This window comes from Pseudorasbora parva, chromosome 14 (genome assembly GCF_024679245.1).
Source record: "Pseudorasbora parva isolate DD20220531a chromosome 14, ASM2467924v1, whole genome shotgun sequence".
In the NCBI taxonomy this organism is placed as follows: Eukaryota; Metazoa; Chordata; class Actinopteri; order Cypriniformes; family Gobionidae; genus Pseudorasbora; species Pseudorasbora parva.
In genome coordinates this window covers 46,968,383-47,040,471 of record NC_090185.1, presented here as the reverse complement: position 1 = coordinate 47,040,471, position 72,089 = coordinate 46,968,383, and the positions used below count along the sequence as shown (strand labels likewise).

Sequence of the window (72,089 nt, the reverse complement as noted above, 5' to 3'; positions counted from 1 at the left end):
TGTAATGTAAGCATGCAGTGAATTATAAGCAGCAGAGAGTGTCATTCTAGTTTTGTAAAGACATTTTAATTGTATAATGTTCCTGATGTTAGTGTTGATGTAAACCTGCGCTGCTAGTGCTCTGGAAGAATGAGTTGATTTGTAAAAGTAAAATTAACTGCTGTGAAGCTGAAAGTTGGTTAGCAAATTTATAAACTCCTCACTCAGTTCTCCTAAAGATTGGGAAATGTGTCCTAGCGATTGTAATTTCATTTCATCATGTAATTTCAATTTATTTTTGGCAGTGTATTTGGTCTAGGACACAGGTAACAGTAGTGAGCTTCTTTGTATCACCTGTGAGAGTCTTCATGCATTGAAATGTAAATTACTGGTGGGGGGTTGAGCAGCAAACTCAACACACACTATTCTCTATTCCAATTTCAAGAGCACATCTAAACCACTAGCCCAAACACATTACAAGTGAAAGCACAAATAAATACAAAAGATATGATACAAATGAAATAAACAGTGCTTTTCAGGACGGTCTGTCAGTAGTTGTAATATAACACTGTATTGTCCTCACTGTAAAAAAAAATAATAATAAAAAAAAAAAAAATATATATATATATATATATATATATATATATATATATATATATATATATATATATATTTTTTTTTTTTTATAAGTTAATAATTTTAAAGTTACTTTTTCTCAAAGTGTATGTTCACTTAACTGAACCTACTATGACATAAGCAACTATGTTTACTGGGATACTTCCTATTTTTTTACAAATAATTTTGTATTATTTTTAGCATTTTAGTTTAGCATTCGTGGACTGTCAGAGATACAGCTTTTGGGGCGTGTGCTTCAGGTGTTCACGCATAAAGCACGTGAGTAATGATGAGCCTTCTGAAGCAAAGTGGCACGTTTGTGTAAGAACAATGTCCATATTTTAAACTTTATAGACTAAACAAACTATTTTTATTGAAAGAAATTGTGTTTTAGTGTTATTATGAAAAGAGTAACCCCTGACGCTAAGTTTTGTTTAGCTCTATCTTCTCTCTTCTGCGTTTGTCAGTGCATTCATGGGTGAAGAAGGGTTACTCTTTAAAGTACAACTCCGGTGAGAAATGACCCTTGGGGTAATTAATAGATGGTTACCGAGTAGTTCTTTCTGTGGGATGCGTTTTCATGGAAATCAAGTGTAAAGAGTTTTATCTCTAAAAACGACGAACGCTGTGCTAAGTGATGAACTGTGACTTGGAATCTCATATGGGCCATTGTTTCCGGAAGAAAGCACTGAACGCAGTAGAGAAAAAAAAAGAAAAAAAAGTCCATGTAATTAGATTTCACAAACTTAATTCCTATCGATCAGCTCACTTAGCACAACGTTCGTGGCTCGACTAGTCGAGACTGTTTTCGAAGATGGCTGCAGTCTGTAAACGTGTAATGTACTGTCTTTAGAAAGTATCTTCTTATTAAACCGTTTGTACTCTAACAAGTTCTCAATGCTGCGGTTTGCATGTAGGGATCCTCATTATGCTGCCTTGTTAGTGTGAGGTTATTTTGAGCCTTGTTAGTGGTATTAACTAGCGATTTAATTTTATTCCATGCCCCATAGACAAACATTATAAGCTAATCTGTGTTTAGAGATAAAACTCTTTAAATTCGATTTTCATGAAACCGCATCCCAGAGAACGATCTACTCGATAACCATCTGTTAATTACCCCTAGGGTCATTTCTCACCGGAGTTGTCCTTTAAGCGCAATGTGATTCGTGTGGCACTGAAAACCGAAAGCTAGTATTTTAGTCTATGGATCAGTTACTGTGTGGATCAGTTATATGATGGTTAGATGCACTTTTATGGACCGACAAGGCACTGGCATTTTAAAGCTGGGAAGAGCCAGGACTTTTTTAATATAAATTTAAATAACTCAGATTTTATTCATTTGAAAAAAGAATGTCATATACACTTGGGATGACTTGAGGGTGAGTAAATCATGGGCTAATTTTCATTTGTAGGTGAACTAACTGCTGTAAACTGGGCCCACAAACACAGTAGATCCACACAACCCCCCACACAATTTACATTTTAATAATAATAAATAAGGGAAGACTTGAAAACCTAGGGCCCTATAATTTCCGCGATCACGGAATCGCGGAATTGGCATATTAACGCGGAATCTGCATATAAACGCGGAATCTGGTGTTAACGCAGATTTCCCCGGAATTTTACATATTTGTAATGAAATTCTGTGTCGTGTGGGTGGAGAACGTATGTCTGAGGAAAGTGCAGACCGGGGGAAGCAAATCTTCGCGACACAACCCCTCCCGTCATTTCAGCTCGCCCTTCAAAACAATGAAAGTATGGCGAAGTTGGTCTCCACGGCTCTGCTTTCGGCAGCGAAAAAGTTAAGAAACTCGACGCTAACGGCGGTTTCACACTGCACGCGCAGGCGGCGCAGAAGCTTTCCGTATGGAGAGCGTGAGCCGCGCTCGTGTATTGCACAGACAGACAAATATTGTCCATTCTGTCAGATTTTCCGGTGTTCTGCTCGACCCCTGTCATCTCGTGCTTTGATTTATAATGTGCACATTAGGCAGCAATGCATATCTGCTGCAAATGCGACCGTTTTCCCCTCTGTTAGTCTGTTCCAAACATGCATTTAACATGCTCTATATGGGTAGTTTACATGATAAGTAACCTTAAAGTTAAAATTAAGCATCTAGTTTTAATCATTTAAAGGGGTGCAATGTTTTTTTTTATGTTAATTTTCAAATTTAAATGTTTTACTTAATAGTACTTAAGAGTACTGTAAAATATGATTCTTATGATTTTTTTTTTTTTAGTTCTTTTTAAAAAAAAAATTACTTGAAAGAAAAAGCTAATGGAGCACTTTCATTTTAACTTATATAAACTATTATAATTTATTTTACCGGAAAGTTTAAAGCTAATAACCATTAATATTTGAAGTATTTGAAGTGCAGTGTTATGTCAAATATCATATTTGTCCTAAAAAGTAAATGTGATGTTTGTTACCTCGATAAATTTAAGGTCATTCCTATTTTTTGTTTTATGTTGTATTATATTAACATTAAAAGCAAACTCTTTTTTCACCAAAATTACAGTAAAGGGTAAAAAAACTGAATTACCAAACATTTTAACGGAAAAAAAGGAATCTGCAAAAATTAAAACGGAAAAAACGGAATTTGGGAAAAAATAAAACGGATTTTATAGGGCCCTAAAAACCCAGTTTGTGAACCAAAGGCCAACCTAGAGGAAAGGAAAATCAAACCTGAGATCTCCTTCTCAACTCACATCTTTCTCCTAGACAGAAATGAGATCAAGTGAACATCAAATTGAGACATAAGGCTAAGTCTCCTGCTTCTCACATGTTTATCCTGAGACAAAAAATGACATTCTCTCATGTTTATCTCCACTAAAGTTTCATAAGAGATCTCAACAACATCACATACTATGCTCTGATTTGTCTCCTTGGCTAGAGAGACTGTATTGCTCATATGTGTCTCCTCTAAAGTTTCAGAAGGGATCTCAACAGTATCGCATGCTGTGCTCAGACTTTTTTCTTCAGCTAGATACTCTGGAACTCTCACTTTTGTCACCTCTAAAAAGTTTCATAAAAGATCTCAATAACATCACACAGTGTGCTCAGAATATTCTCCTTAGTCAAAGTCTCTGGCACTCTCAAATTTGTCAAACAAATGTTGGTCACTTTTTCAAAACTCTTCACAGAGTGATCACAACTTCAGTCTGTGCAAGCTAAACTGTGGATCATTGGCACTTGATTTGAGACATGAATTAAGTGTTTTGTTAGTTTTTGTGGATTTTGAATGTGAAATAACTGAACTGTAATTTAGTTTAATTTGGCAGGGCAAATCCCAGCATCTTCTCTAGTTTATTTGAGAAGGGTTCTGCCACATTGGTATATTGAGCTCTATTGGCCTGTGGTTCACAAACTGGTTTTTCAAGTCTCCCTTATTGAAATGTAAATTGTGAGTGGGGGGTTGTGGGGGTTGAGGAGAGAAACACACAGCCGTCGTGATTTACTATCTAACAGGGGACCTGAGTCAGTGTGTGTGTAACGTAATCACTATTCAATAATGACCTGCAATTAATACATTAGAGAGCTATTTCTGCTTGATTTAACCCTTTAAACTCAGTTATTGCTGTAAAAACTCTAAATCTTTGTAGTGTGTTTATGATGATAAGAAATGTCACAGCAAACACACAGGCGTCGTGATTTACTATCTAACAGGGGACCTGAGTCAGTGTGTGTGTGTAATGTAATCACTATTCAATAATGACCTGCAATTAATGCATTAGAGAGCTATTTCTGCTTGATTTAACCCTTTAAACTCAGGTATTGCTGTAAAACCTCTAAATCTTTGCAGTGTGTTTATGACAACAAGAAATGTCACAGCAAACACACAGGCGTCGTGATTTACTATCTAACAGGGGACCTGAGTCAGTGTGTGTGTAACGTAATCACTATTCAATAATGACCTGCAATTAATACATTAGAGAGCTATTTCTGCTTGATTTAACCCTTTAAACTCAGGTATTGCTGTAAAAACTCTAAATCTTTACAGTGTGTTTGTGATGATAAGAAATGTCACAGCAAACACACAGGCGTCGTGATTTACTATCTAACAGGGGACCTGAGTGAGTGTGTGTGTAACATAATCACTATTCAATAATGACCTGCAATTAATACATTAGAGAGCTATTTCTGCTTGATTTAACCCTTTAAACTCAGGTATTGCTGTAAAAACTCTAAATCTTTGCAGTGTGTTTGTGATGATAAGAAATGTCACAGCAAACACACAGGCGTCGTGATTTACTATCTAACAGGGGACCTGAGTGAGTGTGTGTGTAACATAATCACTATTCAATAATGACCTGCAATTAATACATTAGAGAGCTATTTCTGCTTGATTTAACCCTTTAAACTCAGGTATTGCTGTAAAAACTCTAAATCTTTACAGTGTGTTTGTGATGATAAGAAATGTCACAGCAAACACACAGGCGTCGTGATTTACTATCTAACAGGGGACCTGAGTGAGTGTGTGTGTAACGTAATCACTATTCAATAATGACCTGCAATTAATACATTAGAGAGCTATTTCTGCTTGATTTAACCCTTTAAACTCAGGTATTGCTGTAAAAACTCTAAATCTTTACAGTGTGTTTGTGATGATAAGAAATGTCACAGCAAACACACAGGCGTCGTGATTTACTATCTAACGGGACTCGACTCGGTGTGTGTGTGTAACATATTCATTATTCAATAATGACCTGCAATTAATACATTAGAGAGCTATTTCTGCTTGATTTAACCCTTTAAACTCAGGTATTGCTGTAAAACCTCTAAATCTTTGCAGTGTGTTTGTGATGATAAGAAATGTCACAGCAAACACACAGGCGTCGTGATTTACTATCTAACAGGGGACCTGAGTGAGTGTGTGTGTAACGTAATCACTTTTCAATAATGACCTGCAATTAATACATTAGAGAGCTATTTCTGCTTGATTTAACCCTTTAAACTCAGGTATTGCTGTAAAAACTCTAAATCTTTGCAGTGTGTTTGTGATGATAAGAAATGTCACAGCAAACACACAGGCGTCGTGATTTACTATCTAACAGGGGACCTGAGTCAGTGTGTGTGTAACATATTCACTATTCAATTATGACCTGCAATTAATACATTAGAGAGCTTTTTCTGCTTGATTTAACCCTTTAAACTCAGTTATTGCTGTTAAAACTCTAAATCTTTGCAGTGTGTTTGTGATGATAAGAAATGTCACAGCAAACACACAGGCGTCGTGATTTACTATCTAACAGGGGACCTGAGTCAGTGTGTGTGTGTAACGTAATCACTATTCAATAATGACCTGCAATTAATACATTAGAGAGCTATTTCTGCTTGATTTAACCCTTTAAACTCAGGTATTGCTGTAAAAACTCTAAATCTTTGCAGTGTGTTTATGATGATAAGAAATGTCACAGCAAACACACAGGCGTCGTGATTTACTATCTAACAGGGGACCTGAGTCAGTGTGTGTGTAACGTAATCAATATTCAAAAATTACCTGCAATTAATACATTAGAGAGCTATCTCTGCTTGATTTAACCCTTTAAACTCAGGTATTGCTGTAAAAACTCTAAATCTTTGCAGTGTGTTTATGATGATAAGAAATGTCACAGCAAACACACAGGCGTCGTGATTTACTATCTAACAGGGGACCTGAGTCAGTGTGTGTGTAACGTAATCACTATTCAATAATTACCTGCAATTAATACATTAGAGAGCTATCTCTGCTTGATTTAACCCTTTAAACTCAGTTATTGCTGTAAAAACTCTAAATCTTTGCAGTGTGTTTATGATGATAAGAAATGTCACAGCAAACACACTGGCGTCGTGATTTACTATCTAACAGGGGACCTGAGTCAGTGTGTGTGTAACGTAATCACTATTCAATAATTACCTGCGATTAATACATTAGAGAGCTATTTCTGCTTGATTTAACCCTTTAAACTCAGTTATTGCTGTAAAAACTCTAAATCTTTGCAGTGTGTTTATGATGATAAGAAATGTCACAGCAAACACACAGGCGTCGTGATTTACTATCTAACAGGGGACCTGTATCATTTTGTTAAACATAAATAAATCAAAAGTGGTAAGTTTAAAAAGCTCATAAATGTATAAGGTGGTAAGATGGGCCTTTTATATGGGCCAAAAGTCACACATTATTTTTACAAATACTTGGCTAAAATAAAATGTTTTTAATAATGTCTATGTTAACACTTGTTTAAAAGAACTTTAGATGCAAAGTTTGTCCCATTTACCGTACCTTTTTTTATATATAAATAAAATAATGCATTATTTTTCAATAATTATAGGCCACTGTCATTAAAATGTTTATATATACACAGAAACAAAAAATGTTTACAAAAGCATTGAATGAGATCCCTTCATAATTTAATAAAGTTTTACGGTCTCTCCACGGCCATGATGGATGGTATTTACTATATTTATTTGTAGAAACTGAAGACACACACATTTTGATGGCAGATGTATTTCTAATTACATCCTGGTTGTTTAGATTTTTTAATCGTTTTTTCTTGGATCCTGTAGTATTTAATTTTAAAGTAATGCAAAGTTTGAAACTAGTCAGGGTATTTAGTAAAGAGATATAATCTATATAATGTTTGTTCCTTTAGTAAGCAGCCTGTTAAACAGCAGCTCTAGAGTCAGAGGACAGCAGGCCATTCAAACAATAGAGGAGTGTGTGTGTGTGTGAACGACGTGTGTTTAAGGGCTATTACAGTTCCTGCTCCAGCCTACAGGGGAGCTGCTGAGCATGGCCTTAAACACTCACACACTCTTAGGTCCCCTCTTGGTCAAAATTTTTAAAAATTCACCAGAGTGTTGTTTCTTGATTTTAACATGATTTAAACACACACACCTGTAGGTCCTTACTTGGTCAAACATTTAAAAAATCACCAGAGCATTTCTTTAGTTTTTTACTTCATTTTCACATGATTTAATGCATGACCAACAGGGGACTTGAAAAATGTCCCCTCTTGGCTCAGAGGTCCCCTGTTGGTGAGTGTGTAACGACGCCAAGGTCCCCTGTTAGATAGGTAGACAAGTACACACACACACACACACACACACACACACACACACACACACACACAGTCAGTTGAAATGCTAATGAGCTGGGCCACTGCTACTTAAGTCCTGTTAGACACAGAAGCACTTAGTAAATCTAGCTGTACTGTATACTGGTTATGTTGCAAATATATTTCACAAATGAGAAGTCAAACTATCGATGAGTTATTCGAAAATTTTGTTTCAAGCATATGTCGATTGGTACTAATAGAAATAATGAAATCAAACAATTGTTTGGGACCCCAAGAAAATTTGTATTTTATTATCAAAATTATTAAAAGGATACATTACAACAAAACCAAGTAAAGAGAAATATATACAATAACAAAACTAAAGCAGAAATAACAAATGAAGAAAGCTACAAATCATTTTTATTTGAGTTTTTTCTTTTCTTTTTTTGCACATTTCAGTGTTTTATTTGGTAGCGACACACACACACGTCTGATGTGCTTTACCGTTTTTAGTGTTATTCTGCAATCTGTGATTCTCTAAGAAACTTAGATTAAAAATATCCGTCACACACACACAGAAAATGAAGGAAAACAAGCAAACAGCCGAAGCCCTCTGGCTCCACATGTCTTTGGTAACACTTTACAATAATGGTCCACACATTAGCTAGCATGAGTAATCTGAATACAGTACTTAACGTACTTGTTCATTTCTAAAAAGTAAAGTATTCGTAACATCCAAGGTTGCATTATGAAATGACTTAAACTAACAGTAAATGAACATGAAATGCTTTAATAATAGTTGATAACATCGATTAAAACATTATTCTAAAGTGCTTCCATGTTTTGTATGAGGCTGTACTGTGGACTAAAGCTTGCGGTGTAGTTCGTGCAGGTTATGTTGGCACTGCTGTGTGGACGCTTATCATAGACATTTTATATATTCAGACAGAGATGGAGTGAGTGAGCGAACACAAGAAACAAACGTGTGGATGAAGATGGGAAGAGTCTTCAGGAAAGCGTGTTAACCGCTCGAGTATGCAGACCACTACCCTGTCACCCCAGTGATTTGTACTCGAGACTCGGACTTGGTCTCGAGACCATATTTTCATGGTCGTCATGGACTCGTGTGCATTTGGACTCGGAATTGACCCATACTCGAACATAATATTGAGTGTGATTTGAGTGCGATGTGTGATTTTCTTAATCGTAACTGCACATGACTAAAGCAAAGGTTGCAGGACTCAGGTCAGGAAGGATGTCGTGGAGGGAGCCTCTCGCTCTTAACTATGTGTGGAAATATTTGCTACATCATCCGTTATTCAGTTTGCATATAAGAGGCACAAAGAGTTCATATGTAGTAAGACTAAAACAGCGAAAACATTCTGCAATGTGTACATTCTGTGGTACCTTTACCGCAGCAAAGGGAACAACGGCCAATTTTCATCGACATGTGGAGGGAAAGCACAAAGATTAAGAACTAATCATTTCTGTGCCTATAAGCATAAAATCTCAGCCTTTTGACAGCTAATGCTTAGTAGTTTGTTCTTTGTAGAAGTCTGCAAGTGACTTTTTACGCCCGCGCTCATGCTTCTATTTTACTGTGTCCACCTGGCGTCCTGTAGTGATCAGAAAGTCACATTGCTGCTACATTATTCGTCTCAACTGTTATTTTTAATATATTTACTGTTTACAAAGGAGGACAAAAGTGTCAAAGAGAAATCCAAACCTTGTTTAATGAATAATAAAATGAGCATCTCCACCAGAAATGTCTAAGGTGGCCTGCCCTCTCTTCCTCCGGCACACTTCTCACAGACATATGATCGGTCGAATGAGGAATTTATGTAAATATGTCTATGATTGCACCGGCTTTCTCTGGTCTCGGACTCGAGTGCGATAGTCGGATTTTCAGTATATATGACACATTTATGAGAAAATTCTTAAAGATTTGTAAAACAGGATCTTAGAAAAGCTGTTTAAGCAATCAGCTATTTTCTGTTCCTGCTCGCCATGTCAAATAGCCTAGATAACTTAATTCACTAATCCAGTGTTTCCCTTTTTTTCAGTCATGGAGCCCTTTGAAAATGATCTAAATTTTGTGGCACCCCCTCGCATACGTTACGCTAGGGGTGTAACGCTACAGATTGCTAACGATTCTGTTTTAGGTTCACAGTTTCAGGTTCACGGTTTCTCTATGGGTCGGTATTTGCTATGTTCATGGAAAAAAGGACTACTGTCAAATAAAAATAAAGAAAAGAACAAATAACTTAAATACAAGCAGCAGCAAAGATAATAAAATAATGTTTTTTTTCTTTTCTTTTCAGGTAGGTCTAACATTAGTTTTTAGGTAAATAAATTGATTAAAGTAATCAAATGAAAAATTACTGCATATTTAACTGTTTAAATTAAATATTAAACTTACAAAAGCTATTCAATCAAGAGCAGTGAGTGATTCCTTATCTTCTTTGGCATTAAACAGACAACAGTAAAGGCTAATGCCCCTTTAAGACCCAGGGGTATCGCTTTCTCGACTATATGTTCACTTAAGGCATATTCAGACTATGTCTGCTTGGAAACTCATCAAGATGGACATGTTGACATTGGCTACTTCTTGTGTGAATTTGTCTGTTCAAGCGCAAGACTTGAAAGAGAACTCAATAGTTGCGTGCTGTTTTTATAATGTTATGAATTAAAAATTGAGTATTGAATGAATGGCCGGATGGGTTCACTCATCCAAAAATGTTGTCGTTGAACAAGCAACAAGCATGCAAAACAAAAATCTTTCAGCAATCAGAAGTCCAGCTCCACTCCCCCACAAATCCCCTGTAAAAAAAGTCCCATTTGTCAACATCAATTACAATAAATTTTAAGTAGAAATCATTAAAATTGAAGCTATAAAATTAATAAAACACATCACACAAATAGTCTCAAATCCACCCATTCTTCGAGAATATGTGCTTACCCAAAGAATAATGTTGTCGTTGAACAAGAGGTATGTAAAAACAAGAATTTTTCAGCAATCATACATCCAGCCACTTCAGGTCCACTTCCTTCCCACAAAAGGACCTCTTCTTGATGCTGTGGTCGAAGCGGACAGTCTCATCATTTGCAATGTCCTTGATGGCCTGAAAGAGCAGGACGTGTCTGTCTCCTCCCTGAAGCTCCACCATGCAGTGGAGTGGCTGCACGTTGTAGTTTTTCTTGGAGTGCGTAATCAGTGTCCCCTTGGTTTCCAGAGAGGGGTGGCACTCGCAGGGGAAGGTCTCCGCATCGATTCAGACTTCCTCGCTGCCATGTTTGATGAAAAACAGGTTGCCCAGCTTGTCCTGATTCTCTGCCATCTCCCTGCCCTCAGCACCTGTGATCACCTTTTCCATGGTAATCACACATGATGGAGCCCTTCCCGAAGGCCTTGGTTGCAACAACCCCTGTTGTCAAAAAGAGGAGTCATTAAATGTGCTGTCCACAATGCAATTATAATCTTTTTTTTATTTAGATGGATTTTACTGTGCTCATAAGACATTGGTACATACCTTTCTGCTCCCCAAAGTCCTTCCATTTCTGCTTGGTCACCCCTTTGATGATGGTCGGGTCACTCTGCGCCTGTGCTCTGGTGAGTGGCCTCCACTTTGCGAGGACGTCCTCTGGGCGTGGATAGTTGGCCGTCCACCCCTCTGCCTCTATGACTTTAGCCACCTTCACTGCAGTCGGGGCAAGTCTTGAGCATTTTGCTGTTAAAGAGAGAACATTTAAATTAAATTTAAGGTTCACACACAAGTTCTAAATGTTTCTGTTGGAGCAAAACTAATCGTTGGCTAAGAAAGTGTCTGCACTTACACAAAAGATATCAGGGAACCGGCAGGGAACCCAGCGTTTGCTCTCTGTGTTTTGTTGGGTGGCTGGCCAGTGATTCCTACAGGGAAGGCCTGTAGGAAAGCCTCAAAGTCCGCTGCTGGACTGGCAACCTCTTCTTCCACTCGCCGTCTCTTCTCGGCCGGGGGGCCCTCTTCGCCAGAGTCGTCAGAAGAGGAGCTGCAACATAAAAAAAAAAGGTTTCAAGGTTACACGCTGACAAACTGATGGATGAGCGTTGAGAGACATTAGTATTATAACTGTTACAGATAATTGCATACCGTGTCAGCGAGCTGAGCAGGTTGGAAGTGGCCACGACAGTGTCCAGGGTCTTCATCCGGTAGTGCTGGTTTGCCACTGCCGTCGAATGAGCCATGTAGTGGGCCACAGACGCCTTCTGCTCCTCCATGAAGTTTGCAGCCACATCTGTCTCCACGGTCCTATGTATCTGCTGGCTCTTGATGTTTGGCAATTTGTAGCTGCAATGGGGCATAAATATGAGTTGAAACTCCCAAACTTGAATTATATAGTTTTCTTTGAGGCTTATGGACTGCTGTTAATACTTACTGTTGGTGCAGACGAGAGAAGTCGTTGGTTGCACTTCTAATCTTGGTGCCCGACGACAACACAAACAACCTGTTAGAATGGTCAACATCTGGCCGGATGGAGTCCGGGCGGATCCAGGTATAGTATGCGTCCAACATCTGCAGAGGCAAAAAGATAAATAAATACATCTGATAATATTTGTTGGTTCATTGCTGGTGTATACACTGTATTTCATGGTAGGGCAATTTAGCCTGTACAAAGTGTACTTACTGCTGCCTCCTCCATTGTGAGGGCAAACACAGGGATCTGCATCGTCGCAGTCTTGTGTTCACTCACTGCAACGCAGACCTTTCCACCAGAAATTTTTCTGCTCTCCCACTCTGTTGTCTATAAAAACAAATAAAACAAAAAACTGTGAATAACTGACATAAACATCCTCTTTGCAGACTACCTAATACAATCTGTTTAGGCTGATGCCCTCATGAAAACTGAGGTCTTAACACTTACTGTTATTCCCTCCACCGCTCCTGGTCTCTGGAAGTGGCCGAGGATCAGTATTGCTTCACAGTAATACCGGAACGTGGTCTTTTCCTCCGAAGCAACGTGGTCCCCTTCCAGCAGCCTCCCATAGACAGACAGCATATCTTTCTTCGCCTTCCGGAGGACGGCCTGGCACTCCTGAAGGCTCTTCTCACCATCCTGGATCCGGTCATACCTAGAATGACATAAACGACCACACTGGGGCAGAGAATTACACACATGGCTGTATCACATAAACCCAGATGTACAGCCAAGCACATAAGTACTATCAACATGGAGGGAGTCATTAAAGAAAAACAAATGGAAAGCAGATTAGCAACTGACCTCGTTTTCAGACGACCTTGCTGTTGGACTTGGCAACTGGCTTTCTGATAGAAGCCAGGAGGTCGAGGTATGCTTGACACTTCCTGGAGAAGTCCGGATCAGCTGCAGCCAAGTTCAGGTGTGTCTTCAAATACTGAACAAACCGGATCATGTTTTTGATGTAATTCAGTATGGGGGCCGGGCCCATGTCAGCGCGCCGGAGTTGGGTGAGGTAGTCTTTTGTTTCGGTGGACTTCAGCAGGAAGTCCAAGCTGAGTTCATCCCCACTTGGTTGGATGAACCTCAGCATCCTGGAGACGTTGTCTACCTGTGATGAAAGGAAAAGAGAAGTGTGAGATGATGCAGTGAGAAGAAAAGCCACACACCGGCCAGCCACACACATACACCCCTAATACAGCTCTGTTGTTTCTGAGTTCCCTTCCTTTATGGAACATAAGAGCTGCTCTACACGTGCTGTGCTACTATATATGAAAACATTTCCCGGTTACAGAGAGCAATACGGAGCAGACTTTAAAAAAATTCAAATGGGATGCATCTTACCTCCTGCTGGCAGTTTGGGACCTGCAGGGTGTTGATCAAGTAGCCCTTGAAGTCAGACAACAGGGCCTCTTCTGCTGGGAACTTTTCATAGAGCCCCATTTGCGTCATCTTGACCCTGACGCTGGTAGTGAACTGCGCTTGATCTCTGAAAAAAAATACAGACCAAAGAAAATGAGCTCAAAGCAACCTTACATTTTGGTCACAGTTTCCGGACTGATGTGTGTGAGGTTTAGAACTTACTTTTGCCATGTTCTGTCACTTGGATCAGTGATGCTGCCCTCGGAGCTGCTATCCTCCACCACAGAGGCGCCACCAGCCACTTCAGAGCTGACACCGGCCCCTCCAGAAGGTTCACTGGGTGTTGGAACGTCAGACGTGGTGGTGGTGGACGTCTCTTTGTTCTCCAGGTCTGCTTGGTTAGGTGCATTGGCAGCAAAAAAAGTTTCTCTGGTGAAGCTCTTCCAGAAGAGCCAACCTGGATGGTTTGTGGGGGTAACGTTTGACCATTTCGTTGTAGTCCCAGTTCCTGGCTTGCCGTGTCCACTCCTTGGCAAACTCCTTGGCCCTCTTCACCTCCTCAAGCCGTTCTTCGGGTGTATTACCTTTCATGCAGACTCTGCTCAGATGCGTCGTCAGGATCTCCTGTGGTTTTTTACACAGCAAGCAGTGAACAATGCGGCGGTCGGATTTCTGGCTGTGAGACAAAGCAGACACCAACGATTAGAAATGTCAAAAGGAATGGAAACAGAGCAATTCTTAAAACAGAGGCAGAAAGAGATACTATCCTTCTCAAACATTTGTTTTATCATGTTTTTACCCATAGTTTTTCAACTGGCATATAGCAATAACAGGCAATATCAAGCAAATAACCAATAGGCAAATAACAGCATATAACAAAAACAAGGTAATAACATGGACAAAATATTTGATCAGACACAACACAAATGGGAAAAAATTAAATAGAGAAAAGCAATGGGAACTTACTTAGCAGATTGAGATGCCATGTTCCAAGATATTTCCAGATGGTCTTGCAGAAGTCAAAGGGTAGTCTCTGTAGTCAGATCTGAAAACAAAGTGAAAATGTGCTTCATCCAGCTGCAGTATGTATAGTGCACCAATGTGTGTGATGTCATCGCCAGCAGACCAATCAGGTTGCTTGCTATTGTTTATCAGGTGGGAGGAGCCAACACCTGGTTCTCAACCATGATGGCCCAGTGACCACAACCATTGATGGCCCATTAATTGCAACCATGATGGCCCAACGACCACAACCATGATGGCCCATTAATTCTCTATTCAACTCAACTCCTTCCTAAGCCTCAACCATAAGGGTCCATCTATGCAAATTAGGGGCCATTCACTATTCAACTTGGCTCTTTCCTCAGCCTCAACCATCAAATTAGAGGCCAAACCAAAATTGGACCATCATGGTTAGAATACAGTTGAGGTAAGTATGTAGTTAATTGTGTGTCTTATAACAAACAATCTTGTTTGCATCTTCAACCCTCCATGCAGCAGGCATCACTTTCATTGATCTTGAAATCGAATAAATCTCCACTAGACTGTGGATCGTATCGTCCAATCTCACTCCTTAATGTAGATGTAAAAATCCTCGCTAAGATTCTCTCTCTGAGGCTGGAAGCTGTAATACATGATATAATTCATCCAGACCAAACTGGCTTTATAAAAAACAGACAAGGCTTTTTTAATCTTAGAAGGCTGATGAACATAATCTACACTTCATCAAACTCATCTATACCAGAAGCCCTAATTTCTCTCGACGCTGAAAAAGCTTTCGATCGTGTTGAGTGGGACTATTTATTTTATAGATTAAAAAAAATTGGCTTTGGTGATAAATTTGTGTCCTGGATAAAACTTTTATATTCTTCCCCTATGGCGTCGGTAAAAACTAATGGTATCAGATCTGAATACTTTTCCCTTTACCGTGGGACAAGGCAGGGTTGTCCCTTGTCCCCATTGCTGTTTGCAGTAGCTGTAGAGCCTCTTGCAGTCTCTCTTAGGTCTAATGGCAATATAACAGGAATTCTTAGAGCAGGTAAAGAACAGAAAATTTCCCTTTATGCTGATGATGTAGTGTTATATGTTTCGGATCCAGAAACCTGTCTTCCCCACACTGTAAAAAAAAATAAGGTGGTACAACAAAAACAATCTTAGTACCAATTTCCACTAGCTTTTTTTTGTTGACTAAACTTTTGTAAATCACAGTTATATGAACTGAAAATAAGTTGTCTGTGACATCATTTTGTTGTTGTTGGGTAAACTAGACATTATTTGTTTTCTGGAGGTACGCAACTATTCAGTAACAAATCTTTTGTAGTTGAACCAATTCAAGAAATGTTGTCCATTGGAAACAGGTTTAGATTAATTTGGTCATCACCATTTTGGTGATGAGTGTTTCCTTTGGTTGGGTAGTTAGCCTCATTGTGTGAGTTTGTAATAGTTTTAAGCCAAAAGGCATAATTTTTGCTAAGAAAGAAACCAAGTTGATTAAGTGTTCAGCCTCATAAACTCTAATAAATCAATATTATTATTTCTGACCAATATTTTACCAGCAAAACTTTGTTGCAGTAGAGCAGACCTTCTGAACTTGGAATACATTATTGGGAGGAGTGTTTTGCCACACACAGGCATCAAGAATCAGCATGGGAATCTCAACAATGGTGACATGCTTCATGCCGCAATGCATGCTGGGAGCCAAAGCAGTATTAAAATGAGTGCTCCCAGCATGCATTGTGGCATGAAGCATGTCACCCTTGTTTAGATTCATATACTGATTCTAGATGTCTGTCTGTGTCTAAAAAAAAGTTCCCACAATGTTTTTAAATATCAAAATTCAGAATGACTGATCTGCTGCAAAAAAAAAAAAAAACTTTTGTGGTAAATGTAATATACCATTATTTTTTTAAAAAATTAATCATGAAAAAAGTAGTCAACTACTCCCTTTATAAAGCTGTTCTCTAGATCACTTGATCATTGGTTACAGCATTATTTGCAACACATTATGTGTTTTATTTAACACTGTTACAAACTCATACAATTTGCTAAGACTCAAACTGCCCAACTAAAGGAAACAATCATCACCAAAAGGGTAACCAAACATTTTCAATAAAAAAGTCTACATCTGAACCAGTTCATTCTTAATAAGAGCTTCTGTTTCCAAAAGACACAAAATGCTGAATTGGCTCAACTACAAAGGATTTGTTACAGATTAGTTGCATCTCTCCAGAAAACAAATAATGTCACGTTGACTCAACGAACCATTTTTTTGTGTGTCACAGACAACTTATTTTCAGTTCGCATAACTGTTATTTACCAAAGTTGAGTCAACAAAAAAAAGTTAGGGGGAATTAGTATTAAGATTTTTTGTTGTTGTATGAGATTTGTACAGTATGGATTTTTGCTGAACCAACAAAACAAAATCAGTCTTCTCAACTTTTTGCAATTTGTGTTTTTTACAATGTGTGATATTTTGTTGAACCAACACAAAAAATTCAGTCATTTCAACTTTTTTAAAGTTGTGTTTTTTACAGTGCATGTTTTGAATATCTTAGGTCAGTTCAGCAACATCTCTGGTTATAAATTAAATATGCATAAAAGTGAATTTTTTCCAATTAATCAAACCGCAAGAGCTCTTTCGGCATCAATTCTCCCATTTAAATTAGCCTCAGATAGTTTTCGTTACCTGGGAGTTACAGTAACACGGAAACACACAGATCTTTTTAAACACAACTTTATTCCGATCTTGGAGAAAACAAAAGAGGATCTTGCTAAGTGGATTACTTTACCACTTTCATTTTTATGGCATTAATTCTACCAACAAGTGAATGTTCTACCCAAATTTATTTTCTTATTTCAAAATATCCCAGTATTCATACCAAAAGCATTTTTTTAAATCATTAGATCAAATTATTTCTGATTTTATCTGGAATGGGGGTCCAGTAAGAATTCAGAAACTATCTCTCCAAAAGCCTAAAAAACTCGGTGGATTCGCACTTCCGCATTTCTTGTTTTACTATTGGGCGGCAAATATTCATACTATTTTATATTGGAGTCAATCACACTACGGTCTTTGCCATTGGGTCCCGACATGGGTTGAAATCAGGGCTGGACTGGTAATCTGGCATACCGGGCATTTGCCCGGTGGGCCGACGCACTTTGGGGCCGGTAGTGTTTTAAAAAATAATAATAATAATAATTCTGTACCAAAATTTTGTAATCATTTTGTATAATAATGTGTAATTTTGACAACATGCAGCGACAGCGGCCCATTGGTTTGTCTTCTAAATTGACATGCCGCCGCGAGAGAGACCTCCCCTCCGTATTATGCGCTTTTTTCTATGTATTAATTTATTAGTAGGCCTATTTGAGCGCATGGACCTGCAAAAGGCGAATATCCGCACAGCGCAGCTGTTGACGAACGTACGCTGCGTTTAAATGCTGCTGTATACGGCACTTTGACTCTGAATTTTGTTTTATACAATCTATGGAAACATTACAGGTTCTGTGTTGAATCAGCTGAAAACAGCCGCGAGCATGTGTTCATGACGAGGTAAAGTTGAAAATGGCAACACACACAAACGCTTCACTTTAGCAGAACCACAATTTACATTGCAGGTAACAGCGAAGAAATATGGTGTTTTGGTAGAAACATTTATTAAAAATGTTGCTATATTACTTAAATTAATATTGCAGAATATAAATCACTTTTATAGAGGCTGTTTTCGTATTTAGGCTAGGCTACTACAGGTGTTTACATTTTTTTAACTTAAAAATATAATAGTTTATTATATGTTTTATTTAGTTTTAGCCATATAACCAAACCCCAGCAAAAACATTCACGGGGAACTCATGGGCCGGATGTGCTGGGTATGCCAGAGCCGAATTTTAGCCCCAGTCCAGCCCTGGTTGAAATGGAATGTGACTCTTGCAGCCGAGTCTCCTTACATGCTTTGCTATGTTCCTCTATAGCTTTAAAATCCTCTCACTACTCATCCAACCCGTTAGTACTACACAGTTTAAAAATCTGGCACCAGTTCAGGAAACACTTTGGATTTCAAGCAATGTCAGGCCTGTCTCCCATATATAAAAATCCTTCTTTTATAGCTTCCACCTCTGATGGAGCCTTTGCATTATGGTTTAGAACAGCCTTTCTCAAAGTGGGTGCAGCGGCACACTGGGGTGTCCCGTGACTGTGTCAGGGGTGCCGCCAAAAAATTATGTTGGCTAAAAATAAATAATAATAATCTGAAATTTCATATATAGAATATATTTGAATTTACATAAATACATTCTTCTTCTTTTTAACCCTTTCGCACGTATGATCACACATTCACGCATGTGATTAGAACGGTCAGTGCATCACGTTCATTCAAATGTGCTTTTGCGTTGGCTTGCACTGAGCCAGAGACAGGCGCGCTCAGAGCTGCCATATATCACAACTTTTCAGTGTTTTCAGCCACATAATGTTTATTTTAGGTTTCAAACGTATACGTACTAAACAATACATTTAGAGTTTGTAAAATACACAATGATGAAAAATGAAGAGGCAATAATAATCCTTTCCATTATAATTAGTTTTATTCATATCAGATACACATTGTGTAAGTAACTTTAAAGTTTACTCTATTCTTCTACCAGTTCACCTGCCACTTACTTTTATGTATTTTGGGAGAATTCACGTCTTGTAACTTAAATCTAACAGATCCGATTTTCTGAACTGCGCCTGCTGTGGCGATGGCGGCGCCCATCGTGCATAAAGCTCAACTAACGCGATCATTATAAAGTTGTTTAAACGACAAAACACTGCCACTTGTATATATTTGACAATCGGAATATCAGATATTTCAGGCCATATCTAAAAAAATTGTGAATATTTTGAATAAAAAAGGAAAAATGACATAAAAGCAGATCATCATTCATTCTCTGTTGTTGCTGCAGTGTGTCACGTGGCAAGCAATGACGCGTCACCATGGAAACCATAAAGTGACACATTAACAACGGTCGCTTCGAAAAACAGAATGTTTTAAATTTACGTGTGAAAGGGTTAAACATATTAGCGGATTATACAGGACATTTGCATTTAAATTTGGGTTATGCAGTGTTTTTAAATTATATTTTAAACTGGGGTGCCTTGAAATTGTATGCACTTTTGAAAGGTGCCCTGACTGAAAAAAGTTTGAGAAAGGCTGGTTTAGAAGGGGCATTGTAAATATTAATGATCTTTTCAATGAATTTATAAAAAATACATTTGCCCATTTCCCTCATGCACCTGCTAAACAAGAGATCGATCAAATTTTGGAAATGCAAATTTCTAAAGGTGCCGTCTCCAATATTTACAAAACCATTTTTTCATTCACTGCATTCGCAGATTTGTCACCCATGTCTAAAATAAAGCAGAGTTGGGAACTTGACCTTGACCACATTTTTACTGATGAGGAATGGTCTAAGGCCCTTTTTCGTGTTCATACCTCCTCTATTTGCGCTTGTCACTCACTAATACAGTTTAAGTTGCTACACAGAATTTACTGGACAAAAGCAAAACTGTGTAAAATAAATCCGGACTTCGACCCTACTTGTGACCGTTGCCGACAAGCTTCGGCTACTCTTTATCATACTTTTTGGCTCTGTCCAGCATTGACTTCTTTTTGGACATCTATCTTCAAATCAATCTCTAACATTTTTATTTTAGATATTGAGCCGTGCCCCTTGGTAGCGATATTTGGTCTTAATCCTGCTAAAGTGTCCTTATCACCTCTCCAATCAAATGCTCTAGCATTCTGCTTAATAATTGCTAAGAGGCTTATATTAATGAACTGAAAAAATCCTTCCCCACCCAGTTATATCCATTGGATGCATGACTTGTTGCAGTTTATTCAAATAGAAAAAATCTGATTCACAATGGTCGGCAAATCAGAACAATTCCACATGATTTGGCAACCTTTCCTTTTGTACTTCAAAACATAATTATTTTTCTAAAATACCTTTCCTTAACACTTAATTCTTATTGGCCTTATTGTCTGGCTCCTGCCTGATTGATTAAGAAACATCAGAAATATTCATAAAATAAAGGGAAACATTTTTTTCCAGAGACTCTCTATGAAGGTGCATGGTGTTTTTGTTTTTATTTATTTTTTATTTTTATTATTATTATTTTTATTTTTTATTTTTTCTCATTTTGTCTGTATGTAACTAATCCAGAGAGTAAGGAATGCTTTTGCTTAATTCTACTTGGATTTCTTGATCATTAAGCTGTAACAAATTCTGTATCTTCCCTTTTATAACAACTCTTTGATTGAAAAATATTAATAAAAAGAGTTAAACTAAATATCTCAACGCGTGCGCTTTTCGGGTGTTTCATCCTCGCGCCTGTGGTCTTTTATCTCAAGGGATGAAAGCTAAGTTAAATATGTTGTAATCGGATCGAATCTCACGTTTGCCGAGGCAGTGTGTAGTAGACGATTCCATATGAAAAAATATTAAAACAGTATTGATTGGTGGTGATTATGGCTGAATTTTAATTCTGAGGAATTAAAATTAATTTAATATTATCTGACTTTAAGGAGTTAGATATGTTTATTCAGTCTATCATTCAGAACATGTTCATTGGTGGGTGATTATGGTGACATTTAATTCTGAGGAAAATCTGACCATTTAAATCTGACTTTGTGAAGGTAGATATTTTATGCCTAGCATCCAAATCATGTTCACTTATCTATACATTAATCTAAACGAAAATCTTCCGGAGAGCGATCGAGGTCACTTCCTCCGTGGAGTTTTCTGGAAGTCGATGCTGCGATCCGCCGTCTATGACACTCAGACCACATCGATTTCCAGTTAATGCATGCTGCTCCAGCCGCCTCTAGAAGACTTGCAGCTGGGCAGCAAACGCGTTCGCACACCGAAAATTCTCCCCGACTAAGCTCTGCCCGGTGGCTGCTTCAGGGGGTCGGGCAGGAGGCTCGGTCGGTACCGGAGGCCAGCATTGAGAGGCTGGTCTCCCTAGTAGAGTATTTTGTGGCATGGTTATGCCTCCTGAATATATTAACTTTGGCTCTGGGTCCCTTTGGAAAAAGGGTGCAGACTGCTCAGTGTTCCACGCCCGAGGTCATCGGTGTGGTCTGGACGGTGATGTGCCCTGCCCAGTGGCAGGCTATGTACTGTGTCAGTTGGAATATGATGATGTGTCTGATAGGCTACATAGCCTACCGAATGCAGTCATGTCAGTTTTCTTATTTGCTGTTTTTTTTCTGGTTACCAGTTGAACATATCAGAAAACCAATCATGGAAAATAGGGACACAAGTCGGTTCTAGGGCATTTTGAGTTATTCACAGATTCTGAAAGTGTAGTCTCCAAGCTTTCCAACGATGTGTAATACATGCAAATCTGATAATATTAGGAGAAGTTGTGGCCATTTGAATGTAGGCATTTAAAAAGGTTTAAAGGGGAGAAATCGGTCTCTAAAGTTTTGCAGTTCTCACCTGTTCTCACCTGCTGGGAGTGACAATAGGGCTCATTTACATCTCATTTACATAAGCCACACCCCCTGTAAAGCTGCATGGTTGCATAATGCATAGTAATGACAGACGCAACAGGAAAAATCTGACTGCATACTATTAATAATAAAGGATAGCAGATGCTAACATTAACATCTAAAAGCCCATTATAGTAATGACGGTTTTCGCAAGTGATACGATGCTAACGTTTACAATAGGTAGGTATGGGAAGGTCTAAACATGAGATAACGTGTGTGTGTTCTTAGAATAAACACAAAAAGACAAATATTGATGTTTATGGAAACACACCCCATAAGAAACAGAAAAGTATTCTTGCAGATCTCGTTGCCTTACCATAGAGCGTTATCTACAGATCAAGCGTGATTACAGGAACATTAAATCATCTTAGATAGAGTTTCATCGTGTTGACTGTCGTAACTGAACGTGACATACACACACAGTTTAAAGCTGAACGGAGAGTGACTGACATCCGCGGCGGAGGGAAGCATGCATTGACGTGAACTTGAATTTAATGACTTAAATATTAATCTGTCCCTCACATTAAACTATGGAATGGCTTCAGAACACTTATAATATAGAGCACAAATCGCTGATGATGCTTTATAATGTTTTTGTGCCTTTTGTGTGGCGCTGGAGCTTAACAATAACACAGAATATTATACGCGCAATATCACATTTGGATCGGTCCAGTCTTACTGATACCCAATCTGGCAAAAAAATGGCGGATCGGAGCCGATACCGATGCTGAGTATCGGATCAGTGCATCCCTATTCAAAACAATCCTCAATGCCTCACCCCACTCCATGTCTCCAGACATATGCGCATCTTATGTATAACCTATCTTACTCATGCTGCTTTTTTAAATAATCAACATATGAAATAAAAAATATATTAGAGGCTAATATTTAAACAAAGCCTAATTAAATAGGCTATAGGTTTTCTTTAACCCATGGCTTATGAAGTCGCCGACTCATTCTGGTGGACATTGACTTTTATGGCAGCAGATATAACTCACAATACAATAGACATTTTTAGCAATACAGATATGTCCAAGACATAATTATAAACTATAAACTGTCTACTTTTATTTGTGTACATTCACAAAAGTCGTTGATTCAGAGAACAGATTATTCTGCATGCACTCCAAACGCTGACTTCCTTTAAAATATATATATATTTTGTTTATTAAACGCAAAGTTTTTCATTTTAAAAGCATTTCTAAATTCAGTTCGTATTTCTAAATGAAATTCAAAGCCAAAATAACGAGGAAAAGAAAAACCTTTGAGTTACCACCATGCAAATTCAAACATTTAGTTCTTTTAATTTTAATGAATGCGTGGATAACACGCCTATCCTTCCATTAAAAATAATGGCTAATGCGGTGCTGGGATATAAACAAACTTAGCAACATATGTTACATACTTTTCGGAATGACTTATCATGAGTGGGATAAAAACGTTTTAGATGCATAACAGCGGTTAATGGAAACGCCGTTATTTCGCAAACGTTTATTAATCGACAATTATCAGCCTAAATATCGCAAAGGTTTTGTGCAAATCTGTAATGGAAACGCGGCTACTGAGAGAGCAGTCCAAACTAATTCAAGTGGATTCTGGCCAATAATGTCCGATAATTTGCATGTCCTGCCACTCTCTTTCCACAGCTAAAGAATCCAGCCGTATGTTGTACATAATGTCTGGAGGAAGTTTCTGGCTACAGGACTGTCTCCCATGCAGAGGAGACAGGTCTAACTGCAGAACCGCAGAACCCATATACGTCACTCACAACGCTCTGAGAACAACAGCGCCATGCCACAGTCTCATGCCGGAAGTGGGCGGAGCTGATTTATCTTCGCATACATTGCTCTATTTGGAGCGTTTCAAGCCCAAATTTTAAACGATGTTAATAATGTCAAGTATTTAATTAATAAGTTCTAATTGAAGATAGATAGAGAGATGATAGATAGGCTAGATAGATATACTCACTCATAGTTAAATCATATATGTTTTAAAATAAACAATACTGGATATTAATACAACATAAAATAATTTACGTTAAAAATGTATTTATAAAAAAAATATTGTAACGTTTTTAAAGTAAAAAGTTGCTATTATTTTTTATTTATTTATATTATTTCTTAAATATTATATTAGATAAACTGAACACAAATCTTAACACACAAAAAATGAAAACAAAGATTGAGCATTTGAACATTTATTTTTATGATACAATATATTTGTTTTTTACTCAAGCATCTCAGAATAAACCTTTTTTTCATAGTACATAATATATATTACACAATTCTACAGTTATGCATGATTCAGATTCATCAAACAAACCCCAAAACACACAGAAATTGTTTAAATTTATAAAATGTTCCTTAAAAATCCCCTTAAGTAGCAAAGGCATCATATACTAGCGTGGGTTTGCTTTAGAAAATACACAATCAGACCAAGGGGAATAAATTGAGCTAAGTTGAAAGTAATTGCACAGCAGGTACATGACAAATTAAATCTAAAATAGATGTAACCTCTATAAACATTGACAACTGTCTCTTTGGCCAGTTGTCGGTCAACCATTCAGCCTGTGAAAGTTGAAGGGCTTTTTCCTAGTCTTCCAATTTCAAATTTCAGAAATCAGGGCTCTTCCACTAAACTGTTGAAAACTTTTGGTTGTTCCACAGTCTTTACACTGCAGTGCAGAGGTCTTCTGTGATCCTCCGCTCCTTCATGAGACAAGGGTCCAAACAAATAGGATGAAATGCTGGAAGTGTTTTAACAATACCGTGTGTTGAAGTCAGGATGTAGCATGTATAATAAAGTTGTGAAATTCAATTTCTCATGTCTAAATTTCTGACATAAATGATACCCTGTCACAATCAAATTAATTAACCATTTTCAGTTCAAAATGTATACAGAAATTAAAGGCAAGCACTTCATAGGGCTTCTCACACTGAGCTTATCGTCATTCTAAACACACTTTTAACCTCGGGTAAAGTAACATTTCACACTTTTATATTTTACGTGCTTTGGACAGTCACTGAAACACTGTGCACTCTATATAAATAATAAAGTCAGCATTGAAGAGGAAAAACATCAAATGCAAACAGAAAACGCAATTGCAGCGAAGAAGAGACCATTTAAATTATTGTATAGTCTGAAATGTCCATTCAGGATAAACTTGTAATACAAGGACATGCAAAGCTTGAGCATTTATGAAAACATATTGGCCCTCATTTATCAAAAGTGCGTACACCAAATTTCCAGCGTACACCTTGCGTACACCCAAACCCACGGTGACTTTGAGATTTATCAATATGGACGTTGGCGTACGGCACGCTCAAATCCTACACCAGCTCAGGAGGTGGTGTACGCACGTTTGAGTTAGTGTGAAAATGCGCAGAAAAACAATTCCTAACACCACAAAACGCACTGACAAGATATGCTATATGACCCACTGTTAAAAACCACAACAACAACATTTAGTGTTTATTTTTGTGCAACATGAACGTCAATGTTTAATTTGTGTGACTTTACCAAAGCGTTTGATCTGTAGGCATATGTATTCCTCCAGTCGCGAGCCTGTCCGCTTTATCTGACGTTTCAGGCCCGCGCCTGGCCCAGCAGCTGCGCACGCACTGGGACTAAAATAATTCAGACTGACAAAATAATAAAAATGGCCTTCTTCTTTTAAATAATAATAAAATCAATAAAAACGGCATTCTTCTTCTAAATAACAAGCGTCATTAAGAATAATAATCATAATAATAATAAGAAGAATCTTACAAATTGTCATGTAATTATTAATGTGAATGAATCTTACTCCACATCACATCATCATCACTATTGTACACCCCAATACATGTGCCGCGATACGAAATTAAATGCTAATTGTTTCAAAACGTGCTGTAAAATAATGCAGTGATGGTAATTTATCATCCAAACAGCTTTAAACTGCTGGAGTGCGCTTCTCAACCCCCACACTAACAGTAGCTACTCGTAATTTGGGTCCATATTTTGTTTTTGTGAGCGCCTTTAATCCCACTCTTTAAACTCCCAAATAAAACAATTTCGGGTTTTTTTCCACTTCCCTGGTGATCTCGATGGGCGCGTCTCAATCATCTCAATAGTTCAGTAGTCAGAGCACTGATCAGGGAGTCAGCCCGTTGACTTATGCCCTAATCAGTGCCCTGACTAAGTGGACTAAAGAGATGATTGAGCGCGCCCGATCTCCACGTCGGAGAAGTTTCGTTTCTTTGCCGTCTTCTGTTTGTCCATGGCGTAAAATGAGGGCGTGCGGGAGGCAGAGACTTGAATATATAGGGGCGTGTTATTCTAATGACGATCGTTTTCAGCCGCGGGATTTATCAAGGGCAGGTATTGCGTACACCTGAATTGCAGAGGTGCGCACAGTTTCATAAATCAGGCGGTGAGAGGAGTGTAAGCATAATCTTACGCCAACATATACACCCGTTTCTACGCAAGATTGATAAATGAGGGCCATTGTGTGCAGTGCAGTGTCTGTCAGTGACCCTGATACTGCACATATGTTATCCTATGGTTTATTAAAGTACAGCGTGGAACGGCAGTGTATGAATACCCAGGATTAATTGTTCATCTCAGGTAAATGATGATCAGTGTGAAACATGAAGCAAGATAACCCAGGATTCTGTATATCCGGAGTTTACTATTTCGAGTGTGAAAAGCCCTAATGTTTTTTACCCTAATGAAGGGAAGCTTGTATTTAAAAAAAAAAATTACCTTTTCCTTCTTTTTCTTACCATTAACATGACGATCCTACTGTCAATAGAGCCATCCAACTGTTGTGGAACAGTCTAAAACAATTGAACATTATAGAATAGAAGAACATTCCTGGAAAATGTGACATTTAACAACACACTATCTGTATAAGTAGCTTATGTCTTTATTAGAGCCTTTTAAAACTAACCTTGTTTTTGATCAGCTTCCATTATCCTGGGTGACATTCTGATTGTCAATTTACTGCAACAAAATCAAACATATATATATATATATATATATATATATATATATATATATATATATATATATATATATATATATAATGCTTGGTTGTGTACTTAATTTAATTTTAATGGGACACATTCAAACACATTAAATAGTGTTTTCATTTTGTTAGCTTAAGCAATATATATATTTTTATATATATACTTTATAACCAACTAATTCAAAAGGGACAACAAATAAGTACTATTTCTTGCTACTGTGTATAAACAAATAACTCAAAACCTTCATACCTCCATGGACAGCTGCTTTTTGAAGTGAATTTGAAGGTGTACTGTGCCATCTGGTCAGTTTAAAACACTGGGCAGTAGAAACTGTTGCAGAATGTCTTGCATTGATGTACATGAAGTAAAGCTGATCCTCTCCAAATCGTAATGCCTCAATAAATTAGTGGGAAAAACACATAAAACACTGGTGAGTATCAGATAAAAGCAAATAAAAAATACGGCGCCAACAACAAAATAAAATCACAAACAATTATGTTACTTAAACCAAGACCATATCAACAGACGCGATAGACATCGTAAAGCAGAGCACATTAGAAAAAAATACAGCCACTTTCTGTATAAAGTGTTAATACAACAACGATGGATCAAATACACAACACAAATAAACTTGATAGATTAAAACCACAACACAAAACAGCTGTTTACCGTGTCCTCTTCTTCCGCCGTGCCGATTGTTTAGTTTTCGTGAACTCCGCCCACTTCCGGCATGAGACTGTGGCATGGCGCTGTTGTCCTCAGAGCGTTGTGAGTGACGTATATGGGTTCTGCGGTTCTGCAGTTGGTTATTATTGATGCAGAGAGTTCTCTTTTCTCCTCGTGTAGTCAAAGTTACAGATTTTCTTTTTCCCCATCGAATGTTACTATGCATATAGCCTCTTATATCTTACAGTCCAACTCGTCTGACACCAGTCTGATACATTCTTCCTCTTCTTTATCTTCCCTCATTGAAGATTAAGGATATTATTCAGTCTTATTATGCTGCATTCATCGTTGCATAATAAGTAGCTACGCTTCCCTTGGAGGGCGGGGCAATACCTAAAGTCGGCTTAATTCCATTTCTATGGGCCTGCATGTCTGTTTGCTGTAGCCAATACTGTTCTCTCATTGAGAACAATCACTCTTCCAACTGTGTTTGAAGTGAATGAGTGGAGCAAAAGTGTGATAATTCACAGTGAGGCAACCACACATCACAGAGTCTGCCTGGGTGAGGGTTTTATCAGTTTGTGTTTGATCACCAGTCGTTACAAAGTGAAAGTTGATCATTTGAAAGTTTTGAATGGAAGCCCAACCTTGAAGTGTTATCCATGATTCAAAACGCATTCGGCTCATCAGGAGAAAGGTGAATAATGCTAATTAAACTACAGGCACATTACTGTTATGTTTCCAATAAGTCATGAAATTACCTAAATATTATGAATGTAATTGGAATGTTTCCGGTTATCTTATAACCTTAGGATATCGTACTGATGACGCTGTGAGTTGGTCATTTGATGGTGAAGAAATTACAAGCATGCAACATTTGAATTCCTCTGTCAGTTAGAAAGTCATGAAATTAGCAAAAAGTACAAATAAATTACGTAACCAACATGTCGTGTTTAGCTGGGTAATCTATGTATTTGTTCTATTACATCTATCATGCCTGTTGCCCTATTAAAAATTTGCTAAATACATTTCAAAATAACGTTTTATAGTGCATATAAAAGTAGACTTATAGTCATTTACTGTATAATTACAGTTTTTTTTAATCATTATTTTACGAGGTGTAACATTAAGCTGTAGTTCAGTCATGAAACTCTAGAGGGCGCAGAATGATTTTTGTCCTTAGCTTGCAGATTGCATGTAATCACATCATTAACACATGGCACAAGCTGATTGGCCACTGCTGAACCTGCAGCCAATGAGGTAGCTTGCTCAACATTTAAATAGACTGGTTCAGTGGTTGCTGTAAGCTAGCCCTTTAGTAATGTTGCATGGGTTGTGGGTATCAATGAAACAAACATGGTGAAAATTATGTTTGATGGTTTATAAGTTGTGTTGATACAAAGAATGAAGACTTAAGCTCATATAAGCAAGCTAGCATGAGAATATGCATTTTGAGTTGATAAAAGCAGCACTAGGAAAACAACTGGTACAAATCATGTTTGGTGTTTTACAGCTGAAAATGAGACAAGTAATTTGTAATTAAACTTATAAGCAAGCTAGCATGAGAATATGCTTTTGATTCAATAGCAGCAGCAGTAAATACAGCTGTTCAAAGTCATGTTTGGTGTTTTACAAGTTGTGTATGATGCAAGAAATAATAATTAAGCATAAGTTAGCATGAGAGTATGCATTTTGAGTCAATGAAAACAGCAGCAAGACAACATTCCTGTGATGTTAAAGGCAAGCATAGCTTGGAAGAGAACACATTTTAAGTAAATTTAGGTATTTTTTTCATGAAGAAATAATTGCATGCAGCATGCGTTCTTGCTCAGGTGGGGTTATCTCCATCTGTATTATCTTTCATCTACATAATTTGTTAAAATGACACATGCATGCTCTAAGATACATTTGAGCCATATTGGCTCAGGCACATAACAGGTTTAAGTCAAACGTTAAACAAACCTAAGGGTTTCATCCTGGTTCACATTACTATTCAAGTAGTTAAATAACTTGTTAAAGTCCAGACACACATAAGTCAAGCCACTAGATGTCAAGCCATAAAGCATGAAGTTGCCAACTGGAGCCTGAAGGTCAGGACGGCAGTGTTTGCAAAGGAACTTCTGAACTGTTTGTCTTTGCTTGGCCCGTGTAATCTTGTGGTCGTTCAGGAGCACCACATTACACTGCTCCTCCTCTAGATTTACATCCATATTTGTCATGTGTGGTGCTTTATTTAGCTTTACATGAACACATTAATCTTATTGTCCATTACAATGAACATAATGTTTTGGGTGTGTTTCCCATACAAAGACACATCTTGCTGCTTAGCCACAGTAATACTGAAACTGTAATGACATGGTCACACTTCTGTCGTTTGAAACGCGTTGGTTCAACAATATAGAACTGGACTATCTCAACATTATATTTAATTTACACAAACAACTGAAAGCAATCCTGTTTTTAAATCATGCTAACATGCAGTATGTAATTGGCGTAGGTGGGAGTGGGGTAAAGTGAGACATTTTTTAAATTTGCTCTCCTCCAAGTGAACTAAAATTATATATCAGTAAAATTGACACACATTTCCCATTAATTCGGGATGATTCCTAGCAATGGAAATTATCAGAATGTATTCAGGACGAAGGTCAGTGAAAATATATGATTGTATAAAAATAAAAATAAAAAGTAATCTTGTGTGTCACTTTACCCGAGCTTAGGGGTAAACTGGGGTAGTGTCTGGGGGTCAGAACACAGGACCCTTAGAGACAGCTATAGTGTCTGGGGGTCAGAACACAGGACCCTTAGAGACAGCTATAGTGTCTGAGGGTCAGAACAGGGACCCTTAGAGACAGCTAGTGTCTGGGGGGCAGAACACAGGACCCTTAGAGACCGCTATAGTGTCTGGGGGTCAGAACACAGGACCCTTAGAGACCGCTATAGTGTCTGGGGGTCAGAACACAGGGCCCTTAGAGACAGCTATAGTGTCTGGGGGTCAGAACACAGGACCCTTAGAGACCGCTATAGTGTCTGGGGGTCAGAACACAGGACCCTTAGAGACAGCTATAGTGTCTGGGGGTCAGAACACAGGACCCTTAGAGACAGCTATAGTGTCTGGGGGTCAGAACACAGGACCCTTAGAGACCGCTATAGTGTCTGGGGGTCAGAACACAGGACCCTTAGAGACAGCTATAGTGTCTGGGGGTCAGAACACAGGACCCTTAGAGACCGCTATAGTGTCTGGGGGTCAGAACACAGGACTCTTAGAGACCGCTATAGTGTCTGGGGGTCAGAAAACAGGACCCTTAGAGACAGCTATAGTGTCTGGGGGTCAGAACACAGGACCCTTAGAGACCGCTATAGTGTCTGGGGGTCAGAACACAGGACCCTTAGAGACCGCTATAGTGTCTGGGGGTCAGAACACAGGACCCTTAGAGACAGCTATAGTGTCTGGGGGTCAGAACACAGGACCCTTAGAGACAGCTATAGTGTCTGGGGGTCAGAACACAGGACCCTTAGAGACCGCTATAGTGTCTGGGGGTCAGAACACAGGACCCTTAGAGACAGCTATAGTGTCTGGGGGTCAGAACACAGGACCCTTAGAGACCGCTATAGTGTCTGGGGGTCAGAACACAGGACCCTTAGAGACAGCTATAGTGTCTGGGGGTCAGAACACAGGACCCTTAGAGACCGCTATAGTGTCTGGGGGTCAGAACACAGGACCCTTAGAGACAGCTATAGTGTCTGGGGGTCAGAACACAGGACCCTTAGAGACAGCTATAGTGTCTGGGGGTCAGAACACAGGACCCTTAGAGACCGCTATAGTGTCTGGGGGTCAGAACACAGGACCCTTAGAGACAGCTATAGTGTCTGGGGGTCAGAACACAGGACCCTTAGAGACAGCTATAGTGTCTGGGGGTCAGAACACAGGACCCTTAGAGACAGCTATAGTGTCTGGGGGTCAGAACACAGGACCCTTAGAGACAGCTATAGTGTCTGGGGGTCAGAACACAGGACCCTTAGAGACAGCTAGTGTCTGGGGGTCAGAACACAGGACCCTTAGAGACTGCTATAGTGTCTGGGGGTCAGAACACAGGACCCTTAGAGACAGCTAGTGTCTGGGGGTCAGAACACAGGACCCTTAGAGCCAGCTATAGTGTCTGGGGGTCTGAACACAGGACCCTTAGAGCCAGCTATAGTGTCTGGGGGTCAGAACACAGGACCCTTGGAGACAGCTATAGTGTCTGGGGGTCAGAACACAGGACCCTTAGAGACAGCTAGTGTCTGGGGGGCAGAACACAGGACCCTTAGAGACCGCTATAGTGTCTGGGGGTCAGAACACAGGCCCCTTAGAGACAGCTATAGTGTCTGGGGGTCAGAACACAGGACCCTTAGAGACCGCTATAGTGTCTGGAGGTCAGAACACAGGACCCTTAGAGATTGCTAGAGTGTCTGACGGCGAAACAAACAATCTGTTAGCATTGTCTACATCTGGCCGGATGGAGTCAGGGCGGATCCATGTGCAGTATGCATCCAGCATCTGCAGAGACAAAAAAATAAATAAATACATCTGTTAATATCTGTTGGTTCATTGCTGGTGTCACTGCATTTCATGGTGCTGCCTTCTCTATTGTGAGGGCAAACACGGCGATCTGCATTGTCACAGTATTGTGTTCGCTTACTGCCACGCACACATTTCCCCCAGAATGTTTTCTGTTGTCCCACTCTGCTGTCTAAAAAAACACACACAGAGTGAATAACTGACATAAACGTCCTTGTCGCAGACTACCTAATATAATCTGTTTAGGCTGATGCCCCCTGAAAACTGAGGTCTTAACACTTACTGTTATTCCCTCCACCGCTCCTGGTCTCTTGAAGCTACCGAGGATCAGGATTGCTTCACAGTAGTAGTGTAACATGGTCTTTTCCTCTGAAGCCACGTGGTCACCTTCCAGCAGCCTCCCATAAACGGACAGCATGTCTTTCTTGGCCTTCCGGAGGACGGCCTGGCACTCCTGACGGCTTTTCTTACCCTCTTGGAACCGTTCATACCTAGAATGACATACAACACAACAATGCGGCGGAGAATTACACACATGTCTCTATCACATTACCCCAGATGTACAGCCAGAACATAAGTACTATCAATATGGAGGAAGTCATTAAAGAAAAACAAATGGAAAGCAGATTAGCAACTGACCTTGTTTCACAGATGACCTTGCTGGACTTTGCCACTGGCTTTCTGATGGAAGTGAGGAGGTCGAGGTAGGCTTAGCACTTCCTGTAGAAGTCAAGATCTGCTGCAGCCAAGTTCAGGTGGATCTTCAAAAACTGAACAAACCAGATCATGTTCTTGATGTATTTCAGAATGGTGGCTGGGCCCATGTCAGCGCACCGGAGTTGGGTGAGGTAGTCTTTGGTCTCAGTGGACTTTAGCAGGAAGTCAAAGCTGACTTCATCACCACTTGGCTGGATGTACCTCAGCATCCTGGAGACGTCGTCTACCTGTGATGAAGGAAAAAGAGAAGTGTGAGATGATGCAGTGAGAAGAAAAGCCACACACCAGCCAGCCACACACAGACACCCCTAATAAAGCTGTGTTGTCTCCCTTCTTTTATGGAACCTAATAGCTGCTCTACACGTGCTGTGCTACTATATATGAAAACATTTCCCGGTTACAAAGAGCAATTCGGAACAGGCTTAAATAAAAACTTGCATCATCTTGACCCTGACACTTGTGCTGTACTGCGCTTGATCTCTGAAAAAAATACAGACAGAAGAAAATGAGCTCAAAGCAACCTTACAGTTTGTTCACAGTTTCTGCACTGATGTGTGTGAGGTTTAGAACTTACTTTTGCCATGTTCAGTCGCTTGGATCAGTGGAGCTGCCTTTGTATGGAATTACTTCTGTGCCAATAATAATGAAAGTACATTTTCAAGAAACTGATGAAAATATAAATTGAAACTGAAAAAAATATATATTTGAAAATGAAAAATAATAAATCGCGGGCACTTAAGTCTAATATCAAATCTAGAAACAAGTTTTTGTTTTCTGCTGTCTAGCTGCTATCCAAGTTATCTGTCTTTATGTGTAGTAGATCAATCTTGACGTGTTTATATTCTAATTATTCACATGTCTGCAGTGCATTTTTTGTCATTTGAGTACTTTAATTGCTATCTACAACATTTGTATTATACCCCAACAAATGTGATGCATTCAACGATGTTACATGATGTCATTTAAGCAAAGATCTCAGACTGATCTTTATTCTGCAGCAAGCAAGCAAAAACTGCCCTCTTAATATAGTGTGGTACCTGTGTTGATACCCAGGAACTAACGTGTACTTACGCTGAAAATATGATGAGACCAGGCTAAGATTCTCCCCAGGTGATGCCGTTTACCCTGGACTCAAACAATTTTACATAGTTTACTTTAAAGTGGTTACACTATACATAAGTGTGTTGTAAAATATTTGAGAATATTGTTTTTTTTAAGAACAACTAAGAACACAAATACATAGTAATGCATATTTGTCTTACAAAAACAACACAGATTTAAAGTTGCACTTACAGTGAGCTATACACAAAACAACAGAATAAGCCAGAGGTCACTAATAGGCGGACCGCGGTCCGGATCAGGACCCAGCCGCCGTTCTGTCCGGACCCGGACCAATAACCCATAAATTATTGAAAATTATTTACTTTTGACGGAGCGCTTCTATATTAATCCGCGCAGTTTTTCTAGCATCTATGGTAGGCTACTGGTTTAGCGCGGTCCAGGAAACTCACAGACCAATAGCATGCGTTGTAAATCATGTCACGTGATGCTACTCGAGTCAGACAGCGAGAGATACACACGCACAAACGCACAGGGAGAGACGAGACGAAAGAGAGACAACGTTTCACATGGCGTGCTCTAAAAAAAGGAAAGTGGACATCGAAAACAGAGCTTTTAATCAAGAATAGACAGATTCTTACATGTTAATTCTTCCCACGGGCAGTTCCAAACCGGTATGTCTCATATGTTCAGAGACTGTCGCGATTATTAAAAGCGGCAATGTGAAGCGCCACTAGCACAAATCATTTGACCAAACATACCCACTTAAATCCGAACTGAGGGCACAGAAAATAAACAATTTAAAAACCCAATATGATTGATCCAGCAGAATCCTAACATATTCATTCACTGCCCGACAACGTGCTAACGAATGTTACCTTAAAATTGCTTGGATTTTGGGCAAACATAAAAAAAAGGAGGGGTTGTCAAGGAGTGCATGAGTGCGGTAGCTGAAACCTTATTTGAGGGAAAACAAGAAGACGTGTGTAAAAATCAAGCAAATATGAAAAGAGAAGTGGAAAGAAAAAAGGAGGTGTTAAAGCTGTTCAATTGTTAATGTGTTGAAATTGTTTATTTTAAAATGTGTTTAAACTTAAGATGGGAAAGGGAGTTAACTAAAAAGTAAAAGGGAAACTCAATCTATACTTTTTATTTAATTTTTCTAAAAATTAAGCACTTTATTTTGAGATGCACTCTGTTGTGTTTTATTTATGTATAATTTATTTTTAAATGCAGCCTTTATTTTATTTAAATTGATAATTTATTATTAGAGTACTTATTATTTCCCTACAGCTCAATAAATAAACAGACAATAAATATTATTGAAATATTATTAAATTTACTTTCATTTTATTTGAAAGTCGTCTCTTGACAAGGGCTACTTACATATTTTCATACAGCTACTAGGCTGTGGCACTGAATGATAACACAAGTTAGTCATTGTGATGTTGCGGACCTTTGGTTGCTGATTTTTTTTCTAACTGGACCTCTTAGAATTTTAATTGAATACCCCTGGAATAAGCTGAAAAATTTGGTTTTAGAACTGCAAAGTGAATGTAAAGCAGGAATTGTGCTTGTAGTTGAGCAGAATCGGTTCAGGGGGTTGCTGCATGAGTTATGAACATAATAAAACTGAAAACATTAAATGTGCAAACAACATGCAGTGTATATATTCTTTCAGAGTGCTGAATGTATTTGTAGCTGCTGCTTAAGCAAGTCCTCTCACACACACACACACACACATACACGTCTATATTACCAAGAGGGGACTATCACTCTACACTATCCAAGAGGGGACCTGTGTTTCTAGTCATTTTGAAGAAACAAAAATTACATACAAAATTTTCTTTTAAGGTCCTTATTCACAATATAACTTCAAATAAGCATTTTTTTATTTTTTTAAAAACATGCCAAGAGGGGACCTGAGCGATGTCTACCTATCCAACAGGGGACCTCCATAGACTCTAATGGAGCTGTGTGTGTGACCGATGTCTACCTATCCAACAGGGGACCTCCATAGACTCTAATGGAGCTGTGTGTGTGTGTGTGTGTGTGAATGTGAAGTGAGCTGGCAGTCAAGTCTGTCTTCATTATATATATATATATATATATATATATATATATATATATATATATATATATATATATATATATATATATATATATATATATATATATATATATATATATATACATATATATATACATATATATATATATATATATATACAGAGGTGGAAAGAGTAACAAAATATTCTACTCAAGTAAAAGTACTGTTACTTCAATGAAATTTTACTTAAGTACAAGTAAAATTACTGGTCTAAAAATTTACTCAAGTAAAAGTAAAAAGTAGCTCATTTAAAATGTACTCAGAGTAAACGTTACTTAGTTACTTTTTTTACAGTGGGGGTGGGGGACTCTCCCCTGTAGGGTTGTGATAGGATGAGATTTTCACGATATGACAACTATCTCAGAAAACATCAATTAAACATTTACTGTACCTATTATTAAATGATGGTAATTATAACTAGTTAAAATTATGTTAAATGAATGAAGAAGATTGGTCTTTTTTTATTTGGTTGAACAAATGCTTTATTATAACAAACTTAAAACCATTTGTTTATTTTGTTTATCAAAATTTCAATAAAACATGTCTAATAAACTAAATTCAATAAATTATTATGAATTAGATTAACAACTTTTTATCATTAATTCGTTAATGTTTAAGAATAACAGAGTCCATATGTAGTAGACGGAGCAGCTCATTCACAGAGAGAGAACAAGCAGTGTGTTTGCTGTGACATTTCTTATCATCACAAACACACTGTAAAGATTTAGAGTTTTTACAGCAATACCTGAGTTTAAAGGGTTAAATCAAGCAGAAATAGCTCTCTAATGTATTAATTGCAGATCATTTTCGAATAGTGATTACGTTACACACACACTGACTCAAGTCCCCTGTTAGATAGTAAATCACGACACCTGTGTGTTTGCTGTGACATTTCTTATCATCACAAACACACTGTAAAGATTTAGAGTTTTTACAGCAATAACTGAGATTAAAGGGTTAAATCAAGCAGAAATAGCTCTCTAATGTATTAATTGCAGATCATTTTCGAATAGTGATTACGTTACACACACACTGACTCAAGTCCCCTGTTAGATAGTAAATCACGACGCCTGTGTGTTTGCTGTGACATTTCTTATCATCACAAACACACTGTAAAGATTTAGAGTTTTTACAGCAATACCTGAGTTTAAAGGGTTAAATCAAGCAGAAATAGCTCTCTAATGTATTAATTGCAGATCATTATTGAATAGTGACTACGTTACACACACACTGACTCAGGTCCCCTGTTAGATAGTAAATCACGACGCCTGTGTGTTTGCTGTGACATTTCTTATCATCACAAACACACTGCAAAGATTTAGAGATTTAGATTTTTTACCGCAATACCTGAGTTTAAAGGGTTAAATCAAGCAGAAATAGCTCTCTAATGTATTAAATGCAGGGCATTATTGAATACTGAATATGTTACACACACACTGACTCAGGTCCCCTGTTAGATAGTAAATCACGACGCCTGTGTGTTTGCTGTGACATTTCTTATCACCAAAAACACACTTTAAAGATTTAGATTTTTTACAGTAATAACTGAGATTAAAGGGTTAAATCAAGCAGAAATAGCTCTCTAATGTATTAATTGCAGGTCATTATTGAATAGTGATTACGTTACACACACACTGACTCAGGTCCCCTGTTAGATAGTAAATCACGACGCCTGTGTGTTTGCTGTGACATTTCTTATCATCACAAACACACTGTAAAGATTTAGAGTTTTTACAGCAATACCTGAGTTTAAAGGGTTAAATCAAGCAGAAATAGCTCTCTAATGTATTAATTGCAGGGCATTATTGAATAGTGATTATGTTACACACACACTGACTCAGGTCCCCTGTTAGATAGTAAATCATGACGCCTGTGTGTTTGCTGTGACATTTCTTATCATCACAAACACACTGTAAAGATTTAGAGTTTTTACAGCAATACCTGAGTTTAAAGGGTTAAATCAAGCAGAAATAGCTCTCTAATGTATTAATTGCAGATCATTATTGAATAGTGATTACGTTACACACACACTGACTCAGGTCCCCTGTTAGATAATAAATCACGACGCCTGTGTGTTTGCTGTGATATTTCTTATCACCAAAAACACACTTTAAAGATTTAGATTTTTTACAGCAATAACTGAGATTAAAGGGTTAAATCAAGCAGAAATAGCTCTCTAATGTATTAAATGCAGGTCATTATTGAATAATGATTATGTTCCACACACACTGACTCAGGTCCCTGTTAGATAGTAAATCACGACGTCTGTGTGTTTGCTGTGACATTTCTTATCATCACAAACACACTGTAAAGATTTAGAGTTTTTACAGCAATACCTGAGTTTAAAGGGTTAAATCAAGCAGAAATAGCTCTCTAATGTATTAAATGCAGGTCATTATTGAATACTGAATATGTTACACACACACTGACTCAGGTCCCCTGTTAGATAGTAAATCACGACGCCCGTGTGTTTGCTGTGACATTTCTTATCATCACAAACACACTGTAAAGATTTAGAGTTTTTACAGCAATACCTGAGTTTAAAGGGTTAAATCAAGCAGAAATAGCTCTCTAATGTATTAATTGCAGGTCATTATTGAATAGTGATTACGTTACACACACACTGACTCAGGTCCCCTGTTAGATAGTAAATCACGACGCCTGTGTGTTTCTCTCCTCAACCCCCACAACCCCCCACTCACAATTTACATTTCAATAAGGGAAGACTTGAAAAACCAGTTTGTGAACCACAGGCCAATAGAGCTCAAACTACCAATGTGGCAGAACCCTTCTCAAATAAACTATAGAAGATGCTGGGATTTGCCCTGCCAAATTAAACTAAATTACAGTTTTTACAATCTCTAGGACACATTTATCAATAGTCATTTTCAAAACACTTCACACAGTTTTACAAACCAACTTCCTGCTTCACAGCAGTTATTTCACATTCAAAATCCACAAAAACCAACAAAACACTTAATTCATGTCTCAATTCAAGTGCCAATGATCCACAGTTTAGCTTGCACAGACTGAAGTTGTGATCGCTGTGTGAAGAGTTTTGAAAAAGTGACTTTATTATTGAGAAATGTTTTGTAAAAGAACATTTTATATCATAGCTTAACTGTGGATCAACATTGCTTTAGCACAAATGCATTCAATGGCAACATCTTTCAATTTACCTGAAATCTTTTCTCACTTTGACACAAACACAATCAAATCTTTGTTCTACACAGGCCAATTCGCACATCCTTACATGCTGTTTTCAAAAGTGTTAAACTTATGGACAAAACAATAACATAATACAAAACTGAATGAGACAGCAATTTACAACATGTATACAGTAATATTGTATTGCAATTTACCCTGCTAAAAAAATCAAACACTATCAAAGCAACTTTGATGAAACTGAACACCAACACCAGTGTTAGTCCATTACCATCCATTCAAAAGAGGAAACTTAGGAATAATGTTGTACTGTAATGTAAGCATGCAGTGAATTATAAGCAGCAGAGAGTGTCATTCTAGTTTTGTAAAGACATTTTAATTGTATAATGTTCCTGATGTTAGTGTTGATGTAAACCTGCGCTGCTAGTGCTCTGGAAGAATGAGTTGATTTGTAAAAGTAAAATTAACTGCTGTGAAGCTGAAAGTTGGTTAGCAAATTTATAAACTCCTCACTCAGTTCTCCTAAAGATTGGGAAATGTGTCCTAGCGATTGTAATTTCATTTCATCATGTAATTTCAATTTATTTTTGGCAGTGTATTTGGTCTAGGGCACAGGTAACAGTAGTGAGGTTCTGTGTCTCACCTGTGAGAGTCTTCATGCATTGAAATGTAAATTACTGGTGGGGGGTTGAGCAGCAAACTCAACACACACTATTCTCTATTCCAATTTCAAGAGCACATCTAAACCACTAGCCCAAACACATTACAAGTGAAAGCACAAATAAATACAAAAGATATGATCCACATGAAATAAACAGTGCTTTTTGGGACGGCCTGTCAGTAGTTGTAATATAACACTGTATTGTCCTCACTGTAAAAAAAAAAAAAAAAAAAAAAAAAGTGTTTTTTTTTTTTTTCAAAGTGTATGTTCACTTAACTGAACCTAACATTAGCAACTATGTTTACTGGGATACTTCCTATTTTTTTAAATAATTTTGTATTAATTTGTCCACTTAAGAGTAAGAAGTCCTGAAAGAGAGCTCAGTTTAGCATTCGTGCACTGTCAGAGATACAGCTTTTGGGGCGTGTGCTTCAGATGTTTATGAACATAGCACGTGAGTAATGAAGAGCCTTCTGAAGCAAAAAAAGGCCCTCTGAAGCAAAGTGGCACGTTTGTGTAAGAACAATGTCCATATTTTAAACTTAATAGACTAAACTAACTATTTTTATTGAAAGAAATTGTGTTTTAGTGTTATTATGAAAAGAGTAACCCCTGACGCTAAGTTTTGTTTAGCTCTATCTTCTCTCTTCAGTGTTTGTCAGTGCACATACGTCAAGGATTCATGGGTGAAGAAGGGTTACTCTTTAAAGGACAACTCCGGTGAGAAATGACCCTTGGGGTAATTATCAGATGGTTACCGAGTAGGTCTTCTGTGGGATGCGTTTTCATGGAAATCAAGTGTAAAGAGTTGTATCTCTAAAAACAGATTTGAGCGACGAACGCTGTGCTAAGTGATGAACTGTGACTTGGAATCTCATATGGTCCGTTGTTTCCGGAAGAAAGCACTGAACGCAGTAGAGAGAGAAAAAAAAGTCCATGTAATTAGATTTCACAAACTTAATTCCTATCAACCAGCTCACTTAGCACAGCGTTCGTGGCTCTAGTCATCGAGACTGTTTTCTAAGATGGCTGCAGTCCGTGAACGCATAATGGACTGTCTTTATAAAGTATCATCTTATTAAACTGTTTGTACTCTTACAAAGTTCTCAATGCTTCAGTTTGCATGTAGGGACCCTCATCATGCTGCCGTGTTAGTGTGAGGCTATTTTGAGCTGTTAGTGGTATTAACTAGCGGTTTAATTTCACTTATTCCATGCCCCATAGACAAACATTATAAGCTAATCTGTGTTTAGAGATTAAACTCTTTACATTTGATTTTCATGAAACCGCATCCCAGAGAACGATCTACTCGGTAACCATCTGTTAATTACCCCTAGGGTCATTTCTCACCGGAGTTGTCCTTTAAGCGCAATGTGATTCGTGTGGCACTGAAAACCGAAAGCTAGTATTTTAGTCTATAAATATTTAAATATGCACTGTAAAAAAAAAAAAAGGTTGTTTTTTGTTGGTTTAACTTAAAAAAGTAAGTAACCTGGTTGCCTTAAAATTTTGAGTTTATTGAAATTAAAAATTTGAGTTGATACAATGAAGGAAATTTGTATAATAAATAGAAACTCAAACTATTTTTGTATCTGAACCACATACAAATTTGATAAATCATGAAAATAGCACTATTTGGCATGTATCACTGCATCATAAGAAATAAATCACACACAATTACTCAATATGCTTAAAAATCTTTTAAGAATATTTTAATAAAGGTTGTCAAATCTCAAAAAATGTTCATTGTATGAACTCAAAATTTTAAGGCAACCAGGTAACTTTTTTTCGAAATAATTTTTTACAGTGTGGATATTTTTATTACACAAATGCACCGCTTCAGAAGGCCTTTATTAACCCCCAGAGCTGTGTGGATCAGTTATATGATGGTTAGATGCACTTTTATGGACCGACAAGGCACTGGCATTATAAAGCTGGGAAGAGCCAGGACTTTTTAAATTTTAATTTAAATAACTCAGATTTTATTCATTTGAAAAAAGAATGTCATATACACTTGGGATGACTTGAGGGTAAGTAAATCATGGGCTATTTTTCATTTGTAGGTGAACTACAATTTACATTTTAATAATAATAAATTAGGGAAGACTTGAAAACCCAGTTTGTGAACCAAAGGCCAACCTAGAGGAAAGGAAAATCAAACCTGAGATCTCCTTCTCAACTCACATCTTTCTAGACAGAAATGAGATCGAGTGAACATCAAATTGAGACATAAGGCTAAGTCTCCTGCTTCTCATGTTTATCCTCAGACAAAAAATGACATTATCTCATGTTTATCTTCTCTAAAGTTTCATAAGAGATCTCAACAACATCACATACTATGTTCTGATTTGTCTCCTTGGCTAGAGAGACTGGATTGCTCATATGTGTCTCCTCTAAAGTTTCAGAAGGGATCTCAACAGTATCGCACGCTGTGCTCAGAATTTTTTCTTCAGCTAGATACTCTGGAACTCTCACTTTTGCCACCTCTAAAAAGGTTCATAAAAGATCTCAATAACATCACACATTGTGCACAGAATATTCTCCTTAGTTAAAGTCTCTGGCACTCTCAAATTTGTCAAACAAATGTTGGTCACTTTTTCAAAACTCTTCACACAGCGATCACAACTTCAGTCTGTGCAAGCTAAACTGTGGATCATTGGCACTTGATTTGAGACATGAATGAAGTGTTTTGTTGGTTTTTGTGGATTTTGAATGTGAAATAACTGCTGTGAAGCAGAAAGTTGGTTTGGAGAACAAGTTTTGAAAATGACCAAAGTATTTAGAAATGTGTCCTAGCGATTGTAAAAACTGTAATTTAGTTTAATTTGGCAGGGCAAATCCCAGCATCTTCTCTAGTTTATTTGAGAAGGGTTCTGCCACATTGGTAGTTTGAGCTCTATTGGCCTGTGGTTCACAAACTGGTTTTTCAAGTCTTCCCTTATTGAAATGTAAATTGTGAGTGGGGGGTTGTGGGGGTTGAGGAGAGAAACACACAGGCGTCGTGATTTACTATCTAAAGCCCCGTTTCCACCAAAATTACCCGGAACAATTTGTACCAGGAACTTTTTTACAGGAACTTTTCTCCCCCCAGACCTGCAGCTGTCTGCGTTTCCACCGCGATAAAGTTCCGTGAAGATTAGGCAAATTAGTCCGGTGATGTAGGACTGCGCGCGACTGCTCCTCCAAATCAGTGAAGGACAGTAATCATTTGTGTGTGTACCGATTGAAAGATTTAGTGAACTGTTTACATGAGACGTTATCTAAACCGATCTGGTGTTTACATGTGATGACTTTCAATCGCAATCATTTTGTCACATGCAGTTTGTCTGCCGCATCAAAAATGTCAACGCTGTTTTCTCCAGCAGCTGGAGTGTGTTTACTGTAGCCATAGCAACTCTTAACGGCCACCAGGACTAATACAGTATTATTTATAGCTATTTGTTGTAAAGTGTAATAATCATCTCAGAAAAAAAAAAATTCTGTCAGGCGCAGTTAAAGTAAAAACTGCCCGGGGCAATATACGCTGTGTCATTACTCCAACATTATCTTCATAACTTACGAAATAAAAAGTTTACCCCTGTGTACTAATGTACTTTCCTCTCTTGTCAACATGAGCGCGGCGCGCGCCGTCACGTCATGTAAGGACACACACTTAAAAGTAATCGGTCAGGTCGTTTACATGGTGAAAAAAAATGAATAACGAGTATGGAAGAGATTCAAGCTTTGCTGCTTTTGCTGGTTATGTATAGGTTTACTAAAGAGGTAATTAACAACGACAGAAAAGAGCACTAATATGCAGATTCAGCAGCATGCAGCTGCAGCATATTCAGAAAGCTTGTAAAGCTAGATTTAAAATGGCAATGTATATTATTATCAGCTATTACGGACATTGAACGTGAGATGGCTGAGACGACCGCGCGCCACCAGACAGAGAGCAAGACTGATATTTACTGAACGCAGAACGAACCTCGCAAAAGACTTTTAAAAATGCCGGTTGAACTGCGTGAGCTCAACCAATCAGCATGTTCAGCGCCCAAGTCCCGCCCTCGAAAGTTCCTGAACTTTGAAAAAGTACTACCTCGCGAGCAGGGCCGTTTGGAGGGGGAAATATTTACCCGGAACTTCAATTTTACCCTGGTTCCTGCGGTCTAAACACACGAAGTACCACCCAAAGTTCCTAGTTCCTGGGTAAAGTTCCTGTGGTGGAAACGGGGCTTAACAGGGGACCTGAGTCAGTGTGTGTGTAACGTAATCACTATTCAATAATGACCTGCAATTAATACATTAGAGAGCTATTTCTGCTTGATTTAACCCTTTAAACTCAGGTATTGCTGTAAAAACTCTAAATCTTTACAGTGTGTTTGTGATGATAAGAAATGTCACAGCAAACACACAGGCGTCGTGATTTACTATCTAACAGGGGACTTGAGTCAGTGTGTGTGTAACGTAATCACTATTCGAAAATGATCTGCAATTATATCATTAGAGAGCTATTTCTGCTTGATTTAACCCTTTAAACTCAGGTATTGCTGTAAAATCTCTAAATCTTTGCAGTGTGTTTGTGAAGATAAGAAATGTCACAGCAAACACACAGGCGTCGTGATTTACTATCTAACAGGGGACCTGAGTGAGTGTGTGTGTGTAACATAATCACTATTCAATAATGACCTGCAATTAATACATTAGAGAGCTATTTCTGCTTGATTTAACCCTTTAAACTCAGGTATTGCTGTAAAAACTCTAAATCTTTGCAGTGTGTTTGTGATGATAAGAAATGTCACAGCAAACACACAGGCGTCGTGATTTACTATCTAACAGGGGACCTGAGTCAGTGTGTGTGTGTAACATAATCACTATTCAATAATGACCTGCAATTAATACATTAGAGAGCTATTTCTGCTTGATTTAACCCTTTAAACTCAGGTATTGCTGTAAAAACTCTAAATCTTTGCAGTGTGTTTGTTATGATAAGAAATGTCACAGCAAACACACAGGCGTCGTGATTTACTATCTAACAGGGGACCTGAGTCAGTGTGTGTGTAACGTAATCACTATTCGAAAATGATCTGCAATTAATACATTAGAGAGCTATTTCTGCTTGATTTAACCCTTTAATCTCAGTTATTGCTGTAAAAACTCAATCTTTGCAGTGTGTTTGTGATGATAAGAAATGTCACAGCAAACACACAGGCGTCGTAATTTACTATCTAACAGGGGACCTGAGTCAGTGTGTGTGTGTAACGTAATCACTATTCAATAATGACCTGCAATTAATACATTAGAGAGCTATTTCTGCTTGATTTAACCCTTTAAACTCAGGTATTGCTGTAAAAACTCTAAATCTTTGCAGTGTGTTTGTGATGATAAGAAATGTCACAGCAAACACACAGGCGTCGTAATTTACTATCTAACAGGGGACCTGAGTCAGTGTGTGTGTGTAACGTAATCACTATTCAATAATGACCTGCAATTAATACATTAGAGAGCTATTTCTGCTTGATTTAACCCTTTAAACTCAGGTATTGCTGTAAAAACTCTAAATCTTTACAGTGTGTTTGTGATGATAAGAAATGTCACAGCAAACACACAGGCGTCGTGATTTACTATCTAACAGGGGACCTGAGTCAGTGTGTGTGTAACGTAATCACTATTCAATAATGACCTGCAATTAATACATTAGAGAGCTATTTCTGCTTGATTTAACCCTTTAAACTCAGTTATTACTGTAAAAACTCTAAATCTTTGCAGTGTGTTTGTGATGATAAGAAATGTCACAGCAAACACACAGGCGTCGTGATTTACTATCTAACAGGGGACCTGAGTCAGTGTGTGTGGAACATAATCATTATTCAATAATGATCTGCAATTATATCATTAGAGAGCTATTTCTGCTTGATTTAACCCTTTAATCTCAGTTATTGCTGTAAAAACTCTAAATCTTTACAGTGTGTTTGTGATGATAAGAAATGTCACAGCAAACACACAGGCGTCATGATTTACTATCTAACAGGGGACCTGAGTCAGTGTGTGTGTAACGTAATCACTATTCAATAATGACCTGCATTTAATACATTAGAGAGCTATTTCTGCTTGATTTAACCCTTTAAACTCATTTATTGCTGTAAAACCTCTAAATCTTTGCAGTGTGTTTGTGATGATAAGAAATGTCACAGCAAACACACAGGCGTCGTGATTTACTATCTAACAGGGGACCTGAGTCAGTGTGTGTGTAACATAATCACTATTCAATAATGATCTGCAATTATATCATTAGAGAGCTATTTCTGCTTGATTTAACCCTTTAAACTCAGGTATTGCTGTAAAAACTCTAAATCTTTACAGTGTGTTTGTGATGATAAGAAATGTCACAGCAAACACACAGGCGTCATGATTTACTATCTAACAGGGGCCCTGAGTCAGTGTGTGTGTAACATAATCACTATTCAATAATGACCTGCAATTAATACATTAGAGAGCTATTTCTGCTTGATTTAACCCTTTAAACTCAGGTATTGCTGTAAAAACTCTAAATCTTTACAGTGTGTTTGTGATGATAAGAAATGTCACAGCAAACACACAGGCGTCGTGATTTACTATCTAACAGGGGACCCTGAATCATTTTGTAAATCATAAATAAATCAAAAGTGGTTAGTTTAAAAAACTCATAAATGTATAAGGTGGTAAGATGGGCCTTTTACATGGGCCAAAAGTCACACATTATTTTTACAAATACTTGGCTAACATAATTTTATTTAATAATGTCTGTTAACACTTGTTTAAAAGAACTTTAGATGCAAAGTTTTTCCCATTTACCGTACCTTTTTTTTTTTTGATAAATAAAATAATGCATTATTTTTCAGTAAATATAGGCTACTGTCATTAAAATGTTTATATATATATATATATATCTGTCTACGGTCATGATGGATGGTATTTACAATATTTATTTGTAGAAACTGAAGACACATTTTGATGGCAGATGTATTTCTAATTACATCCTGGTTGTTTAGATTTTTTAATCCTTTTTTCTTGGATCCTGTAGTATTTAATTTCATTTTAGTAAGTAATGCAAAGTTTGAAACTAGTCAGGGTATTTAGTAAAGAGATATAATCTATATGATGTTTGTTCCTTTAGTAAGCAGCCTGTTAAACAGCAGCTCTAGAGTCTCAGAGGACAGCAGGCCATTCAAACAATAGAGGAGTGTGTGTGTGTGTGTGTGAACGACGTGTGTTTAAGGGCTATTACAGTTCCTGCTCCAGCCTACAGGGGAGCTGCTGAGCATGGCCTTAAACACTCACACACTCTTAGGTCCCCTCTTGGTCAAAATTTTTAAAAATTCACCAGAGTGCTGTTTCTTGATTTTAACATGATTTAAACACACACACCTGTAGGTCCTTACTTGGTCAAACATTTAAAAAATCACCAGAGCATTTCTTTAGTTTTTTACTTCATTTTCACATGATTTAATGCATGACCAACAGGGGACTTGAAAAATGTCCCCTCTTGGCTCAGAGGTCCCCTGTTGGTGAGTGTGTAACGACGCCAAGGTCCCCTGTTAGATAGGTAGACAAGTACACACACACACACACACACAGTCAGTTGAAATGCTAATGAGCTGGGCCACTGCTACTTAAGTCCTGTTAGACACAGAAGCACTTAGTAAATCTAGCTGTATTGTATACTGGTTATGTTGCAAATATATTTCACAAAGAGAAGTCAAACTATCGATGAGTTATTCGAAAATTTTGTTTCAAGCATATGTCGATTGGTACTAATAGAAATAATGAAATCAAACAATTGTTTGGGACCCCAAGGAAATTTGTATTTTATTATCAAAATTATTAAAAGGTTACATTACAACAAAACCAAGTAAAGAGAACTATATACAATAACAAAACTAAAGCAGAAATAACAAATGAAGATAGCTACAAATAATTTTTATTTGTATTGAGTTTTTATTGAGTTTTTTCTTTTCTTTTTTTGCACATTTCAGTGTTTTATTTGGTAGCGACACACACACACGTCTGATGTGCTTTACCGTTTTTAGTGTTATTCTGCAATATGTGATTCTCTAAGAAACTTAGATTAAAAATAACCATCACACACACACACAGAAAATGACAGAAAACAAGCAAACAGCAGAAGCCCTCTGGATCCACATGTCTTTGGTAACACTTTACAATAATGATCCACACATTAGCTAGCATGAGTAATCTGAATACAGTACTTAACGTACTTGTTCATTTCTAAAAAGTAAAGTATTCGTAACATCCAAGGTTGCATTATGAAATGACTTAAACTAACAGTAAATGAACATGAAATGCTTTAATAATAGTTGATAACATCGATTAAAACATTATTCTAAAGTGCTTCCATGTTTTGTATGAGGCTGTACTGTGGACTAAAGCTTGCGGTGTAGTTCGTGCAGGTTATGTTGGCACTGCTGTGTGGACGCTTATCATAGACATTTTATATATTCAGACAGAGATGGAGTGAGTGAGCGAGCACAAGAAACAAACGTGTGGCTGAAGATGGGAAGAGTCTTCAGGAAAGCGTGTTAACCGCTCGAGTATGCAGACCACTACCCTGTCACCCCAGTGATTTGTACTCGAGACTCGGACTTGGTCTCGAGACCATATATTCATGGTCGTCATGGACTCGTGTGCATTTGGACTCGGAATTGACCCATACTCGAACATAATATTGAGTGTGATTTGAGTGTGATGTGTGATTTTTCTTAATCGCAACTGCACATGACTAACGCAAAGGTTGCAGGACTCAGGTCAGGAAGGATGTCGTGGAGCGAGCCTCTCGCTCTTAACTCTGTGTGGAAATATTTGCTACATCATCCGTTATTCAGTTTGCATATAAGAGGCACAAAGAGTTCATATGTAGTAAGACTAAAACAGCGAAAACATTCTGCAATGTGTAAATTCTGTGGTACCTTTACCGCAGCAAAGGGAACAACGGCCAATTTTCATCGACATGTGGAGGGAAAGCACAAAGATTAAGAACTAATCATTTCTGTGCCTATAAGCATACAATCTCAGCCTTTTGACAGCTAATGCTTAGTAGTTTGTTCTTTGTAGAAGTCTGCAAGTGACTTTTTACGCCCGCGCTCATGCTTCTATTTTACTGTGTCCACCTGGCGTCCTGTAGTGATCAGAAAGTCACATTGCTGCTACATTATTCGTCTCAACTGTTATTTTTAATATATTTACTGTTTACAAAGGAGGACAAAAGTGTCACAGAGAAATCCAAACCTTGTTTAATGAATAATAAAATGAGCATCTCCACCAGAAATATCTAAGGTGGCCTGCCCTCTCTTCCTCCGGCACACTTCTCACACAGACATATGATCGGTCGAATGAAGAATCTATGTAAATATGTCTATGATTGCACCGGCTTTCTCTGGTCTCGGACTCGACTCAAGACTGGAATGAGCTGGTCTCGACTACACCCAACTCAGTCCTGCTCACCCACTCTGCATCCTGATGGAAAAATATTGAACTGTTATGTGTTCATTCATTTGTTCATTAACAGTTAATTCTGTGTAAGATGTTGCATTACATATAGCGGTTACTGCGAAAACTTATTTCTCTGAAGAAGTATGAGATGGATGTGTGTAGCTTACATCAGTCTTAAGGTTGGGTCTGTATGGATCATTTTAGTCTTTCTTTGTTTCAGCCACTACTGCTGAGGTCCTGAGGAATGTTTATGGCCATCACAAAAACAATACTCTACACAGTTTACATCCCACCCAACACAAAGTGAGCTATATGCAAAGCAGATTATTGGTTAGCAGATTATTGGTTTCTTTCTCAAATATTACATGGCGGTATTTTTAGTGCTAGCAGTCAAAAATAAAACCTGTTGGTCATCTCGTGTTTTTTTTGTTCCTACTGAGAATCATCCATTAAAGAGCATAAGCTACATGTTTTATTTGCAGGGTATACAGTGGAATAACATTCATAGCATAATACTCGCTACTCTTGAGTACTTCAAAAGGGCTACTTTTTACTCCTACTTTGAGTAGTATTTAGGACAGGTACTTTTACTCTACTAGCACTACATTTTTTGACAAGTAACTGTATTTTTACTTGAGTATGCTTGAGTATGCTTTTCCAGTACTCTTTCCACCACTGGGCTCAACAAAGAGGGCAGATTTGATGCTGACTAAGGGTAACATATGTGACCCTGTCTGTGACAGTCTCCTCCTAAAGTCATTTCCTTGGGATTCACTGTTTTCTACATAAAATCATCCTACATAATGTAAAGAACATTCTGTTGAAATATAACCTTGATATCTCTAATATTAACTGAGTATGGCTATGTTAAAGATTTGCTGAATTTCGGGCTCAGAAAATCATGTTTTTGAGAAATTCCAATGTAAACACAAGCTTATTTTTTAAAACTGCAACACATCTGATGCATAATTATCCTGAATATGAGAGCCATATAACACATTAAAGCTGAGATTCTCCCATTTTCAGTGATATATGACACATTTATGAGAAAATTCTTAAAGGTTTGTAAAACAGGATCTTGGAAAAGCTGTTTAAGCAATCAGCTATTTTCTGTTCCTGCTCGCGTTTAAGTGTTGCCATGCCAAATAGCCTAGATAACTTAATTCACTAATCCAGTGTTTCCCTTTTTTTCAGTCATGGAGCCCTTTGAAAATGTTCTAGATTTTGTGGCACCCCCTCGCATACGTTACGGTAGGGGTGTAACGCTACAGATTGCTAACAATTCGGTTTTAGGTTCACAGTTTCAGGTTCACGGTTTCTCTATGGGTCGGTATTTGCTATGTTCATGGAAAAAAGGACTACTGTCAAATAAAGAAAAGAAAAGAACAAATAACTTAAATACAAGCAGCAGCAAAGATAATAAAATAATGCTTTTTTCTTTTCTTTTCAGGTAGGTCTAACATTAGTTTAGGTAAATAAATTGATTAAAGTAATCAAATGAAAAATTACTGCATATTTAACTGTTTAAATTAAATATTAAACTTACAAAAGCTATTCAATCAAGAGCAGTGAGTGATTCCTTATCTTCTTTGACATTAAACAGACAGCAGTAAAGGCTACTGCTCCTTTAAGACCCAGGGGTATCGCTTTCTCGACTATATGTTCACTTAAGGCATATTCAGACTATGTCTGCTTGGATACTCATCAAGATGGACATGTTGACATCGGCTACTTCTTGTGTGAGTTTGTCTGTTCAAGCGCAAAACTTGAAAGAGAACTCAATAGTTGCGTGCTGTTTTTATAATGTTATGAATTAAAAATTGAGTATTGAATGAATGGCCGGATGGGTTCACTCATCCAAAAATGTTATCGTTGAACAAGAAGCATGCAAAACAAAAATCTTTCAGCAATCAGAAGTCCAGCTCCACCCCCCCCCCCCCACAAATCCCCTGTAAAAAAAGTCCCATTTGTCAACATCAATTACAATAAATTTTAAGTAGAAATCAATAAAATTGAAGCTATAAATTTAATAAAACACATCACACAAATCCTCTCAAATCCGTTGTCGTTGAACAAGAGGTATGTAAAAACAAGAATCTTTCAGCAATCATACGTCCAGCCACTTCAGGTCCACTTCCTTGCCACAAAAGGACCTCTTCTTGATGCTGTGGTCGAAGCGGACAGTCTCATCTTTTGCAATGGCCTGAAAGAGCAGGACGTGTCTGTCTCCTCCCTGAAGCTCCACCATGCAGTGGAGTGGCTGCACGTTGTAGTTTTTCTTGGAGTGCGTAATCAGTCTCCCCTTGGTTTCCAGAGACGGGTGGCACTCGCAGGGGAAGGTCTCTGCATCGATTCAGACTTCCTCGCTGCCATGTTTGATGAAAAACAGGTTTCCCAGCTTGTCCTGATTCTCTGCCATCTCCCTGCCCTCAGCACCTGTGATCACCTTTTCCATGGTAATCACACATGATGGAGCCCTTCCCGAAGGCCTTGGTTGCAACAACCCCTGTTGTCAAAAAGAGGAGTCATTAAATGTGCTGTCCACAATGCAATTATAATCTTTTTTTATTTAGATGGATTTTACTGTGCTCATAAGACATTGGTACATACCTATCTGCTCCCCAAAGTCCTTCACAGCCAGACCCGACCATTTCTGCTTGGTCACCCCTTTGATGATGGTCGGGTCACTCTGCGCCTGTGCTCTGGTGAGCGGCCTCCACTTTGCGAGGACGTCCTCTGGGCGTGGATAGTTGGCCGTCCACCCCTCTGCCTCTATGACTTTAGCCACCTTCACTGCAGTCGGGGCAAGTCTTGAGCATTTTGCTGTTAAAGAGAGAACATTTAAATTAAATTTAAGGTTCACACACAAGTTCTAAATGTTTCTGTTGGAGCAAAACTAATCGTTGGCTAAGAAAGTGTCTGCACTTACACAAAAGATGTCAGGGAACCGGCAGGGAACCCAGCGTTTGCTCTCTGTGTTTTGTTGGGTGGCTGGCCAGTGATTCCTACAGGGAAGGCCTGTAGGAAAGCCTCAAAGTCCGGTGCTGGACTGGCAACCTCTTCTTCCACTCGCCGTCTCTTCTCGGCCCGGGGGCCCTCTTCGCCAGAGTCGTCAGAAGAGGAGCTGCAACATTAAAAAAAAGGTTTCAAGGTTACACACTGACAAACTGATGGATGAGCGTTGAGAGACATTAGTATTATAACTGTTACAGATAATTGCATACCGTGTCAGCGAGCTGAGCAGGTTGGAAGTGGCCACGACAGTGTCCAGGGTCTTCATCCGGTAGTGCTGGTTTGCCACTGCCGTCGAATGAGCCATGTAGTGGGCCACAGACGCCTTCTGCTCCTCCATGAAGTTTGCAGCCACATCTGTCTCCACGGTCCTATGTATCTGCTGGCTCTTGATGTTTGGCAATTTGTAGCTGCAATGGGGCATAAATATGAGTTGAAACTCCCAAACTTGAATTATATAGTTTTCTTTGAGGCTTATGGACTGCTGTTAATACTTACTGTTGGTGCAGACGAGAGAAGTCATTGGTTGCACTTCTAATCTTGGTGCCCGACGACGACACAAACAACCTGTTAGAATGGTCAACATCTGGCCGGATGGAGTCCGGGCGGATCCAGATATAGTATGCGTCCAGCATCTGCAGAGGCAAAAAGATAAATAAATACATCTGATAATATTTGTTGGTTCATTGCTGGTGTATACACTGTATTTCATGGTAGGGCAATTTAGCCTGTACAAAGTGTACTTACTGCTGCCTCCTCCATTGTGAGGGCAAACACAGGGATCTGCATCGTCGCAGTCTTGTGTTCACTCACTGCAATGCAGACCTTTCCACCAGAAATTTTTCTGCTCTCCCACTCTGTTGTCTATAAAAATAAATAAAACAAAAAAATGTGAATAACTGACATAAACATCCTCTTTGCAGACTACCTAATACAATCTGTTTAGGCTGATGCCCTCATGAAAACTGAGGTCTTAACACTTAATGTTATTCCCTCCACCGCTCCTGGTCTCTGGAAGTGGCCGAGGATCAGTATTGCTTCACAGTAATACCGGAACGTGGTCTTTTCCTCCGAAGCAACGTGGTCCCCTTCCAGCAGCCTCCCATAGACAGACAGCATATCTTTCTTCGCCTTCCGGAGGACGGCCTGGCACTCCTGAAGGCTCTTCTCACCATCCTGGAACCGGTCATACCTAGAATGACATACACGACCACAATGGGGCAGAGAATTACACACATGGCTGTATCACATAAACCCAGATGTACAGCCAAGCACATAAGTACTATCAACATGGAGGGAGTCATTAAAGAAAAACAAATGGAAAGCAGATTAGCAACTGACCTCGTTTTCAGACGACCTTGCTGTTGGACTTGGCAACTGGCTTTCTGATAGAAGCCAGGAGGTCGAGGTATGCTTGACACTTCCTGGAGAAGTCCGGATCAGCTGCAGCCAAGTTCAGGTGTGTCTTCAAATACTGAACAAACCGGATCATGTTTTTGATGTAATTCAGTATGGGGGCCGGGCCCATGTCAGCGCGCCGGAGTTGGGTGAGGTAGTCTTTTGTTTCGGTGGACTTCAGCAGGAAGTCCAAGCTGAGTTCATCCCCACTTGGTTGGATGAACCTCAGCATCCTGGAGACGTTGTCTACCTGTGATGAAAGGAAAAGAGAAGTGTGAGATGATGCAGTGGGAAGAAAAGCCACACACCGGCCAGCCACACACAGACACCCCTAATAAAGCTGTGTTGTTTCTGAGTTCCCTTCCTTTATGGAACGTAAGAGCTGCTCTACACGTGCTGTGCTACTATATATTAAAACATTTCCCGGTTACAGAGAGCAATACGGAGCAGACTTTAAAAAAATTCAAATGGGATGCATCTTACCTCCTGCTGGCAGTTTGGGACCTGCAGGGTGTTGATCAAGTAGCCCTTGAAGTCAGACAACAGGGCCTCTTCTGCTGGGAACTTTTCATAGAGCCCCATTTGCGTCATCTTGACCCTGACGCTGGTAGTGAACTGCGCTTGATCTCTGAAAAAAAATACAGACAAAAGAAAATGAGCTCAAAGCAACCTTACATTTTGGTCACAGTTTCCGGACTGATGTGTGCGAGGTTTAGAACTTACTTTTGCCATGTTCTGTCACTTGGATCAGTGATGCTGCCCTCGGAGCTGCTATCCTCCACCACAGAGGCACCACCAGCCACTTCAGAGCTGACACCGGCCCCTCCAGAAGGTTCACTGGGTGTCGGAACGGCAGCCGTGGTGGTGGTGGACGTCTCGTCGTTCTCCAGGTCTGCTTGGTTAGGAGCATTGGCATCAAAAAAGTTTCACTGGTCAAGCTCTTCCAGAAGAGCCAGCCTGGATGGTTTGTGGGGGTAACGTTTGACCATTTCGTTGTAGTCCCAGTTCCTGGCTTGCCGTGTCCACTCCTTGGCAGACTCCTTGGCCCTCTTCACCTCCTCAAGCCGTTCTTCGGGTGTATTACCTTTCATGCAGACTCTGCTCAGATGCGTCGTCAGGATCTCCTGTGGTTTTTTACACAGCAAGCAGTGAACAATGCGGCGGTCAGATTTCTGGCTGTGAGACAAAGCAGACACACCAACGATTAGAAATGTCAAAAGGAATGGAAACAGAGCAATTCTTAAAACAGAGGCAGAAAGAGATACTATCCTTCTCAAACATTTGTTTTATCATGTTTTTAACCCATAGTTTTTCAACTGGCATATAGCAATAACAGGCAGTATCAAGCAAATAACCAATAGGCAAATAACAGCATATAACACAACAACATGGAAAACATATTTGATCAGACACAACACAAATGGGAAAAAATTAAATAGAGAAAAGCAATGGGAACTTACTTAGCAGATTGAGATGCCATGTTCCAAGATATTTCCAGATGGTCTTGCAGAAGTCAAAGGGTAGTCTCTGTAGTCAGATCTGAAAACAAAGTGAAAATGTGCTTCATCCAGCTGCAGTATGTATTGTGTGTGATGTCATCGCCAGCAGACCAATCAGGTTGCTTGCTATTGTTTATCAGGTGGGAGGAGCCAACCCCTGGTTCTCAACCATGATGGCCCAGTGACCACAACCATTGATGGCCCATTAATTCTCTATTCAACTCAACTCCTTCCTAAGCCTCAACCATAAGGGTCCATCTATGCAAATTAGGGAGATACCCCTCGCTGCAGACTGTACCGCGCTGACGTCACGAATATACGTCACGAATATTACGTATCGCATATCTTTAAAACGCATGCGCCATAACGTGGTGACAGCGCATGTGTGTACTATTTGCGTTATGCGGTGATGTCACATGTTTTGATTTCTTGTTTGACGTCCCACGTCTTTAAAATGCATGAGAAAACTTGACTTAATAGGTTAATAAAATGTTAAAAACGCTAAAGTAATAATAAAAAACAGCAAAACGGAGTACACATATCCTTGGTTTTGACCATGCCATCTGAGGTAAAACAATATAATTACAAAGAATTACAGAGTATACTCTGTAATGGCTGTGTATTTTATTTAAACTAAGTGTAGTTTAGATTACAACTCTTTATTGTCCACGCAGGTGGAAATTCATCTTTAGCCTCACAAAAATTATTAATTTGAATTCCCAATTCAATACAGCAAACACACAAAGAAACTTGCAAGAATTACATGCCCCATGTATTACAAATGTATAAACTAATTACGCTAAGACCATAAATAAAATAAGTAATATCACTAAATAAATTTTATTTATTTATTTATTTATTTATTTATTTATTTATTTATTTATTTATTTTTATTTTTAAAACAGGAAAAGATTAAGGACAATCGGGCCTGGCTCAGTATACAACTGATTTTCAGCAGGTTCCTGCTCTGCAGAACATAACAACCACATTCACAACAAAGCTCACACACTTGACATCTTAAGACAACAACAGACACACATTACCAAGATATGGGCGACAGCCCAGAGGAAAATTTTACTGCTCAAAGCTTGCTTTTCTATAGCTCAGGAGACAAATTTGAGATTCTCATCTAAGCCTTATTTTAATCTCTATTTTGTCTAAAATGTTTCTCATATATTTCTCCTAAAATTCACTAGGAGCAATAGGTGAGACAGAATAATCAGAGGGAGTCATACCTGAGACTAAAAGGAGATGCCTTGCTAATCTCAATTCTGTGTTTTTAATGACTCCTTTATTTCTCCTTTGAAAAAGAAAATGAGCAATACTGGAGCTACTATGGAGCAATATCCGAGTCTCTCGCTCACTCTCCCTCTCATGCACACAAACACACACGCACGCACATGAATTACTAATTCAATCATACGACCTTTTCCTCCTACCAGACTAGATTCACCATTCTAAACAACACAGCTCATCCACTTCAGAACATCTTGATGGACCAAAGAAACAACGGATGGGAATGCTACCCTCTCTTCACTGCAGGACAGACAGAAGATCTATCCACAACCATCAGGCTTTAAAAATCTATAGCAAATGGCAGATTAGCTGATGTAATAAAGAAATAAAGAAATTTGAATCTGAATCTTTATTTAAATCAAAATAACATTAACAAATTTAAAGACATTTTAAAGACAGCAAAAACGGTTTAAACATGGTCATTACAAAATATGAACTAAAGTGCTTTTTTTTGTAAAATTATATTTTTAAAACAGTAACAATTTTAACAATGTTATGAGCAGTGGCAGGCCAGGTTTACAACAATTTACAACAATAAACTTGAGTCTCTGACGCCAACATACATCATTTGAAAACAAGGACTTTTTGTGAACATTGTCATTTCAACAAATGTTTCTGTGTGCCCCATCCGATAGTTACAGTGTTGTGGCCCTGATGCGGCATTTGTTTATGAAGGCTTTTTTGACCTTACTTTTTTCAACTGGTGTCCAACCAGCCTGTGTACTACAGCGCATGACGTAAGCTGCAAGAATAAAAGAAAGCACAAATTACAGATTGCATTTAGTAACCGCAGTTACCAAAACAGTTTTAACAACTTTTTTCATCCTGATACGACAAAATTCACATTGTAATATCTCTATGGATCACACATAAGGAAATGCAGCAAAACTGTGAGGACAGTGAAACAATCATAACATTTAACGTAGCTATGTGATATATGGGTATCCAACACCTCTTATTGGGTTCCCACACATTTTTTACCTATGAATTTTCACAACTTTTTCCACAAATTGTTAACAACCACATGAGCAACATACTTACTTAGAATTGCATTGACTTTGGACTTATCCAGGACTCTTTTCCCATCTGGCACCTTTCCGTGTTTCCCAAATGCCACAGCATTCTGGCACTCCTCTGCAGTAAAGAATTCATCAAAAAGAAGATGGAACAAGCGAAGGCAGTCCTTCTTTGCGGTTGCATGGATTGCAGCCAGGTGAGTCAAGGACAAGAAGAGGCCACTTCCTGGATATAGCTCCTGCTGCCGAGATCTGCCCTTTGGATCTGTTCCACTTTGTCCAGAAAACTTCTGAATACCTCGAGGTGCTCACCACCTGTGACACAAAAGATGTATATTACCTTACAGGGACACAGCAGCATTCATAAAGTAAAAAAACAAAAACAAAAGACAAGTTTTTAAACAGTCCAAAAGATTTCATGATTGGATAAGAGTTTTACCAAATTGTTTAAAGCTTTTAAGATTTAGCTTAAGCATCAAATAACTCCCAATGTCCAAAGTAAGACAATGTATTAGAACTTTAACAGGGCTCGACATTAACGCTTGTCCGCTTGTCCGGGACAAGTGGATTTTTTGATGGGACAAGTGAAAGAGAATTTTACTTGCCCGACGGACAAGAGACTGATTAAAACGCCAATAACTAACGAATTACCAAAATGCAAGAATGATTCTGCATTAATTTAGTGTAAGTGGTGATTGATAGTGGATATGGATAATATATAATGTAATGAACTGACGGTAACAGCACGCTGTTGACGCTCGCGCATCTCGAGGAGAAATCAAAACAAATGAGCGCCGCTCACACAGAGAAATTGCGGTAAACATTCAAAATGTGAAATTTTTACATTTAACATATGATACAGTTAAACAACATCACACAACCAAATGTGCTGTTTTCCTGAATACCATCACTACTGAAAATGACACTGATTTCATGACAGTTCCATAAACAATTAATTAACATTTAGTCACTTACAATGTTTTGTTCTATTTCAGCAGCGAAAATATTCCAAACAAAGATTCCAAGCAACAAAGTTCCAAACAGCAGAACCATAACGTGTCTCACAGCAACAGTGTTACTGAATGATTCAGTGTTTGAATGAATCGGTTGAATCAAAGATTCAATGAGCTATTCATAAACGACTGCCACATTCTTGAATGAATCAGTCGTTTGAATGAATCGTTTAAATGAATGACTCAATGACTCACTCATTAAGACTCACCTGCTGCTACCTACTGGTGGTTTAGTTTCAAATACTTTTCAAAATTTGTTTTGTTTATTAAAAAATACAAATCTCAAAACATTATTTAATGCAGTTGTAATTTTTCAGTGTAAATTATTTAATTTGATTGGTAACAGCCCTATAGTGTCTTATTTTAATTTAATGTATAGATCAAATTTAAGAATATAATATAAAACCTGAAGCATAGCCTATACAGGGTATATGTAGGGATCCTGAAGTTAATTTCAATACCTTTTTAAGACTTTTTAAAGACCTTCTCAAAATATTTTAAGACCTCATCGCACTTCAAGTTCTAATCGGCAACAAACCTTTAATAAACAGTTGTAGTCGAATGTAGACTTAAAATCTCTATCGTAGGCCAATTTTGTATCGTTTATATTGCTTATCTGTTTTACAACATATGGAGGGCGACAACATTACCTAACTGCGCATTTCGCAAAATACATGACGTCACCCTTAGACAGCGCTCGCCAGGGATGGAAATTAACTTTTTTCAAAGTCTACCACTCAATGTTTTTACCAGCCACTTTTTTGTTTTTAACAAATTAATACTACAAGCTCTACAATACTTTTACAACAGCTCTACACTGTAAAAAAATGCTGTAAAAAAACGGCCACATTTTGACAGTAAATTGCTGTTTTCCATTAAAACAGTAATATACCGTATAAAACAATGAATTCTGGGTAATATTTGTCATTGTCGAGAAAATAGCCAACAGTAATATACTGTGAATTAACACGCTTAAAGTCGACACTCAGAGGCTGTGTTCAAAATCACTCTCTATTCCCCTTATTCACTATTCCCTACACTAGTTCACTGATATAGACCACTCGACAGAAAGAGAGGAAAGAAGAGTGTGAATTCAGACACTGATGAACACCTGCTGTTATCACTGAAGGAAAGAGAAGCATGATTTCATCAACTGAAGATAAAAGAAGACATTAAATCTCTGAAGATTCATCAGAGGATTAAACAACTCCACAAACAGCATTACCAGCTTCACACATTACTAACCAGACTGACTTTATTTCTGTCAGACGTCTACAGAAGCTCTCATTGAGAATTATCAGATGATGTTTTATTGTTTCTTCTGACGTTACCATTATGGTGATCAGTGTTTGCTTTAGTTGGGCTCTTGAACATCGACACAATAACATCAGTTTTTCTCTTGCTGCTGTAACGGTGTGTTTTCAATACATTTGTTATAGCAAGCAAAGCTGAGAAAAAAAGATGAGTTGGTTATGTTGACTATTTAATAATAGTTTAATTCACTAATAATTTACTAGTCTTATCTATAAACATGTAGTTGACGCTTAATTTTTTGCAAAACTTCAACCCTACAATTTTATAACATCAGTATTGCAACAACCAGATAATTTGAAGAGCATGGGAACGCTTGTGGTCAAAACATCTGAATCAATCTGACTCATACAGACATCAAGAATCGGCGTATGAATCTCAGCCGTGGTGACACTCAAAACTCCCAGCATGCATTGCGGCACGAATAAATTATGCTGCTGAATAGCCTGGTTATTTTCTTTAATTCTTATTATTTGCGTTTATTTTTGCTGCTGTTGTTGTGTTGACTTTAAGTAGTGTTTTGTGATGTTCAGAGTTGATCTGTTCGTTTTTTTTATTGATTGTCACCATTGTTGAGATTCATGTGCTGCTTCTTCATGTCTATGTGAGTCTAAATGACAGCAGAGAGCAAACTAATTTTTGAACTCATGACTTTATAAATCATTCGTAACTAATTCCTAATCAGTGGTTAATAATTTCAGAAGGGTCCCAGTTTAATAACGTAAAATAAGAGTTTATATGTGTTTTTAATAGAATGGGCTTGTTTGGGGAAGAAACACTGGACAAGATTAACAAGCTAAACATCCTATTACAATTATAGCAAAACATAGCCGATAACTTCTGACCATATTTTTTTTCTTGGCTTTTTTGCTACAATAAATGTGTTTAAGAAACACACAGTTATAGCAGACTGACTATCATTACAAAGTCAAGGGCCAAGAGTCCAACTGAAGCAAACACTGATCACGATAATGGTGACCAAATATTTTCAATTAAACATCAACACCTAAAGATCTGATAATTCCCAATAAGAGCTTCTGTAGTCGTCTGACAGAAATAAAGTCAGTCTGGTTAGTAATGTGTGAAGCTGGTCATGCTGTTTGTGGAGTTGTTTAATCCTCTGCTGAGATCTTCAGAGATTTAATGTCTTCTTTTATCTTCAGTTGATTTCATCTAAAGCTGTGGCTGAAGTCAGTTGTAGTTCTTGTGTTTCTCTGTCCTTCAGTGATTCTTGTTAACAGGTGTTCTCAGTTATCACTTAATTCATCTCTTAATTATCTCATGAACTTCATCAATGCTTCAATTACTCTAACACTCTGTAGTGTGTACACTCTTCAGTGTTCATTTAAAACTGAAGATTTTGCTGTGGGGTTAAAAGGGTTAAAGGGGTTAGATGAAAAAACCCACAGAGGGAACCGTAAATTAACAGTAAGAAACTGTAAATTCATTTACAGAAAAGTTCTGTAAAAAAACGGCACTTTACTGGCAACCAGAGCTGCCAGTAGATTACCGTTAAATCAAGGAAAAACAGTAATATACTGTAAAACGTAACAGTCAAATTTACCAGATGATTTAAGATATTTTCACTGAAATATTAGTGCAAGTTAAAAAAAAAAGTTGTGCAAAGTCAGTAACTGATAAGGAGAGTAAATATTAAAATGACCTGTGTTTGTGTTGTTGCACAAGATGATATAGAAGAGATCTTTTAGTTGAATTCATTAGTTTTGTGGGTTACCGTTGTGCTGAAGAGTAGAGCCTGTGCTTCAGTCCAGGATGAGCAGAGAAACATTGATGATATGCTGCCTGATGCTTTATTCAACGGCAGTGACTGTGTTTGCTGATGCAGTTATGAGCCGTTTGTTGAGTAATTTATCACATATGTGTGTGCTATTGCTCACAATGAACCGCAAAAAGTGAAGTTAAAGTCATGTTTCTAAATTATTTCACTACTACACCTTACAAGTGTGAAAGGACTCAAATGAAGTTTTACGATACAAACACCTATAAATACTAGTTTTAAAATGAGAACTGTTTGAAGCAATCAGTTTTCCAAATGAAAAGTTACCTTTCATGGTATTATTACGCTAAAATACTGTAAAAAATGAGAGCTGTATATAAACAGTAGAGGGCTGTAAATTAACAGTACATTGCTGGAACCACAGCTGCCAGTAGATTACCGTTATTTTACGACACAATTTTTTACAGTGTACAACAGTTTATTTAATCTCAAGTCTCAATGAAATACTGACATTTTCACGATGATTTGTGGTCTTTTATGGCTTCCAGTTTTATGGTTTTTAGTCCCAAGAATGAAACTATTAGTTTTGGCATCTTTGAAGCGTGTTGACAACATACTGAGCAGAACATTGTCAGTAGGGATGCACAGAAATCACAATTCTTGGCCGAAACAAAAAAAGAAGAAACCAAAGCCGAAAACCGAAAAATAAAATTTAAAATTCAAACTAGAATGTTTAACTCGACCTCACTCATGTGTACATTAAATAATAATGTACAGGCCTACTGGCCTGCAGAAAGGTACAGAAATTGAATAAAGTAATCAAATGTAAAATAACTGCATATTTAACTGTTTAAATGAAAGATTAATCCTTATTGAACTTACAAAAGCTATTCAATCAAGAGCATTGTTTAATGTCAAACTAAACATAAGGACATCACTCAGGCAGCAGTAAAGGCTACTGCGCCTTTAAGACCTGAGGCAGGGATATGCTCGTCTTTCTCGACTGTGCATACTATACAGTCCTCTTAAGGCATATTCAGACTATGTCTGCTAGGATACTCATCAAGATCGACATGTTGACATACTTCTTGTGTGAGTTTGTCTGTTTAAGTGCAAGACTTGAAAGAGAACTCAATATTTGCGCGCTGTGAGACGAGCGCGCGCTCTCGGATGATGCACAGCGTCAGATCTTCTCTCAGCGCAGAAAATGACTGGTCATATGCGCACATACGGCAGCACTCGCATCCATTGAACAAAGTTTACAAAGAGGTGAAACAGCTCGGTAGGTGAAGCGAGTTTACCCGCCACAACTCAAAATCAGCCGCATTTGGCTGGTGGCGGTGCTAATTTCCATCCCTGGCGCGCGCTCCGAGCCGATCTCAGACTGAGCGCCCCATTGTTTTTTAATACTTATGGGGATGAAAATAAATATATTCATAAATACTTCTTGGAGTCAAACTCTTTTGACAAAGCTTGAACAAAATACTTTCAAAATTTAAGACTTTATAAAGCCGTGATAAGACTTTTTAATACTTTATAAGGGTCTTAATTTTCCCAAAATTGATTTATCACCTTTTAAGACTTTTCAAGACCCCGCGGATACCCTGCTATATTTAATAAGATTAGGGGGAAAATGCCCTTTATAAAAGGTAAAAATATCACATATGCAGATTTTAAATATGTCAAAGCTGATTGAACACTGGTGAGAATATTGCTTAAGAATAAGTTATATTTACAACACACACACCCACACACAAATCGAACTTTTCCCGGACAAGCAAATATTTTACTCGGACAAGTGAAAGACCGATTTACTTGTCCGAAGGACAAGCACATGAACATGCTTAATGTCGAGCCCTGTTTAAACATATACAAATATAAAAACATAATTACAATTTTATGTTGCACAAGTTAATACACTAGATTATTACCCACGTTTTTTTTTACACTTCTTCTTAACTTTAACTCTTCTGAATAGATATTAGGTGTGTTAGAAAAACTTTGAGAGAAAAAAAGAAGTGTTAAAAGAATAAGTAATTGCAACAGAGAGACAAAACATACTTACTTATTCCACACAGCACATCATGCAGTTTGGCCTTTTCCTCCACTAATTTTTCCACCTCTGTCTTGCATGCTTCGCATGGCTTCCATGATCTGTCTTCTGCTGACTCAGGCGAAATGAAACATGGTTCTCCATATTCTGGAATTGGATCACGCTCGATGATTGAAGCATCTGCAGATGAGCTTGAAGTCTCATGTTCAGAGGTGCTTGTCTGGCTCTGGTCCCCAAGAACAGCAGGTTTTTGATGTGTATTAGGACTGTACAACATTTTGAGGAAGCTTTCTTTGGCTGTAGGAGCTGGTGGCTGTCTTCGCTGATCCAAATCTGCCAAAACAGGCTGCTGTTGTGTTTGGTCTGAAGGTGTGGGTAGTGCTGTGTGAGGCTGGTGATGCTTTGAATACTGCGAAAGGCTGGAATTGTGTGGAATTGGAGACAGAGTAGTTCGATAGAACGACTGGAATGGTGAATGCTGGTAATGTTGTTGCATATTTGTTGATGACTGGGAAACTGGAAGTTGGTACTGTGGCCAGGCAGTTGCATGCTGGTGCTGTGGCTGGACAGGTAGAAATGACTCTGTAGGTGGAGGCTGGTACACTGGCCAGGTTGTTGGAGGCTGAATGACATTTTGGTCCACAGTATTTTGGTGATCCTGTGCAGAGGTGGACTGGCCTGCTTGAGGTAGGAATGGAAGGTTGTAGAATCTTTGAGCAGCTGCATCTCTTTTTTTCATGCCCTTCTTTGTCGTCTTCTTGGTATCCACCGTTTTGTCAGCTGTTCCAGTGAAGTCTACTGTAGCTTTGTAGAACTTATTGTCAGACCATCTTGCAAGTACTTCTTCTCCTGGTGTCAGATCTCTAAAGCAAGCGATGGGTTTATCATCTTTGTTTAGTATATCACAGAGATTAAAAATCTTTGCTGTGTATCCATCTTCAAAGGTCAAAAATACAAAAAGTCCTGAAAATTAACACAAAGTAAACAAAAAGGAGATTGTGAGTAAATCAGTGCAGGCTAAAAATCAATCTTACTTAAACATGCTACTATATCTTTATTGTCTTATTTCTAACCCTCTTAGCAAAGCAACAAAATTACCTCTTCACTTTAGCGTTCAACTAGGATTAACGGTAAGGCTTTAGATTACGGCCCGGAAAGTATTGCATAATTAAAGTGAATTTACAGCATAACTTTCGGTAATTATAGTGTAACTATAAAGTAAGTATATGGGAACAATATGTAATATTGGGGGAATAAAGGGGTAACTATCAGGAAAATTTACAAATTATTTATACTGTAAGTATTTTTAATTAAGGGGTAATTATCCATGTAGTAGGGTAAGTATGAATGCGCGGGCTGTAAATTAAAGTGGCTCTTGTTCTCCTCTTGTTTCATGTAGTTACGGGGTAAGTACAATAAAAACACAAATACAATCTGATATCACTCGGAAACCTTTATTTAAAAAATGAAAAATAAAAAATAAAAACTTTTTTTTTAAACAGATTTAGAACACATTCATTTCTCTTGCTTGGCTTCATCCTCCTCTTGTTCCTCTTCTTTTTCTTCCTGGCCACAGATGAATCTTAAGAAGGATCCCACATGTCTCTAGCTAGTATTCTGTAACTGTTACACTGAAAATACAGTGCGCGCAGAAATGTCCTCACCGTTTACTCGTCTTTTACCCTCATGCAATCCGAGATGTATACGACTTTATTTCCTCAGATGAACACAGAAAAATAAATAATCTCTGCTAATTAAAACTCATTTGGGTTTCTAAGAGTTAAGGCATCAAACAGCACATACAGCAATAACTACAGTACTCCATACGATCCCAATGGATAAGTGTTTGTAAAAAAAAATAACAATATATCGCATCCGAACAGCAGTTATCTGCGTGTGCATTAGTTTTAATTAGCAGAGATTATTTATTTATCTGTGTTCATCTGAGGAAATAAAGTCGTATACATCTCGGATTGCATGAGGGTAAAAGACGAGTAAACGGTGAGGATATTTCTGCGCGCACTGTATTTTCAGTGTAACAGTTACAGAATACTAGCTAGACATGTGGGATCCTTCTTAAGATTCATCTGTGGCCAGGAAGAAAAAGAAGAGGAACAAGAGGAGGATGAAGCCAAGCAAGAGAAATGAATGTGTTCTAAATCTATTTTTAAAAAAAAGTTTTTATTTTTCATTTTTTAAATAAAGGTTTCTGAGTGATATCAGATTGTATTTGTGTTTTTATTGTACTTACCCCGTAACTACACGAAACGAGGAGAACAAGAGCCACTTTAATTTACAGCCCGCACATTCATACTTACCCCGTAACTACGCGGATAATTACCCCTTAATGAAAAATACTTACAGTATAAATAATTTGTAAATTTTCCTGATAGTTACCCCTTTATTCCCCCAATATTACATATTGTTCCTATATACTTACTTTATAGTTACACTATAATTACCGAAAGTTATGCTGTAAATTCACTTTAATTATGCAGTACTTTCTGGGCAACTCTTTGATTTATGCACTCTCTATTCTATTTTTTCAATATTTTTAATCCCTTTCATTATTTAAGTATCACACATCCCTTTCATTATTTAATTATCACAAATTTTATTTGTTTATTTATTTATTTTACACATTGTCTATGAAGAGTATGCAGGAATACTTTTTTGTAAAGAACTTTGAGCTGCAATTCCTATACAAATTATTTTACCCCTTAAATTTTAAGATGGTTCGCAAAATTCAGTCACTAAAATGTACAAATAAGTTTCACTCCTTTTTCATGACATTCCATAAAAAATTCCTGTAGGCTATATCCCAGCAAACACACAATGTTGGCACAACGTACACAACTTTCTAACAACGTTGACACAACATGGCCAAAAGGTTGCTATAACTACGTTGTGTGGTGAAGGTTGTTACAGCGTTGTCACAACGTTGACATTGATCCACCGTCCAGGGCCATTGCTTAAGGTTGTGCCAAGGTATCTGGACAACCACTGGACGACCTGTACTAGTCATCACTGCCCTAAAGCGCAAATCAGCCTTTTAAATTTCAACTGACAGTTGAGTTGAACCGTTTCATTCTTCAACAAGTACTTAAGTTAAAGGTCCTGTTCTTCGCGATTCCATCTTTCAAACTTTAGTTAGTGTGTAATGTTGCTGTTAGAGCATAAATAATACCTGTAAAATTATAAAGCTCAAAGTTCAATGTCAAGCGAGATATTTTATTTAACAGAAGTTCCCTTTCAAAGCCTACAGCGAACAGCCGGTTTGGACTACACCCCTGCACTTCCTTCAGTAATGACGTCACTAGAACCGTTTGTTGAGTAACCCTCCGCCCACAAGAACACGCAAAATAGGGGGCGTGGTCTTGTTGCTCTCCCACATGGAGAAGAGCCGCATTGAGCCCGTGCATCGCCCCGTTATGGTAAGGCGGGACCTTTCCTGGCAAAGTGCGCTATGCTGCTGTCCAATCACAACACAGGAAGCGCTGGCCTAATCAGAACTCGTTACGTATTTCTGAAGGAGGGACTTCATAGAACAAGGAAATCATCAGGCCGTTTTTAGGACAGAGAAAACAGCGGTGTACAGATAAGTAAACTGTGTGAAAAATACTGTGTTTTTTTACACGCGAATAATGAACTCATGTTATGTTGAACACTGTAAACATAATCAAAGCTTCAAAAACACACGAAGAACGGGACCTTTAATAACTTGATACGCGGATACGTGAGTATTGCTTTTAATTTACCTCAGCTGATACGTAAATATTCAAACATACAATTTCCGTGTCTACGTGACAGTCATTTGTTCTTTCTGCAAACTACAAAAAAAAAAAAAATGAACAGACAAATTATCTTATTATTCATGGAGTTGCGATTTTGTGTATTACAGTACCACCATAACGCTATTTTTAACGTTTAACGTTACCAGATTTACTCAGATCCTTACCGTTAAGAAAAGTGTTATACATCTTCTGGTCAGGTAAACAACAAATATTTTTTTTATTGTCTAACTTGCCTGGTTTCGGACTCATACCTGCCTACTGGTTTCTGGACTTGCATTTCTCCTTTGGATTTGTTGATGTTTCCTGGACTGATTCCAGTTACCGATCGCCCGGCTTTCGAATATGATTTTCTACCATCTACAAAACCTGCTTTTGCTCATTAAATGTTCTGATCTCTTCTTTTCTTTTTTTGTGTTTGATGTATTAAACTAAATATTAGTTTATTCTATTTTATTTATTTTTACAAAATGTATCTATGTATGTTCTATCGTCACATGCTGTTTTAATAAAGTTGAATTAGTTAACCTTGTATGTCATTTTTACTCTTCAAAAGTGTGTTGCAGGTGTTGATTATAATTAATTTACTGGTAGGCCCATAAATAATAGGATAAACAATATAGGCATATAAAAAGTATAATGTCTGATATTAAAAATGAACCACAAAATGGTTAATGGGGAATATCTATATCTAGCATTAAAAAAAATAGTTGTCAGAATGTCGTCTCGAAGTTGCTGAATGTCGTGCAACAACGTTGCTACAGCCCTGTTGCATCTTACAATTCTACGTTGTTACAATGTTGCGAGCACGTGGACATGCGACGTTGCCATAGTAGAAATGCAACGTGCCACAGACATTGTGGCAACGTAAACGTGTTTGCTGGGTAATCAATATGTGTGCCTCAAGCTACCAATATACAGTATTAATAAAAATTCCAGTAATAAGAGACCAAATACTGATGAATATTTTGGTTAGTAAAGTGTCCAAAGTACGTTAAAAATAACCACTTAAACCAGTTTTAATACTTAACAAAATTAGCGAAGCCGTAGTATAGTAAAATAACTCAATTAACGTTACCATCTTGGTCATCTCTGGGGGAGCTGGGGTCTGGTTCATACAAACTCATCTTTTTCGGAGGGTTTCGCGCTCTTCTGGGCAGTTTTGTATTAGTTCCTTCTGCACTCATTCTGTAAAATAAACAAAAGTACAACACATTTCACGTAACGTTAATTATTGGGGTCTCACTGCACGAGATCAAATTTTTTCAATCATACATAATTTATGTAACTTCAAGAATGTATAGCTACAAAATACGACAAGTTTCTTCACAGAGTATCAGAACCCGCATACACTCGCCATTTAAAATGCCCAAATTTTAAGTTTAAAAAAAAAACATGTTGCTTACCTTCTTTTGAGTCCTGCAACTGTTTTTTCCTCCATTCCCGCTGCCTGCAACTCCATACGTTAACTAACTCGCGCCTTAACCTCGTTGATTCAGCAACGCCCCTCCACTGTGAATTAACCAATGACGATGCAGCATTTGTGACTGATGGCGCTCTCTTCTAATGCTGACGTTGGGGCTGCATCATCTATAAGGTTCAAGGTTCACAGTGTTTTTGCGCCAACTGAAGCTCAAAAAAGAAAACAAAGGTGGCGGTGCAGCATCTATAAGCGGTGAGTGGATACAGCGACTTTTTAATAATAGAATAAACTTACTTGTGTTTTATTTGTAATTTAAGGTTTTTGTGAGCTTTGTAAATGTACAACACATTATATTTTAGTACTTGATTTTTTTTGTTTTTACATTAAAAAAAATCTAGTTTTATTTTTATTTCAGTTAACTGAAATAGTTCTTACACGCCCATTATTTCAGTGTCATATAATTTTGTTTTCATTTACTACAATAACCTTATGAAACCCTAATAATGAAATGGTTTGTAAAATAAGTGATTGTCACATGCCAAGAGTTTTCAATTGTGCATTCTGTACCAGCTAATAAATGTTACAACTGCGATAATTTTCATTATGATCATAATTTAGTCAACTTTATGTTAATCAATTTAATAGGAAAGGTTGCACGTGTGTATAATTATTCATTTAATGTAACCCTTTTCAGTCTGAATAAATTTTATATATTTCGTGCCCTTTTATGAACTATCTGTACCTTTTTTTTCTGTCAACCACAGGTTATTTTCCCTGCAGCCCCCGACACCAGTCAATATTGCTCTTCCATAGAGGTTACTGATACATTTGATAGTAGTAAGTGTAACACTATTTAACACTGTGTATTAGATTGCACTGTCTATACCACCATCCTCAAAGAAGAGCAGAATGGCGCAGAAGTACAACTCACGCTGGAGGAGAAAGGTGAAGAGCCAGCAAAATACTTGCAAAAGATACAGAAGAAAGGTTGGGAAATTTACATTTTATTGTTTTTATATTGTCATCTGCAGTGATTGATTATAAGCATATTCACCCAAGTTCTGTATTTACGTACGATTTGAGGTGTTGGTACTTAACTTGCCACATGATATTTCCACTCCACTACATTTTAGGGAAAAATAATATTTTAATGTTTACTACACTACATTTATCTGATAACTACCGGTATAGTTTCCATTTGCTTTACAGATTACATTAAGCTTCAGAGTCAAAACAGCACATTTTTAGATTAATTTACATGAATAATTTAACTAATTCAGGTCAATAACAAATCTGATTATTGGCCAGGACATAATCAACCAACCCATACATGTAAATATTATGTAATTTACTTACACTTTTGAAACTGAAGTACATTTACTGTGATATCATATACTTTAAAGCTACACTGTGTGATTCCCCCAGTTAGTGGTGAAAAGGTATATGACCATCCAGTGAATAATAGTTTCTGTTCCTCTCAATTCTAATTTCGTTTTAAAGGGATACTTCACCGCTTTTTCATATTAAACTATGTTATTCCCTCAACTAAAACGAGTTGACACACACCTCTCTCATCTGAGTGCGTGCACTTAATCTCTCTGACGCGCGGTGACGATCTGATAGCATTTAGCTTAGCCCACTAAGCCCAGTTCATTCACTATGGTACCAAACAGAGATCAAGTTAGAAGCAACCAAACACCTCCACGTTTTCCCTATTTAAAAACAGTTACACGAATTGTTGAACGATCAAGTATGATGACATAAAATAAAACATGGCGCTTTTCTAAGCGGATTAAAAAGGAGAACTATAATGTATGGCGGAATAGCACTTCTGAGAGTACTTCGACTCGGCGCAGTAAAAAGTCCCGGCCGAAACATCTTCCCTCACATCTCCCCCTCCCCCCTATTGACAGAAATGAGAGAGTGAGGGGAAGATGTTTCAGGCAGGACTTTTTACTGCGCAGAGTCGAAGTACTCTCAGAAGTGCTATTCCGCCATACATTATAGTTCCTTTTTAATCCACTTAGAAAAGCGCCACGTTTTATTTTATGTCACCATACTAGGTCGTTCAACTATTCATGTAACTGTATTTAAATGGGGAAAACGTGGAGGTGTTTGGTCGCTTCTAACTTGATCTCTGTTTGGTACCATAGTGAATGAACTGGGCTTAGTGGGCTAAGCTAAATGCTATCAGATCGTCACCACGCGTCAGAGAGATTAAGTGCACGCACTGAGACGAGAGAGGTGTGTATCAACTCGTTTTAGTTAAGGGAATAACATAGTTTAAAGGTCCCGTTCTTCGCGTGTTTTCGAAGCTTTGATTATGTTTACAGTGTGCAACATAACATGAGTTCATGTTTCGCGTGTAAAAAAACACAGTATTTTTCACACAATTTACTTATCTGTACACCGCTGTTTTCTCTGTCCTAAAAACGGCCTGATGATTTCCTTGTTCTATGAAGTCCCTCCTTCAGAAACACGTAACGAGTTCTGATTAGGCCAGCTCTTCCTGTGTTGTGATTGGACAGCAGCATAGCGCACTGTGCCCGGAAAGGTCCCGCCTCTTACCATAATGGGGAGATGCAAGCGCTGAATGCACGCTCTTCTCCACGTGGGAGAGCAAGGAGACCACGCCCCCTATTTTGCGTGTTCTTGTGGGCGGAGGGTTAGTCAACAAACGGTTCTAGTGACGTCATTACTGAAGGAAGTGCAGCGGTGTAGTCCAAACCGGCTGTTCGCTGTAGGCTTTGAAAGGGAACTTCTGTTAAATAAAATATCTCGCTTCACTTTGAGCTTTATAATTTTACAGGTATTATTTATGCTCTAACAGCAACATTACACACTAACTAAAGTTTGAAAGATGGAATCGCGAAGAACGGGACCTTTAATATGAAAAAGCGGTGAAGTATCCCTTTAACTCCTACGGTGGCCGATTTAGTCCAACATTAACATGGCAATCCCCCTCTTCAGATTCGACACGGTGCCATCAAGTGTTACAACGCGAAAGGCGAAGCTTTAATTTATGGGTACGTCCCTCTTTGGCTAATGTACTTTCAAGATGGAGGGGCAACATGGCGACCAGCATTCGAACCCCTCACCCGCTTGTATTTTCAATGGCATATTATAAACTTACGAGAATACTT

General features: G+C 38.1%; 2 long non-coding RNA genes across 4 annotated transcripts in view; one reads left to right on the top strand and one right to left on the bottom strand.

Moving 5' to 3' along the window:
• Positions 1-24,369: 24,369 nt before the first annotated feature.
• Positions 24,370-27,794, bottom strand: LOC137039669 (uncharacterized). Of its 3 annotated transcripts, none has more exons than XR_010897755.1 (4): positions 27,242-27,438; positions 26,914-26,966; positions 26,747-26,800; positions 24,370-24,691 (listed from the first exon to the last, which is right to left on the bottom strand). It is a non-coding gene; the product is annotated as an uncharacterized lncRNA (long non-coding RNA). The 3 variants fall into 3 exon arrangements; XR_010897756.1 differs by lacking the exon at positions 24,370-24,691 and adding an exon at positions 27,662-27,794 and having other exon boundaries at positions 26,692-26,800; positions 27,242-27,386; XR_010897754.1 differs by lacking the exon at positions 24,370-24,691 and having other exon boundaries at positions 26,090-26,800; positions 27,242-27,437.
• Positions 27,795-69,868: 42,074 nt separating this feature from the next.
• LOC137039829 (uncharacterized) overlaps positions 69,869-72,089 on the top strand; it is a 3,523-nt gene continuing 1,302 nt past the window's right edge. The window contains exon 1 of the long non-coding RNA XR_010897769.1: positions 69,869-69,933. This is a non-coding gene — a long non-coding RNA (uncharacterized lncRNA). The remainder of the gene's footprint in view (positions 69,934-72,089) is intronic.